Genomic DNA, 72,089 nt, shown 5'->3' with positions numbered 1-72,089 from the left:
CCTATCCCTTGTAGAATTCATGCCTTGATCTTTATCAAGGGGTAGGGTGATTATTGTGTTTTGTGTTATGTTGTATATTTTATTTGAAGCATCTTGATGCTCCTATCTTTTATTTGTGTGCGGATCAATCTGTGGGTTTGATGGTCTGAGCCACTCTATCCCAAGGCCACCAATGAGAGGTGCAACTAAGCACAAAAATTGAAGCAAAAAATGAAGAGGCACCGAAGTTGGTTATGCAAAAATGGGTGGCCCAAAATGAATTGGAAGCATTCATTTGTCAATTAGAGTTTATTAGATGGTCCATTTAAAGAGGTGCAACTTTAGCATTACAAGGCGGCTACTTGATCGAGAGGCTAAAAATAGTGTCCAAGAGGCTAAGTCTATAGAAAATGACACTAGGAATGTAGTTGTACCTTCAGATCTTGAATCTGAGTGGCTTGTTTGCCCCTTCGATTTTAACGAAGCCACTTGGCAACAGTGCGAATGCAAAGGGAGTGAACTAGATATTTGTTAATTAGTAATTAAGTAGGCTAAAAAGCTCAAATTCTCCATGATGGGGAGGCAGAGAGGAGGGGGGGAAGGGGAGGGTCACATTTTTTTCGAGACCCCTTCATTTCTTGGAAAAATGGAGATTTACAACTATCTAATTCATTAAGAGCACTTTTGGCAATGATTTGCTAAATTTATTCACCTCGAATCACTGCAGAAATCATGCAAAATGATAAACTGTATCAAAATATCAGTTTTTAGTCTTTCTCTCTAGCCTTAGTGGGTGTTCATATGAGCTAAGAGGGAGAGGAGAAAGGGATGCCAAAACGTGATATGATGCGAGAAGTAGAGAAAATGAGCGTGAAGATGGTTGTTAGTGCCTATGTGGAGCATTAACGAGCTACCTAGGTGATCTCAAAATAATAAAAAAGCAAACAATTTTATGGAATATTTTACTATAAGTCTTATTTTATTTGACAATGGCAAAAAATGAATTATGTATATGCATATAAAGCATCCTTGTTGAGAAAAAGTTTTAAAAAAATTCTAAATGCTTAATCAACGTACTTTTTGTAATAATAATTGGTTTTTAAAATGTGGTCATATGCATAAAATTGAGTAAAATTGTTAAAAATGGGATTTTGAGGAGAATTGAATGATTATATGGATCCCGATGTTGGGGAATAACAAATATATGTTTGTGCAATGTTTATATTGGTTCTATGGCATGGAGATTACTTCAGCCTGCTGGCTTCATCTTGTGTGTTAAGGTACATTCTTATGCAAATTTTCCCATTTCACTACATACCTAAGAATATGACAATGCTTGCAAAGTATATCAATTAGGGGCGGTGAGAAGGGGAAAATGAGAATTTTAAATGTGCTGATTTTTTAAATCATTCTCATATGCATATAGACTGGGGGGGTTTTGTGTAAGAAACATAGTAGCAAGGGTTTTCTTGGTGCTATCTCCAACATCACCACAGTACATACGGTGCAAATCATAAAAAGATATGATTGTGCATATGGAACACGATGCTATTTTCCCTTTTTTTTGGTGCACTTTAGAGCATTTCATCTTGCATGAAAAGAGCATAAAATCATGGTATTGAAATGATGGAGTGAAATAGGATCCCTAGCCATAGGTTAGCGCATTTATTCTTGGGAGAAAGATTATGTGAGGTTATGAAAAGTTTCATGGAATGAGAAATATTAACAGAGGAGTATGTTATGATGTTTTATATGTTTTAGTCAATGCATTTTGGGGCCGATCCCTAGGGTGTAGGAGAGCAGTAGGGGCTACAGCAATCGATTGGGGGGTACCCTTTATGTATGTGATTCAAGGTAAGATAGTCACCTACATGTGGGAAACTCCTTTTCCTGGAGTCGAGATGGGCAATTAATTGGACTATAATCCAAAACTGCATCTATAAACACAATGATTAGAAGAGCTATTTATAGTAACTAGATGCTCCTAATCGTGAGGCTATATGGGGTCATTCGGTATGTTCGGCTAGAGCCATGATAGCCAATGTCAGATCCATTTTAGATCCCCACAACCTTACTACTTCATCATCCTTTCCCTCAACATCAACAGCCTTGAGTGGTTGGGTTAGTTAGTTTGTTTTGTGATGTATTAGATTTAACTATCCCTTTTCATTCTCCCACAAGACACATTTACTTGAAAGGCCACAAACCATATCTATTCTCACCAAAAAAGAAAAAGTTTAATGTGGTTCTATCCACCTTTGTAGGACTTTGTAGGCCATTAGGAAATCAATATAAACACCCTTTGTTCAATGCCTTATCCTTTTTTTGGGGTGACTACTTGGACTTCCTTGGTAAGATAACCATCACCTATATAGTCTTGGTAGGCCACTAGGTCATGATCAGCACACACCCTTTGTTTGATGCCATGGTTACTTTGGGATCGGATGCCTTTGGGTAAACAAAATAGGCTTGATCTTTTTTTCTAGTCTCTTCTTGGTTCCATTTTTGGGCTTGAGATGGTGTGTTGAGATAAAAATTCATTACCCCCACTGATTAACTCTTTAAAGTAGCCCCAAAATAGTACATTACTAAAAGTTTCATTAAACAAGGAACAATTCTAGATAGTTTTTGTGTCTAGCTTTCAAAATCCTAACTTCGAAGGAATCTTCCATGTCTATAAATATACAGGTTTGCCCACCATGCAATCCCAATCCTTGTCTTGCAAGTTTCAACCATCAGCCCTCTTCCACTAGCTATCCAACCCCTAGCGATTGTTTCCACATGGTCTACATTTATTGCACAAGCTTCACTATTGTCCCAATGATTATTTTTCACCATTTATATTAGGTCATTTTTGTATTTTAAGCACTTTTTTCATCATCATATGCTTCGATTGGTGGTTACTACACTTGGGATTATGCATCTTGGTTGGATGATACACATCAAGACTATAAGATGCAGGCCTCATATCGACGTTCAAAGTGACAAAATTGTTCATCCAAAAAATTACCCTTGTCGTCGCTTCGGTATTAGCATCTCCATAAAATCATCACTATTTGCATTGGTATTTGCATTGCAATTTTTGTCGATTTTGCAATGCAAATAGCAATGGTTTGCGACGTGCATTGCGATGCTAATAGCAACGTGTACAGTAAATTTGCGATGCTAATAGTGATAGTTATAGAGAAAAAATTTTATGCCATGACAAGCATTATGTGATGTATTTATATTCTATAAATTGATTACATGTTAAGTGTGCAACAATCCTCAAGATGAGCGTAAAATGTACTTGAACCCACAAGATGGATACATAGAATAAGTACAAGATCGTTGATGAAAACTCATGGAATTGTGGCAATATACAAAGGATGATAACAATATAGTACATAGAAAATGCCAGCATAAATCACAATACCAAAAAAGAAGAGGATGTGCGCTCCACAAATCCAAGCGTGAGCTATAGATCCTCGTCATTTGAAAGCTCGTCTCGATGCAAAGGAGCATCGACTCTACAAAATGAAAAACTACACATTAGTCCACCATACATAATGCATTTTTTAAAACATAGTAACTACAGACAAGAAAGATGATTGACTTATTGGGCCGCCACGTACATACAGTGTATCGATCAATGTAGTGAGATCGTGTCTCTTTGCATATCAAGTCTCTAGGTCAGTGGGATCACAGTTTTTAATGGAGTGCTACAAAGAACACAGAATACAACTGTTAGAAACATGATTGTCGGTATAAGTGATATTGCAAATAAGAAAGTGAAAAGAAGAAAAGAAAAACTTACAAAGTCCTCCAGATAAGTCCCGTGGCCACCACTCCCAAGATAATGGACCACCCCTGCCTCTAGTCGTGCCTTGGTCTCCCAAGATGATGGACGACTTTGCATACACTAGAATATCAATAAACACATCGCCACAAAAGGATGAGTTCACCTCGTTCTCAAAGAATTATTGGCTTCCTATCTTTCTATCATCATTACCCAATTCTGCCTCCTCTACATGCTCCAAGCCATCTTCGACCTCCATCCCTTGCAATATCGACCCGCATTTTATTGATGCGCTTGATGCAAAAATGTCACCCGCCTGACCATGCCACACTGTATATTTTGTGCTATACATTGAAACTGTTAGATTAGTTGTCACATAATATAAAATCTAGATACGATAGCTTATAAAACATATGTTCACCTTTGGACTACATCCCCTCGAGAATTTTCACTCCTCTTAGTAGAAACCTCCACCCCTTTGAGAGAAGCTGCAATCAAAGCTCCATGTAACCATCGCATAAACATAAACCGCGGCATCTCCTCCATGGCCTCAAGATATCGAATTGGTTGATGGTGCATAGTGCGTCGAAATTTTGATTGCGCTTCTTTCCGATCTTTCCTGGCTTGCTCATACCTAGTGAGCATGTCTCCATGGATGCATGGTGCAACATACAAAAACAATCCACTTTCTCCTCCATTGTAGCATCCATCCTTTTTTCTACCACATTTCCAACCACCACATCTCTGATCATTCTATCATCATCTTTCAGTGACGACCATAGCATACTATTGTCTAAATCCACCATTGGTAGCCATTGTGAAATATGCACTAACACCTTTGACACTAGCCAACCTTCAACCATGCTACCTTTTGACCAAGCTCATTGTCGCACAAAGCCTTTCAAGGTTTTCATGAACTGCTCCAAGAATAACATCCATTGCGTATGGACGGTCCCACAATCTCCACTTCATCTACAAGATGCACCAAGAGGTGAGTTTGTATTGTGAGCATACTTGTGGGCAAGTACTTCTCAAAGAGACAAACCATCTCCACTACTGCCTACCTTGTGGATTCAATAGAGGATGTCTTGATCTCCTTCTGTGAGATCCATTGCACTAAATTCGACAATCTGTAAATCACCCCGCTTATTTCTAGAGTGAGGCATCCTATAGTATAAACTGCCACAAATGAAGAAGCATTACGAACACCGACTAGATACTAAATAGCAAAATATGCAGGCCACTTACAATCGAAATCAAAAGGTACTTGACATATCTTATGCCAATCATGGGATTTTGGCCTTGATAGTTGGTCATCTTTAGAAAAGAAAATCTGGGAGAATGCCTCATACCATCAAGGTGCAGATAGACCTGATAATTTTCTTCACAATGTGCTCTTATTTAGTGGACAAATCCTAAGGAGCATGAGGTAGTTGCAAGAGACCATCAACGCTCAATTGTGGTCAAAGCGCCTTCAAATTGAGAACTGTTGCATTCCATTTAGATGTGACTCTGTGTGGACCATTTTCAACCCATACTAGCTTTGGGCATTCATTCGTGCTGGAGGTCGTCTAGGAAAACCTTCCCTCAGCTCATGACCCTCCGGCAAGAGAGTGATGTATCCTTGATATACCATCTTCTTCATGGTTTTTGACCTTCAAGATTCTAACTATGGCCCACACAATGGACATGCATGATAACATGAGGTAACCAAACCTGTCCCAACACCCCTATTTAGATATCACCAATGAGAACAAAAGCCTACTTACCTGAGCACTCCCTGAATCTCGGAAAGTCATACATGGTCCACATGAGAATGACTCATATATTGGCAGACCGTCGACCATCATGCTTGCTCATATCTTTCACAGTGACCCTCTACTCCCACAAAATCTTAAGCTCATCAACTAATGGATGGAGATAGACATCCATATTCTTGACTTTGTAGCACCTAGGAACGAGCAAGCTAAAGATCAAGTGTCCTTTCTTCCTAGAAAGCCATGGCGAGATGTTGTAATTAACAAGGACTACATGCCACACACTGTAAGAGTTGAGCGGAGACCAAATGGGTTCACGCCATCCATAGCAAGACTGAGCCAAAGATTGCTTGGTTCTCATGCAAAGGCTAGAAAGGTAGAGGCAATGTGGCTCCATACACATGAATCCGCTAATATTCGTTGGACTCTATCTGTGGATCTATTCTACGCATGCCACATTGTCAAGCTTGCCATGCCCAACATACAAAACATGTGATGTATGCGCATGATAAGTGAAAAGTGTCTAAGAACTTTTTGAGGAATGGTTTGCCCTTGCAATCCTCTCGATATCTATGAGCACCACACATTGGACATGTCTCCATAGTCTCATACTCTCCTCAAAACACCATGTAATCGTTGAGACATGCATGGATACTGTTGTAGTCCATGTCAAGCTTTTGTAAAATATGTCGTGCATCATTCATGAGACTCATGCATGGTATTTCCAAGTGATAATATATAATATTTTAGCAACCTTTAAAAAAAATCATAAAACACCTTCAAAAAGCACAAGTGTCTTTTATAATGGTGCTGAGAAAAAATCAATGGAGCGTACACTTAATGTACCTGAACAACTTAGTCACACTCTCATTGCTCCACTTGTATTTTGCATGCACACTCGCATCGCTCCACTCGTATTTTGCATGTATACTTAGGAGTGCAAGCAACGTCTTCAGGCAAGATACTCGATACCCATCATATAATGGTATGGATGCTTCCTCTCTTAGTAGATCAAATACCTCGGCATCCATGGGCATCAACGCATTGATCATTGCCTCCATCTCAGGCTCTAAGATTGGAGGGAGGTTTGACAGGCTGCATGTCTCCTTTGGTATTGATGGTACTAAGTCATCGTACCTTCCAAGTGATGGATTGTCTCAGACACTCCATCCATAACACGCCCACGAACTCTTCTAACTGGCCACAATAGGTGCATTCCTCCTTAGGATGAGACATCACCTCCCTGTATAAATTTTACGGCCACACCTAATGTTTTTGTATATAATATTCAATTAGTTTTTGAATGTAAGGCATGATTGATATACACTTTTCTTATCGTTCGCTCAAAGTCTGAGATTGCCTGATCAATGATCTCCAATTAGCGTCATATAGGTTCTATAGACAAGCGACACTTTCGTCTAATTGCTAGCTTGCATTGAACAGGACACATTGATTAAGATATGCCTCACGATCTTGGACATCACGACCATCATCGTTTTCCATTTTGTCTACGTTACGACAAACAACTGGTTTTTGTTCTCATTCTCTTTTTCTTTTTTAATTTGTTTGAGAAGGGATTTCTTCTCTTGTAACTCAATAAAATTAACATCTACTGAAACATCTTGGTTTACAACACATAACAAACTAGTTTAATATACATTATTAAGATTCCATATAAACCTTCTTAAATTTTAACATAAAATTTTAGAAGCTATTGAGCTTGCGCAAGTAGAAGACAAGAGTCATCTTTTATTTAAGTTTTTCCAATAGCTAAGAGACGTTACATCATGATAAGAATCCTATTATAAAGATTTATCCATGGAAATTAGATACATTAATAGTATGGTTTAATGTTTGCATAACCAAAAAACAACATGATTTTCTTAAATTACAATAAGTAATAATATAGTGCTTTGGAATATGCACATCTTCTGACATGAATTCCATGGTAGGGGGACTTGTTACATAAAAAACACACAATATACAAGAGGAAGCTCATTCAAGAACACACAAGAAGACATATAGAGGCCAAATGTTTTCTTGCTTGTTTTTCTTCCTTCTTCCTCTCACAATACAATGTGCACAAAGTACATATAAGATATAATATAAAGGAAGGTGATCTGCTAAGTTAAACAGTGCATAATTGACTATAGTAATGGCATTATAACTATGGTAGTTATAAGTAGGTGTAACTAACCCTTCAAAATAAACATTTAACAACTTTTAGATTTTTCATCCACTATATCTACTTAAGGTTGGTTCTAATATAGGGAAGATGATCGGCATTGATAAAGCAATACATGACATTCCATATCCAACACCTTTCATGATGGAGATAGATCATATCTATCCCCTCGTGTTTTCTCACTCGTTCTCCTCCCTCCCTCCCTCCCTCCCTCCCTCCCTCCCTCTCTCTCTCTCTCTCTCTCTCTATTATATTTCATGTTTATTCTTTCTCTCTCTCATTCTCTCTTCCTTTTCCTTTCTTCTTCTCCCTCTCTCACTTCCTCTCTCTCTCCTTCAATGCACCTCATTCTCAAGCAAAATAAACAAAAGAAAAGAAGAAAAAACAAGAACAAACAAAGAGAAGGCAATGTACTTACCATAAAGGCCCGAGGATGGATTCTTCATCTCCTCTTCGTGATGGCCCCTCTTCCTCCTTCGTGCACTTCTCCCTCTTCTTTGTCTCGTGAACGGTGGTAGTGGCGGTGAGAAGCTCTCCTTCTCTCTCTTTCTCTCCCTCTCCCTCGCAAAGCCACAATCTCTTTCGCTCTCTCTCTCAAACTCTCTGTGGCAAAATGTCGTGCTCGGGTCTTCACCCGCTTTTTTTTTCTCAGAGTGGCATCACTATTTGTGTTACATTTATAGGGACACCGCTAATTTGCATCAGAAATGCCCTTCACTATATCCCCATTCCCTTGTAGTGAAACACCTCCCTCAATCAACTCCCATAAGTGCCATCGACTCTTGGAGAGCTCTGCCCTTGAGCATCTTGTACCTTCTTTCCTTCATTCACTTCACTTCAAAGCTCTCTCTCTCTCTCTCTCTCTCTCTCTCTCTCTCTCTCTCTCTCTAGTTTTTTGTGTCTAGATTTTGCATTTTGTGTTTAGGTTTAAGTTTTGCATGTCATTGTTTGAGTCTTTGTGTTTCAATCATGTGTGTACTTTTTATGTTTCCTCAATGCAAACCCCAACATATCTTCATAGGGACTTGCCTTGCATTCTTCTAGCTCATGAAACTAGTGCATACTGGGCATAGAAAGAAAATATATGATGCTAAGAAGTTAGATGCATGTGAGGTTAGAGTAGTGCCTTAAACATTTTGACGCCTTTATTTGAACCTCTGTGTGTCATGTATCATAAGGCTAAAAATATGCTAATATGGTTCTTTCCAAACCTTAATTATTGAATAACAGTTGTATTCACATCAAAGAATTTTAAGAAACAAGAATGTTCAATGTTGACAAAGAAAAAACCATTTTTCTATAAGAATTCACAAAAATTTTAGAATGCCTTTCCTAGATACATTAGAACTAATAAAGTTTTGGTTGATGGTGGCAATCCTTAAAAGGTGATCTAGAATCATAATAGCACAATGCTACATAATCAAAACCCAAAGAAGTAAAGTAATTATCTCACCTCCACTATGGTCTCATGGTTGTCCCAATGTCTTAGAGTCTCTAACCATCTATAGTGTATAGTTACCTATCCACTAGAAACTAAAAGTGATGCAGAAAGCCTTGATGGTCATCTGAAAGTGGAATTATTTTTAGGGATCAAGAAATTTGTATATCCTTGTTCTATTTTTGTAAAACATGCAAGGAAACTCTTCATTATGGACTATTTTCTTAGTTGGATATGTATATTTACTTAGTGAAACCCTTCATTAGTAGGGACCTTCCTAAGTTGCAAATGAAACCCTTCAAGAGAATATTTCCTAAATTGGACATGTATATTTACTAAACATATTTTTATCAACCCTTGATATATGTGCAATAATTTTTACAAATCATAAGGTGGTAATTTTTTCAAAGTAAAAGTTTTTGTGTATTTGAATTGTAGATAGTAACATGTAGTTTTTGAAAATGAAATAAAATGTATATATAAATATCAAAAGAATGTACATGCTCCTTTAGGAAAGTCATATGTCATAGGACCAAGACATCATATTATGCAACTTTTTAAAGCATCTCACTAGTAGAATTAAAAGTACAACCTTTGAGGCTTAGCATAATGGTCATAGCAGTCTGTACATATAATGATATCACTACCTTTGTAATAGGTAATATCCCACTAAGTCCAAAGGTGAGGGTAGGCTTTACAAGCATTCAAAGAAAAGGTCCCTTAGGAAATGGGGAATTAGTTGGATATCAGAGGTCAAGTTCTACTTCACAAGGGAAGTGTGGGAAGGTCACCCCTAAAAGTAGTCTAAAGCCCAACTAACAAGGGTTACTTTGCAACCAATCAAAGGTGAGAGATAGTGGAGCTATCTTTTAATTCAATGACCATTACAACCAGTACTCAATTGTCGTTGCGGACTCTGGTTCTCCTAAAATGGTACTAAATCGGCTCTATGCACCAAAACTGGGAGTCACAATTTAGTATATGTATCTAGGTTGCATTTTATGTTATTTGAAATTTGTTTTGCATATGAGGAATGGCTAAATTTCACACTGGGCCCAAAACAATGGCTATATTATTTAGTGACACATCACCTTTTGAGGAAATGATCAATTACTACTTATATTTTGATAAAAAAAGCTTCTCATTCAATATTTATTGCAAGCACTTGCATTTGAGCTTCTAGCTAAAACCAACAAGGAGTTGCACAATTCAAAAATGAAATTGGATTTTGTTATTTGTGTTTCTTAGATTTTTTAAATTAGTAAAATAGTTTATTTATCAATTGATTAAGCAATTTAGAGTTAGTTAGTTTATAACAATCACTTAAATTAGTAATAAATAATTAGATATTAAATTATTTAAAATTTAAATAATTTATTTAGATAATAATTAATTGATTGAATATTTAGGTTTTAAATTTTAAAAAAATAACTAATTAAATCATGAAGATAATTTTACTTTTAATATTTAAATAAATAATAATTTAATTTAAAGAATATACATATATATATAATTAAGTATTTATATATAAATATAAATATAAATTAAAAAATATGGAAAAAAATATTTATACAACCAAGATTTAGATTTAAAGAACTCTAGAATTTTTATTTTAAAAAATTTATTCATTACTTCAGCCATTATTTGTTGCAAAATCTCCAAATAACAAGGTAGAACACATAGAAGACCATTATACTTAGATGTCTATCTAGTGTTTAAGAAAGTTACTCAACTTATCTAGTCCACAAAACCAGACTCTTAATCATTAGGACTAAGGTCTCCCACTTTCCTTAATGGGTTCATTCTAGTTATTTAATTAAGCAAGGCATACTACCATCATACTTATTGGACATATAAAAGTAACTTTATTTCATTAATTAGTTGCACACAATTCATTGACAAAGTCTTTAAGCACATGAACAATTACTTTGGTAAATAATAATATAATTTAAATGGTTTACTCCCACAAGAGTGGTTAAAATTGTCTCACCTAGGACATGATCTTTCAACCCTGTAAGATTAAGCCATTTGTGTTCACACTCCTGATATTGTTGTAGGGGATTTATGATCTCAGATCCTTGCTAAGCTCCCCTATGCCTCAAGATCCATCCTACATCATGGGGCACTTACCACTTGGTCCTTTGCCCTATCAAGTATTGGACTAATCAAATAAGACAAAACATACATCATTTCCACAAGGGTGTGAGACACTCACTTCACAATGTGAGTTTTCCTAGTATCCTACAAGATGCTCAAGAGTCATTGTTGGTACAGAGATCCCAATGCTCTTTCTTAATATGTCTTATTTTATGTTTGGTTCTTCTTACAAGCAAAGATTCAAGATAAGATAACCTTACCATACACAAATAAAAAAATAGTCACACAAAAAAAAAAAACATTTAATTCATTCATTCAAAACTATATATTACATGACTCACCCTTGCTTTAATCTTGTTTTTCATCCCTAAAAAGTAAAGTGCTACCTAAAGTTGGTTAAAGGGTCTCTTAGGTTTTACTTAAGTTAACTCTTAGTTTATGCAATTTTCAAAAGTAAAATTCAAATTTTGACATGTTTTTATAACATTTGCAGTTTGCTTTTCCCAACCATTCAATGTCCAAACAACCACATATATGAATTTAAGAGAGAGATAATTGAGGATGTTAAAGGGGATTTTAATCAAACTAAGGTAAAATATGTATAAGGACCACTATTCGAAAAAAAATAATGCTTCATAGATGTCTATCTAGTGTTCAGGAAAATTACTTGATTTGTCTAGTCCATCAATCCATAGACCCTCGGTCATTAGGACTGTTTGATCTCCCACTTTACTTAATGGTTTTGTTTTATTTATCTATTTAAGCAAGGCATACTATGATCATACTTTGTGAATATATAAAAGTAACTTTCTTTTATTTGTTTATTGCACATGATTCATTAACAAAGCCTTAAGCACATGAACAAACACTTTGGCAGACACTAATATATTAAATTAAAAAGTGTATTACAAGCCCATCACTCCCACAAGAGTGGTCAAAATTTTCTCACCTAGGATGCAACCTTTTGACTGTGTAAAATCAAGCCATATGTGATCACACTCCTATAGTTGTAGGGGCTTCATGAGCTTAGAGACTTATTAAGCTCCCATGTGCCTCAAGAGCCATCCTACATCATGGGACACTTACTACTCGACCCTTTGCCCTATCATTTCAAGTACTTGACTAATCAAACAAAAAAAAACATCTATCATTCCCACAAGGGTGTAAGGCCCTCACTCCACAATGTGAGTTTTTCTAGGATCCTACAAGATGCTCAAGAGTCCTTAGGATGGAGATCCCGATTGTCTTTACTACTATGTCAATTTTAATGTTTGGTTGTTACAAGCATAGATTCAAGGTAAGATAATCTTAACATACACAAATAAAATACAGTCAAACAAAAAAAAGAAACATAATTCATACATTTAACGACTATATAGTGCATGAACCTATACTTGCTTTAATCTTGTTTTTCATCCCCAAAAAGTAAAGTGCTATCTAAAGTTGGTTTCATGGTCTTTCAGGTGTTCTACTTTAACTCTTAGCTTATGAAATTTTTAAAAGCAATATATTAATTTTAATGTGCTATTATAACACTTTGGAGTTCATTTTTCCTACCCATTTAATGTGCAAACGACCAACCTAGTTATCATCATTTGGCCAACCCTCATTACGTGCAATTATTGCAACCTTGGGTTGATTCATGACTACTCCTATTTTGGGTTATGGGGCTTCCGCATCTTTCTCAAGTTGTTTTTCATCCTTGGGTTGTATCTCATATTCAATGAAAGGTTTGTTTATAATGGGCTTGCATAGAGTCTCTTTACATTGCTTCTGGGCCATAAAAATCCCTAAAAACTAGTCTTTGGGATGCATTTTGCATGTACACAAGGAAACAACCTCCAAACACTAATCTATTGTTGCACACGGTAGAGAAGGGCTATAATAATGTGCTTGAAATATATCGCCACTTTCAATGCCATTTAGTCATCTTGATCACCTTTGGATGGTTTCTTGTAGAAATAGGATCTTGAGTAAGTGAGTTAGAGCTTGTCTAGACTTAAATGGGAGAGTAAAAGAAGATGATTATGAAGGAGGGAGAGTGATAAGAAAATACGTGCAATTTTTTGGGATGCTTGATGATGCTTCATCTAACCCGAATTGCATCACTTCAAATGGTGTGATACCAAGCGTGCACAGATGTACGATTTTACATAGAGAGAGGTGTCTAAACTTTCTTTTTTTTTTCAGGAGCGGGGGGAGGGGAGATCAACATACTTTTCCTCTCTTTTTTTTCTTTTTCCTCCCAAAAATGCAACTTTATTTTATGTTTAGCCTTGTGTGAGTCAAAAATCATATTAAGTTTCCACCCTTCTCTATTTTTGAAAAGAAAATTAGAATATTATTTTCCCACTCTGCCTTTTATTCCTTCCATTGCTTTATTGCATGAAGAGTGCATTCTCCCCTGTTCCTTATGGGTTTGCCCTAACACATTCTCGACATTGGATTAAGGTAACATAACATCATAAAAAGACTAATTTTGAGACAAACACATCCATGCAAACAATTTTTCTTGTATTTAAACTTAAATATGTCTCATTTTAAAAATTTTGAGTTTTTCTCTATTTTAATTGCACATGTTAATTTTGATTGGTTACATGTGCATTTAATCATGTGTAATTATATAAATATACTAATAATTTATATCTATTAAATAGAAACACATTGATATATTTTTTTAGAGAAGAGGATGACATCCTTTTTGTATTCTTTTTTTCCTAAAAAATGTAAGATTATTTTCATTTTAGCTTTGTGAGTTATGCACTCTCAATGTGACATTTGGAGCTCTAAAGAATCTAACAAATGATTGATATTAGTATTACCAAAGATAATATCATTGAGGTCATGTCCCATTAATAAGGCTGGTTGAGTGGTGCTTCTAAGCATCAAGAGTGTGTTTACGCATTGAGCTACTATTGGTTGCTATTCAAATCAGTGCTTTTAGCACTTGGAAGAAGCTGTTAAAGCAACACAAGAGGACATGCATTTGGTTCAAATGTATGGTCAACATCTAAACCTGTATCTCATCATTTCTTCTATACCATTGTAAAAGCTATGCAAAATTATAAGCATAGGGTAATCTAAAGCATCATCTTCTTATTGGTTATTCAAAAATGTAAACGTCTTTTCGGCCCTTTACCACATTCACTAAGTGCTTGACTAAAGAATTATCTTCCTTTTGTAAGGCTATGTGTGAGCTATAAACACATAGACCACTTCATCACTTTCAGCTTGTAATATCTGTTGGTTTAAACATCAATTTTCTTCAACTTCTATTGCCCACCTTTTAGGATTAGACATTGACATTGCCTTTTGCAATTGGCAAGACCTTCCTATCATGGCCTATATTGATATAAAACCTCAAATTCGCAAGTTTGATGAGAGAGAATTTGACCCATGGCAAGTATCAATGAAATGTAAATGATGTAGAGGGGTTACTGACCCTTCATCGGAGGGGCCAAGGTCATTGACCCATCCAACCTTATAGATGTAGAAGATGATGAAAGATCCCAAGCCATAATAATGTTACACTTGGATGAATCCTTAATCCACCACATTGATCAACTTATAATTGCAAAGGAGAAGTGGAATGAGCTTAAGAAATTGTATGATGTAAGAGGAAAGAACTCCGAAATCTTCCTCAAAATTAACTTCTTTAGCTTGAAATACAAGTAAGGAGAAGACTTGGTAAAGTTCATTTCCCACATGAAGGGACTGATGGCCCAGTCCAAGCTCCAATAGCCAAAGAAGATATTATTGCAATACTTTTAGAAGCTATAAGGAAAGTCTTCTCAACTCTTATAACTATTCTAACAAATGTACCCAATCCTACACTTGAAGGTGTCATTCGGTCATGTCTAGATGAGGAGAAAATGAGTAAAAAGGAAGGCAGCACTAGCTCAACATCTACCTTAACAAGCCATTATCAACTCTTAGTCCATAGTGTTTGTACTAAATGTTATGTTAACCCTTGGAAGACCAAGGTAGGAAATTTGGAAAATCAAAAGCACAAGATAGTCCAAAGGCAAGAAGAAGATGAAGGACAAGGGTGCACTAAGAAAAATTTGAAGATGTAAAGCGCATGAAAAAAATTCTAAATGTAAGAGGGAGGCGCATAAGAATAAGTGCACCTTAAGATTTTTGTAAAAGATCACTAGGCTCTCCCATACAAGTTGTGAAAAATATAAGGCATGGGTTAAAGCAATGCTAATAGAAAAGGAGAGAGAAAATGAGTGGAGGAAGATCAAACCAAAAAGAGGATGGTGGCCCAAGGAGGAGATAGGGCATGTATAAAGTCAAAAAGTGAATGAAAAAGCTCATTCTTGGTGTATAGACAAACTTTCTCTCTTCTTTTTTCTTGCTTCTTCCTTCATTCTTGTGTATGAGAGAGGGAGAAAGGGAGTGTGTGAGAGGGAGAGTGTGTATGTGAGAGAGTGAGGGATTATGGAGAAGCTATTCTTATCCTCTCTTCATCTTCTCCTTCTTCTCTTCTCTTTTCTCATGTGCGCGGCTATGGAGCTTGAAGCTTGGAGCTTGAAGGTGGAGTTTGCTTGAAGGTGTATCTTGGATCGTGGAGCTACTAGCAAATTCATGGGAGGAGGCAACTCAATTAGATTCAAAGTTAATCTCACTACACTTGGGTATGAGAGAGTGCGCACAACTATGTGAGAGGTAGCCATAGCTCTCGGCTTGAAACACTTGAAGCAATAAGCGATACATGGGTCTTGGCAGTGTGCTCTCGAGAACGTTGACATTTTGGTTCCATTGCTAGGACCAACAAATTCAAGCTTGAGTGCTTGTGCACTCCAAATCAAGCAATAGAGTAGGAGTTCATCTCTGAAATGGTGCTTGATTTAAGTAAGAAGTGAGGGAGTTGGAGGGTGTTCAATCTCCTTTTCTTGATAGTTTAGGTGTTGGAAGATTTAGCACCATTAGTTAGATCAGTGGTATGTGGTTTTATGTTAGTAGGATGCATTAAGGTTTGGGAAATAGGAGAAAAGAAGGAAAAGATAAGCCTCTATAACAACCAAGAAACAGGGGAACAAAGAAAGAAAGGAAAAAATATTTTGAATGCTTGGAAAGGAAAATAGATAGTAATGAAAGAAAGAGAAAAAAAAGTGAGAATGGGGGAAGAGAGAGCTCATTTGGACACTAAGAGATTGAGAGAGAGAGCTATTGAGAGAAGAGGGAGAGCCACAGGTCAAGAGGGCACCAGTAGTAGCAATCTGTGGTGTCATCACATTTATGTGTTTCAAGTATGCTTTGAGTATTTCCTGATGCTTATTGGATGAAGCTAGAACCTTGGGTGTAGCAATAAGTAGTGCCTTGAATTGCTTCACAATCAATTTTGTGTCATTCATCGTATTTTCTTCCGTCGCTCAAACAACGCCCCTAATACTCGAATGACCAAATCCTTCTCGATACTCGGATATCTAGGTAACTTTAGTCCCACACTCAGACTTGGACACTCAAGTTCACTTGGACTTAGACAGCTGAGTCACCATAGTCCCATTCGGACTTGGACACTTGAACAATCCCCACTTGGGCACTCAAGTGACCGAATTGTCCACTCGAACATATTTTTCTAGACTTGGACAAGCACCCCTTGTCTAACTTGTGCACAGATCGGATGTTGTATGCGTAGTAGCGAGCGCCGGAAAGTCCCCAAGAACAAAAGAACTTTACTTTTGCACAAAAAACAAGAGAGAAGACTTGCACAACATGAAGCAAAAGACCAATTGGGTACAATTTTCCCCCATGACTTGTGTGAGCGCTCCATAAATCATGCATTTGATATATTATTCATCTCCAAGCTCAAAAATTTGCCCAAATTACAATTAGGACGCTTTAGCTTTTGTGTTTGCTTTTGTCCAAGTAAAGAATAAAGCGGTTGGGCACCCAAAGAGTCGGGTTGTGCCCAAATACAATGTCCAATAACAAATATTTAAATCGTGCACCCATGCACAAACAAAATAATAAATAAATGTCAAGCGCGCCAAAATAAATATTGGCGCCATGCCTAAGATATGCACCCATCAAAATGATAATTTCTTCTAAATAACTTGAATACACGTTATCACCCAGTGCTTCCCAATGCCACCGCTGCCTGCTCTACACATCAATTGAAGCATTCACAACTGTTAGAAAAATAATAAAATTAAACCGACAAAAGTGAATACCTAACAATCTTCAGCTACAAAATAAATAAATTGGTTAGAACTCAATCCTAACCTTAATTTATTACTAGTGCACACTCTAAACTCATAAACGTCCATTAATTTAAATATGTATTTTGTGGAATCACCCACTTACACATTAAATTAATGAGACACCCGAAAAGGACAGGCATCCCCATCGACTTTTTGCACAAGGAATCCACCTTGTGTATGAGCCTCGAAAATAATATAATTTTACGAAATCCACTGCAAAACCTCATGGAATCCACCGTGGAATATGCCTCCTGGCATCATACCCCCGGGGTGGGATAGCAATTGTCCTAAATTGCTATTAGCTCAATGTGGAGCCAATAGTGAGGGGTAAGCACTTAGTTCTCGAGTGTGCATCCATTGGGCCTCTTCAACATGATGATTTTTAAACTTAACCAAATATCTAGAATATCTACGGCAAGTTCTAGTGGTCATAAAGTCAGTATCTAAAATAGTTTCAGGTTCAAGGATTTCAATTTCTTCTTCTAACAAAGGAGGGTTTTCATAGATAGGGTATACATATAATTTGCCTCTAAAAGGTCGTAAAAAACTAATATGAAAAGTGTTGTGGATTTTTCTGTGTTGTGGTAATTCTACTTTAAATGCATTGTCATTGATTTTGTGAATGATCTTGAAAGGTCCATAATATCTAGGAGCTAACTTTACAACAGGGTGTTTGTCAACACTTTGTAATCTTCTCTTTTCAAAGCGTAACCAAACATAATCATCAATTTTGAAACTCATAGCTTTTCTTTTCTTATTAGCTTGTTTTGTATATGATTTCTGGGCTTTCGCAATCATATCTTTTACTTTATCAAAAATAGTAGCATGCATGTTAGTAATATCATCAGCAACTTGAACTTTGTTTGACAATGATGTAACATGTGTAGGTAATCTATATCCATAAATAATTTCAAATGGTGCTTTGTGTGTAGATGTATGTGGTGTGTTATTGTATGCAAATTGAAGTAAATATAAATGTGTATCCCATGTTTTTTGAAATTGTGTATGCACGTAAAAGATCTAAAATTGTACTGTTTATAGCTTTTGTTTGGCCATTTGTTTCAAGATGAAATGCAAATGAAAATTTAAAATTTTTTCCTAAATTAGCAAAAAAACTAATCCAAAAATTATTGCAGAATCTAGAATCACAGTCAAGAATAATAACTTTTGGCAAACTATGATTAGTGAAAACAATTTTCAAAAACAATTGAGCAGCTTGAGATGCAGTTAACATTTTCTTGCATGGAATGAAATATGCTTGTTTGCTAAACCTATCTACAATAGTCCAAATCATATCATGATTAGCTTTAGTGTTAGGCAAACCAGTGATAAAATCCATTGAAATATGTTTCCATGGTCGTTCTGGAATTGGTAAAGGCATTAATAAACCATATTATTTACCATGGTGTCGTTTAAATCTTTGGCAAATCAAACATTCAGATACAAAGTTCGATACATCAGATTCCATGTGTGGCTAATAAAAATGTTCAATTAGGGTACGCAAAGTAGAAATAATTCCTCTATGGCCTTGATATGGGGGACAATGAATTTTATGCAAGACAAATAATCGAAATGGAACAGTTACACATAATCTTTTTTCATGGAACATAAATCCATCAACGTAAGGCAATGAATCAATTGGAATCCAGTTATTTGCAACTAATTTATTCCAATCAGCTTGAAAACTAAGGTCTTGGTCATAGGTATCTTTCATAGGGAGAAGAGAATCAAAATATATCACAGAGATATTATGGATAGTTGGTCTTCTACGTAAAGCATCGGCAACAACATTTTCTTTTCCGGGTTGATATTGGATAAGTGGATGAAAACTTTGAATAAAAGCAGCCCATTTAATGTGTTGATCAAATATTTGTGGTTGACTAAGGAGATGTTTAATACTTTTTTGGTTAATTTTGATCATGAATTTAGATCCCATTAAATAGTGTTTCCATTGACGTAAAGCTTGTACTACAGGTAGCAATTCCTTATCATGTTTTATTAGTAAAGAAGAAAAATAATACTTATCATATTTGCATTGATTATTGTGTCCTAAATAAAATTACAGTTAAGAATAGATATCCGATTCCTAGGGTAGATGATCCTATGGATAAACTACAAGGTTCTGCAATATTCAGTAAGATAGATCTTAAATCTGGTTATCATCAAGTGAGATTGGATAAATCTGATATATTAAAAACTGCATTTAGAACACAATTTGGACATTACGAATTTCTAGTGATGCCTTTTGGTTTAACTAATACACTTGCTACATTTAGTCGAATGATGAATCGCATATTTCTAAAGTATCAGCATTGTGTTATAGTATTCTTTGATTATATATTGGTATTCAGTAAAAATGAGAATGAACATTATGAACATCTGTCTTTAGTTTTCAAGTTGTTGAAAGATAATCAATTGTATGCTAATCCAGAAAAGAGTGAATTCTTTCAAACACAAATTGAATATCTAGGTCACATTGTTTCATCAGAAGGTATTAAGGTTGACCCTAAAAAGATAGAAGCAATTTTAAATTGGCCTATACCCAAAAATGTGCATGAGTTACATTCTTTTCTAGGTCTTGCTAGTTTTTACAGAAAGTTTGTGCGAAATTTTTCATTACTTGCTTTGCCTTTCACTAAACTTTTAAAGAAGGGTATTGTTTATAACTGGACTGATAATCAACAAAAATCTTTTGATTTATTGAAACGTGCATTAACCCATGCTCCTGTATTACAACTATCTGATTTCAATAGACCATTCTTTTTAGTAGTTAACTGATGCTAGCGGATCTAGAATAGGAGCTGTACTTATGCAAGATAATCATCCCATAGCCTATTCTAGTTGTAAACTAAAACCATCTGAACTTAAATATTCTACATATGATAAAGAATTGCTAGCTGTAGTACAAGCTTTACTTCAATGGAAACATTACTTAATGGGTTCTGAGTTTATGATTAAGACTGACCAACAAAGTATTAGACATCTCCTTAGTCAACCCCAAATATATGATCGACATATCAAATGGGCAGCTTTCATTCAGAGTTTTCATCCCCTTATACAATATCAACCAGGAAAAGAAAATGTAGTAGCCGACGCTTTGAGTAGAAGACCGACCATTCATAATATTTCTGTGATATCATTTGATTCCCTTATCCCTATGAAAGATACTTATCATCAGGATATTACTTTTCAATCTGATTGGAATAAATTAGTTGCAAATAACTGAATTTCTATTGATTCATTGTCTTACAATAATGGATTCATGTTTTATGAAAAGAGATTATGTGTTACAGTCCCATTTAGATCTTTTGTTTTGAATGGGATTCATTGTCCTCCATATCAAGGTCATAGAGGTATTATATCTACTTTGCATACATTGACTGAAGATTTTTATTGGCCACATATGGACACTGATGTATCTAGCTTTGTATTTGAATGTTTAGTTTGTCAAAGAGTTAAAAGATATCATGGTAAACAGTATGGTTTACTAATGCCTTTATCTATTCCATCACGACCATGGAAACAGATTTCTATGGATTTTATTACTGGTTTACCTAACACTAAAGCTAATCATGATATGATTTGGACTATTGTAGACATGTTTACTAAACAAGCATATTTCATTCCATGCAAGAAAACTTTAACTGCACCTCAAGCAGCTCAATTGTTTTTGAAAATTGTTTTCATTAATCATGGTTTACCAAAAGTTATTATTTCTGATCGTGATTCTAGATTTTGTAATAATTTTTGGATTACTTTATTTACTAACTTAGGAACAAAGATTGATTTTTCATCTGCATTTCATCCTGAAACAAATGGTCAAACAGAAGCTACTAACAGTACTATTTTAGATCTTTTCCATGCTTACACTATTTCTAAACCACACACATGGGATACATATCTACATTTACTTCAGTTTGCATATAACAATGCACCACACACAGCTATAAAGAAAGCACCATTTGAAGTGATTTATGGATATAGATTATCTACACCTGTTGCATCTTTATCAAATAAAATTCAGACTGCTGATGATATTGCTAACATGCACGCTACTATTTTTGATGAAGTTAAAGACATGATTGTCATAGCCCAGCAATCATATACAAAACAAGCAAATAAGAAAAGACAGGCCATGAATTTCAAAGTTGATGATTATGTTTAGTTAAGAATAGAAAAACATAGATTACAAAGTGTAGATAAATACCCAGTTGTGAAATTAGCACCTAGATTCTATGGACCATTCAAGATCATTCATAAAATCAATGACAATGCATTTAAACTAGAACTACCACCACATTGGAAAATTCACAACACCTTTTATATTAGTTTATTACGACCCTTTAGAAGCCAATTACCTATACACCCTGTCTATGAAAACCCACTTTTACTAAATGAAGAGACTGAAATCCTTGAGCTTGAAGCTATTATAGATACTGACTTTATGACTACTAGAACTGGTCATAGATATTCTAGATATTTGATCAAGTTTAAAAACCATCCTGTTGAAGAGGCCCAATGGATGCATGCTAGAGACTTAAATGCTTTCCCCACTCTGTTAGCTCCACATTGAGCTAATAGCAATTGGACAATTGCTATACCACCCCGAGGTTATGATGCCAGGAGGCCTATTTCACAGTGGATTCCATGAGGTTTTACGGTGGATTCCGTAAACTTTTATTACCAGGGCTCGTACACAAAGTGGATTCTTTGTGCGAGAAGTCGATAGGGACGCCTATCCTTTTCAGGTGTTTTGTTAATTTAGTGTGTACATGGGTGATTCCATAGCGGGTGATTCCACAAAATACATATTTAAATTAATAAACGTTTATGAGTTTAGAGTGCGCACTCGTGATAAATTAAGATTAGGATTGATTTCTAACCAATTGATTTATTTAAGCTGAAGACTGCTAGGTATTCACTTTTGTCGATTTAATTGTATTATTTTACTAACGATTGTGAATGCTTCAGTTGATGTGTAGAGATAGCAGCAATGGCGGTGGAAAGCATTGGAGGATAGCGTTTATTCGAGTTATCATCTATATATTGATGGGTGCTTACCTTAGGCATGGCGCTTATATTTTGTCACGCCTATTTATCAAGGCGTTGGATATTTATTTATTATTTTTGTATGCGCATGGGCGCACGATTTAGATCTTTGTATTTGGACATTGTATTGGGTATGCCTGACTTCTTGGGCGCCCGCTCATTAGCTTTATTTCTATTTGGCACTAAAGCAAACTCAAAAGCCAAAAGCATGCTATTTTGTAATTTGGGCTATTATTTGAGCTTGAAGATGATTAATACATAAAATACATGCTTTATGGTGCGCTCACACAAGGCATGGGGGGAGATTGCACCCAATTGGTCTCTTGTTCATGTGGTGCAAGCTTCTTACATGGATTTGTGTACAAAAAAGTAGAGTTCTTTTGTTCTTGGGGACCTTCTGACGCTCACTACGTGCGCTTACGGCATCCGATCTATGCACCATGGTCAAGTTATTAAAGGCTAAAATATTCATTAATCTTCAAGGTCCCAAAAGAGGCTAAAGATATCTTCATCTTACTATAATCTTTCTTATCCCAAGTCTGTAATCCTTCTAATACTATATTCTCAAGGCACCACTACTCCCAACACAACTTGGCTTCACCTGTGAAGTGTAAAGAATATATCATGGATTTATTCGCTTCACTAGGTCCAACAAGAAAGAAATAATAATCTATCATGGATTTATTTGCTTCACTAGTTCCAACAAGAAAGAAATAATAATCCATAGTACTATGAATCCAAACTTCAACATCCACATCAACTTGCATACCCTCACCATTAAAGTTTTTTTAAACAAGGAATTTCATCTCTTAGAGTTCAACTATGGTTATGTTTTGGCACTCCTAAGGTCACAAAATACTTTGTATTAAATTCATGAGAAAATACTCTATTGAGCTCAACAATTATTTTTTTTATCCACAAATACGTTCAATCTAAACCCTTGGATTCACTTTACTATCTCATTTCTAATTCGTCCATCTTTTTCTTCCCTTAGTCTGGGAATTCCCTTCCTCATATGAAGTCTACTTAGGTTCACTTCTGAATTCAAACCCACATGGAAATGACATGGACAATATTTTCCCTAAGTAATTTGAATGAACGTTCAACCATTTCAATAAGTTAATGATTCAAACCAAAATGAAATATGTACACTCTTGTGCTAGCAAACTATTATACTTTGATAACTTATGCTCTTAGAGCCTTACGTTCTAATAATGTTTTCTTTGATACCACTTGTGACATACCCCCCAGCTAGACTAGAAGAGGCAACATTTAGTAGTCATTCGAATAGTGCTCTTTGATAAGCAATACGTGTGAACCCAAATCAGATACACAAATTTAGCTAATCAAGTAGTCTACAAGTCTATCTTGCACCAATATGTCAAGGCCCCCACTTGAAAGGATTGACTTGAGGGCATCTTAACTTTTACGGTCCCTTAGATGGCCATGTAGCACCCACCTAAGAATGGCTACTTTGTAACCAATCAAAGCTAAGAATGGCTAATACTACACTCAGTCATTGTGAGTGGAGCTATCTCTGAAATTCCATGGCCATTAAGACCAATACTCAACCGCACTTCCTTCCCCTAAAATAGTGGTAAGTTCCTTCTATCCAATAAAAAAGGGAATTCATGTTCTAGTAGCTTTATCTAGTGTAGGAAAGCTACCTCACTTATTGGGTCCATCCAACAATTGAGGCTCAATCATCAGGACCAAGATCTCCTACTTTCTTGGACAGGTTTATTTTAGTTATCTAATTTGTAAAGCATGCTACCATTGTGAGGATATATAAACGTAGCTCTCTTTTATTAGTCTATTAGACAAGGTCCATAACATGTTCTTTAGGCACAACACATAAACAAATAAACATTGCAAAAGGGGTTCAATTCTCTTTTTATTATCTCCTCAAGGATCTTGACTTCTACAAAGTTGCGAGCAAAGCTGTCATAGTCCCTATCAAGACTCATAACCCCTCAAGGGAGTATTCCACCTCTTAACAAGGACATTGATCCCTATCCTAGGGAGTGTTCCACCTCTTGACAAGGTCATTGATCCCTATCCAAGAAATGGGAATCACAAAGTTTTGTATCCCTATCATAGGCTATTGAGAGATTTATTGGCCAAAAGGAGATTACATTAGCATTGGTTCACAAACAAGACCGCTTTATTTAGTGCTAGATAATTAAACCATTTGGAGGTCATTCTAGCACATGCAAGTCTCCTTTACATTGGCATTCTCAATAGCGATGCATATGCCAAATGGAATGAATAGGAAATAATGTAGGCTTTCTAGAAAAAATGAAGGAATCATTGGTCATGCCGTGCATCCAATAATAATGGTAAAATTTTCATTGCTTTTTAGGAGGCACATTTAGCTTGCCTCTTTTCTCACCCATGCAAACATCTTCTTGTCAAGTGTCTCTTCCTTGCATAGAAGACTAGCTTTGAGTATAGGTGTAGGAGATGATAAGTAGAAAAGGAGTGAAATAGGCAAATTAGTTATGACAAAGGCAAAGGACACTCTAGAGAGGGAAGCAAAATGATGAATCACATGGCAAGGAGGCTTGAATTGCTCCTCTAAAAGGAGCTCACCGGTTTCTTGGTATACCAAAGAACAACAAACCAGCCATCTTTCCAACTCTATCTTTACATTTATGTGCACTCACATCAGTTGGTCCACCAAATTAGTGGGTGGAAAATTGAACTCCGTGGCCTTAACCATTAAAATAGCTGGTGGGAAGCTGGACTATGTGGCCTTAGAGAGAGTTCCTCATGTGGGAGGGCTTTGAAACGTTATAGATGAAGGTCCGAGCACTAGTCGAAATCCCACTTGGAGGAGGAGGAGACAACCCGTGTGAAACCCCTTTTATTTGATTTTTCCTTCGGTTGTGCAGAGATCACATTTCTTGCTCTTCCCAGCGTTGTGAAAGGGTACCCTCAAACGGCCTTTTCGTCACCCTCTTCTTCTGAAGGGGAGGGTCAAGGCCTGAACAGGCAACAGCGCTTGCTGCTGCTGCCGCTCCTCCCCTTCCTCCTCCTCGGTTATGGCGGTCGTTCCCTCTCGCCCCCTTCTTCAACGAAATAACGGCCTGCCGCTTCCATCCTCGCTGGCAGCCGCATCAGACGACCGCAAGCCGCTCGTGTCTGCTTTTACCAACAAACGGACACCACCCCTGCGCATTACTCGTTCTCTCCCATTGGGCCTCTCTCCCCGCAATGCCAATGCCTCACAGGTATGCATCTTCCTGCAAGCTTGCATTCCCTTCGGATTGTGCGATTGCGCAATTCATCATTCGGATTGTGGAATTTATGATTCCCATTGTGCGCAATTCATACAATTTGTCTATTGAATTTGTCACTCGGATTGTGCAATTGGTCAATCCAGATGCGCACTATATGTCATGCGGATGATGCAATTTGTGTTCCCATTGCACAATTCATCATTCCAATTGCCCGATTCGTCATCTGGATTGCACAATTCATATTTATCATGTCTGTCCTGTCGTACTGTGAGTGAGGCTTTTCCTGCTCGAGCTTCTACCACCTGACGCTTGCTTTTCCCATTGCTGTAAGTGCTTGCCAGGAGGGCAAGAAATCGTCGGCCCGTGGCACACCTGCGGATCCCAAGGGGAAGGCTCAGGATGATGGTGCTGCAACCAAAAAGAAGAAGAAAAAGAAGTGGTCTGATGAAATTAGGGTGGACCTGTCTTGTTGCAAATATGAAATCCTGCGGATTGTGATCCAGAAACTGGGGTGGCAGGAGGCTGCCGATGAGAAGCTTTGGCACCTGCTTTGGACAGGTCCTTGCTTGCCTTTGCATCAAACACAGCATACATGATGTCAAAACACTCAACACTTATCCAGGTAGTGTGATCTCCATGTTATCAGATACATCCATAAATCCAGAAAGGCTCATGTCTATGAGGAGAGGCCAAAAGGTGAATCATTTTTTGGGTATGCTCCAAATATGCCGGAAGAAATCCCTTGCTCGGCACCTTGCAAATATGGGCAGGTCAACTTCATAGCCCTCAAGTACATATCAGAAAGTTTGCAGAATGTCCAACATATTTCTTAGAGCAGCAATGCGTGCTAAGAGGCTAATGTAACAATGCAAATGGTTGTGTCCAGGATGTTTCCAACAGAGTATAAGTTCTTCCCCCGAGCATTTACTCTTCCCAACCATATCCAAGACTTAATTATGCGTCTCAACTCTGACAGGATAAGGACCTATATTCTCAAACCAGATAATGGATGCCAGGTAAGCTGGTAGTTACTAGTATTTAGTTCCTTGAGTGCAGATATGTCCATTGAGAGTAGTGTTATTTTGATGCCATTGATATGGAATGAACTTGTGATTCAGTATGTTTAAGATATTCAAGAAAAATCTAGTGTAACATCAGAAGCATTGGCATGGAAGAGGATTTTGATCCAATGTGAATTGAGAAACAGTATCGACATTGAAAACCTGTAGAGGAGATGTTTGCTAGGATTGAAGTTTGGTTCATTTTTCCCAAAACGAAAATATGAAGATATGAAAATGTTTTCGCATTAAGAGTTGGAGAAGCTCCTAGAGGGTTCATTCGTGGATGTAGCCCCTAATGCCTGCAAATGGGGAAGGATTTCACCATGCAGGCATCGGAGTCAGGATTGCTTTGGGGCATTAAAGATTCCAAGAGTCCAGAAAGTTGACATGGCAATGGTACACTAGTACATGTTCTTTCGATGCCATTCAACGTCTCCTATTGCTGCTCCGCTAAACAAGGCCTGCAACAAACAAACGGTGAGTCGATGGGGGTAAAAGCCCATAGCTGAAATGATCATTCCAGATCGGAGCAGCAAAAGTAGCTTTGAGTGCATCAAGGTTGGAGGAGAAGGGGTACTCCCAGACAGTAGAGATGAAAAAAGCCTGTACTGCAGACACCTGATTTGCCAGAGAAGATGATTTGCAATAGATACCTTGTGATCCTTCAAAATTGCTGCATTGGGAAAACCTGCCAGAAAACATATTGCAGCAACAATCATCAAAGATCAGGAATGAAAGGATATGAGAAACACCGATCAGAAACCAAAGAGAAGTGTTTGATGCAGGTTGTTAAAATAGCATGCCAAGAATAATTACCCATATGCAGTGTAAATATCATTTTTGGGGATTTCAAGTGCAGAAGAAGCAGCACCCCTTGCTTGGACCTTTGGCAATGACCTTGGAACAATGCGTGAATAAATTGAAAACATTGACTCTGAAACAAAAAGAATAGCTTCAACAGCAATCCTTCAGGTCCAAAGTTGAATTGAAATAAATAAAATCTGCACTGAAGCTTTCAGAGGCTGCGTGCACCTACTATAGTTTTTGTGAGATCTCAATCAGTATAACCACAAAGCACAAAGCATTGTTGTAGAAACAACTATTAAAGGTAAGAACAAAGCATGAAGAAGCATGGAAGAGCAAGTAGAAGTGAATAAAGCAGGAGTGGGTTGCTTGAAGAACAAAAACAGAAAAAGGAGAGAGAAGTGGAAAGGATGATTCTACATTTTAATTCACCCACAAAACAAAGCTCTCCTAAATCCATCTGCGTTTGTGTGGGACTATCACTTGTGATAAAACACTAGATTCTGTGAGAAAATATAGAATCTATGGCAAACACATGACTAACAAATGAATTCAGAGAAAGAAGAAGAGATTGAATAAATGAAGATAGAAGTATGATACAATGGAGTGCTCAGGAAGTAAAGGTCATTCCAATAGCCACTATCCTTGGGAGTGGGCTGAGGGATGCTTAAGGAGAATGTCATCCTCTAGAACAGATCTCAAATGCATCAAGCAGGCCAAGCCTTCACTACAAGAACTGGCATCCCATACCACCAACCCACACCAATACAGATCTGTAAGGAACCTAGCCACTTAAACCCTAAGTGCCTTGAACAAATTGACCATATGCTTTAGTTGTCCTAATTTTTGGGACATGTTCACATTTAGTGACCCTTAGTGGCCAACATTGTGGGTGCCCATCCACACTGCCCAAGGATGTAAAGCTCCCCCCTTATGAATTATTGATTTCCACAAAGACTTTCTTAAGGACAACGTGAAGAAAGTGACTCTTAAACGAGCATACCAACTCCAAGTACCTCAGCTGCTATGCAGTTCTTCCACTTGACCAATGCGTTGGGAAAAAAAAAACTGAAAACATGATGGAGATCAAGCTATATGCAACATCAATAAACATGCTTGAGAAGTTTGACTACTTGGGATGTTCTTGTAATGACCAAGGGACCACCTCTCAAGATTATAGACAAAATTGTGATCTACACATGTATGATCTGCAACCTTAATTGTCTAGGTGGTAGTTTCGAATGAGAGTAGAACACGCCATGAAGTGAGCATTGGTTGCCATGGCTTGGATGTAGTGAGCTAAGCCACATTTAGTGGTCTGACTATGTGTTGACCAAAAAAAAGAACGTGAGGAAGTGCTCCAAATTATGTAGACTCTAAGATGTTCTGGAGCTTGCCAAAATTTATTGAGAATTTGTAGTAGCAAGGCTATATTAAGTTGGAAGTTGTATAAGGCTTGTAGAAGCGAATACTGGAGGAAAAAGGATTGGCAACCTGAAGGTGGAAGTGCAAATTAAGGCCCAAAATATGGTACAGTTGTGGGAGGAAGTCAATAGGATGCAGCAAGATAGTTATTAACTGCTCTTCTTCCATTGCAGCCTTTCTCTTGCCTTCTCTCTCTCCATGTCCTTGTTTCCTCTTCCATTGTGTGCACTCACAACAACAACTTTCAATCTATAGTAAATTAGTCACCACTTTCTTCCTAAAACATGGCAATGTATAAACTAATCAAAAACAACATGAACACACCTAGTAAAACCTCCAACCTTAGATACACTTATCTTGGTGTGAAAATTTGGAATGGTTTGTTTTATAAGGTAATTGTTAATGCACCTTTAAGATTCCTAGATTGTATAATATGTCCACCGTATCAAATAGCTAAGAGTTTTTTTGAGGCTCTGAAAACTCAAAATTTTAATTCATGGTTTTGCAGGGTAGAGGGGTTGTATTGGTGCAAAGTGTAGCAGATTTGAAACAGGCCATTGGTGGCATGGCTGGTTCAAATATGCTTGCACAAAAATATTTAACAAACCCAATGCTGTTGAATGGTTACAAGTTTGATCTACGAATTTATGCTTTAATATTGTCTTGCGACCCTTTAAGATTGTTCCTTTACAGGTAGACTCTCTCTCTCTCTCTCTCTCTCTCTCTCTCTCTCTCTCTCTCTCTCGTGCATGTGCATGTTTGATACTTGGAAGTCATATAACTCTTGTACATTTTGTGTGTGTGTGTGTGTGTTTTTTCATAAAGGTTGCTGAAATTAAAGAATACCATATGTACTAGAGGCTATCTGGCCAGCATGCGAAAGCCATAGTCACCATTGGGAAAAACAAAAGTACGACAGCAAGAAAGAGAATACTTTACAGCCCTTGAATAGTAAGAGTACCCTACACCATAATGCACAAGCAATGATCAAAGTCATGCAAATAACTTCTAGCCATGGAGTAGCCACATATGTGGATGACAACCCTTGCTGATATCATAGAAGCTACCTGCCACAATAATAAGCCTGTAATGTGACCGATATGACCATGAATTCCAGAGGCATAGGCAAACATAAAAGCATTTCTAGTGCACAGGATGTGCTGCAATCCAATCCAACGAAAGAATGAAACAAATTAGAATATCGAGGCTGTAATCTAGTAATCTAGGGGAATCTTCCCAAGACCCATGCCCATTTAGTAATTCTGTGGGATATCATTGAAGTTCAAGCTCTAGAAGTAAAATCCCAAATCTGTCTAGCAACTAGGCAGGAGATGAAAAGATGAGATGTGGTTTTCAAACATGTGGTGCAAAACACACAATGGTCACCATCAAACTTGCATCCTTGTACTAGATCACCAATAGGGAGGCCATCCAATAAGAACCCCCAAACAAAAACCTTGTGATGATATAGGATCTTTGACTTCGATAACTATACCAAGCTATGATGCCATCTTGTGCAGCCATCTCTACATGACTACACCCTATTAGCCTTTTTATCTTCTATCATCTTATGATACATTGCATTTGCTGAAAATTGAAGAAAATCATGAGGGTGGATGAAATTGCAATCTCACCAAGGATCAAAGTCCTCAAAATGAGGAAAATGAATATACTGCGCAATTCTCTCTCTCTCTCTCTCTCTCGCATGTGCACGTGCGCTCTGATTCAGCCCACCACCTTCTATTTCACACAAGCTAGCTAACATATATAGTCACCTTGTCTATAATGAGCTCACCTAGCTTGAGCACACTACTCCCCTAGGGATACTCACCTCCTAGCTTACCTCGATACTATACTCAACTACCCTCGAAAGCATCCCACACACATATTATCAGATGCATCCCCCAAAACCAATGGTACGATGATGAGTGCAAGAAGCTATAGAGACACCTATGGATCCAAAGAGGGCCAGGACATATTACAGAGAGAAAGGCCCACAAGTAGATGAGGACTCTTACTCATTGTAAAAGAGCATATGAGAAGGCACAGTACTAAGATCTATACCACCTATTCATGAACAAAGATGTGGCCATAGCATTGCATAGATTTCAGGACCGATACCACCCCACACCCATCAAAGTGTCAAAAGTGGTGCAGCAATGGAAGCATAGACAAGTGTTAAAATAAACTGTTGAACATAAGATAGAAGAAGAGAACTCAAATATATGCTCAGAAAATGAAATCCATATACCAAACACGAGACAATCACGTACAACAGTGAGTCACTAGCTGTGTGGGCATTGGCACTAGCTCCTCTCTCCAACAAGAAGACCACCTGAAGAATGATGATGACTGAATGGAAGGAGAAGGAGCCACAGAATAAATAGGCATAAAATAGACCTAAAATGGCAGCTGGTCAGTCAACATTTAATGCTAGCCAAGTGGCATAAAATGCCACACAAAATTACTAAAATAATGCCTAAATAAAAGGCAACATGCCCAACCCTAATAGGCATGTACAAACTCACAGAAGAGTTGACAAACTTGCTAACATCCTCTCTCAAATCATGGGGGATCTGATACAATACATGATACAATGATAAAGGCTAATCATAGTCCATACAATAAAGAACCACCAGAGTACAATCATGGATGCCCAAGCAATGAGTGATCAATCCATCACCAAGGTGCCTCAAAGAGAATCTAATATCGATGTCGATCGTACGAGCTCCTAAAAACAAAGAAGAGTCATAACAAACCATTGTGTCCATCAACAATGTCTCGCAGTAGCATACAAGACCATCCTATCAAAAATGCCTCTAAACATATGTGACCATAGATTCCTTGTCTTTGGCCAAGACTACCAAAGTGTCCCCTCATGTGAGCTCAGGACTAGAAGTCAAGCCCTCTCTCTCTCAAATAACAGCCTAGCATGAATCTAGATGTCAATCCGAGCTCGAGGATTTGAACCTGCTAGACTCCAGTCGATGCGTCAAGGACGTCTCTCTCTGGAACCTATGCACCTACATACCTGCATAGATGAGGCTCAACTGCCCCATCTCACCACCCTCTCTAGAAAGCAGAAGAGAAAAGGGCAATCAAGCCCTTTCCTCGGTCTGAGAAAGTGGACCCCTTCTGTGCCTTGGACTTTCCTTGGCAAGAGAATTCAAGTTGGAATCTGGGGAAGAGGATAACTCATCAGAGGAGTCCGCATCCACTTCTTCTTCTTCTCCTTCTTTTGTGAGGCTAACTCCTTGCAGTTCTTCCTTAAATGTCCCTTCTTACCATAGTTTTAACTCTAGGCCTTCGACTTCTTCTCCCTGTCATCTCTCTTTGAAGCTGTAAAGGCCTCACTGGAACCTCCATAATGAGAAGAAAGCCTCCCCTGTAAACACAAAGATATCTCATGCTCAAGCAACATTGAGGACATACGTGTGAAACTCACTAGTATAAATGATGTCTGCGCCCATAGAGCATTGGCCAATCCAAACTCTAGAGGAGCTTGTAGAGTATCATTCCAATGAGAGGTGCCTCTAAAAGGACAAACTATATGTGTCAAAGCTAGTCTTGTACCTATGTAACACGGAGTAAAAATGACTGAATGGTATACTTCAGCTCAAACTTCATCTACTGAAGCTAGCCATAAAGGGTCATTGCAAAAGCACGGGGGAAGGTGCCTTGTACAACATCTAAATCTTCAACCATATTTCTAGGGATGTCTTGCAAGAGAGAACCACCGGTAGGAGTCTTTAGAAATACACCGAAGCAATGCAGAATACGCATGTGCATCGTACAAATCCCATATAAGCACAGCTTCCTCATGGTTTTCCTCATCAAAATCCTCGGGAAGAGGAAAACAACGCTCAGGCCGAGGAATAGCTCCACACATGATGTACCAAATCCGCTTGTACACAAACCACGATTTCATCAAAGTACTCTGTGTAAGATAGTCAAGTCCATGTAACTTATCATCTATAGAAGTGCATAGAGGAGCCATCTAGAGAGGATAAGAAGAGAAGATAGAGAATAGAAGGTATATAGAGAGAGAATACAGCCAAACCAACAGCAAAGACATTGAAGGGGATGCAATGGCAGTGGAGAAGTTAGAGAGGAAGATGCGGGAGAGAAGAGCACACACAATGTAGGTGCTGTCAAGAGTGATTGACAGTCTTATTGCACTTTCATATTATATATGAATAAAGAATGGCCGGTCTATGTACATGGGTAGACCCAGTGGCCTTTTACCCCAACAACCTCCCACTAAAAGGCCAATGTGCCGGGGAGTGAAAAACAAAGGAAAAAGAAAAAAGAGAACAGGTGAGAGATCATGACATCTCACCCAATGCCCAATCAGAAAGTGAGCTGTGCAATAAGTGGGAACCTCTGTGAAAGAAAAATGAAGCATCCCCAAGTCCATGACATCCAAGAGACAAGCGATCCAACAGCTCCATACAGCGGAGCAATCCAATAATGCTTCTCATGAAGCAAGCACAACTCATGAGTACAAGGCTGTAATGCATGAGCATCAGAGTGGCACATAGCATCAGCGTGGTGCATAGAAGATAGCTGAGAGCACATAGACTCTCCAAAGTCAATCATAGAAGATGGGCCAATATCCTAGACACATGTCAGACGGGGTCTCAAGATAGTATGTGGCCTCAACGAAGCGGAAGACTGACATACAACTGGAACATCAACCATAAAGCGCACCGAACACGCATCAAGAGGCTTGAGAGATGGTTGCGTCTCATAAAAGACAGCATGACGGCTATGTATAACCTGTTGGACATCCAAATCCCATAACCTGTAAGCCTAAAAGTCACCATCTCCATAACCAAGGAGTATACATCTGCGTGACATAGGCTTATGTGGCATACTGACAGATGTGTAGCAACCAAAAAATCCTCAAGTAATCATAGGAGAGTCTCATGCCACTCCATGCCTCGTGTGGTGTAATACCATCCAAAGTCAGACACGGCATCCTATTAAGTAAGTAAACTACCGTCATAAGGGCCTCAGCCCAAAAACCATAAGACAACCCAGTTGTGGTAAGCATAGAAGCAACCTTTGCCTGTAGAGTCAGGCACATACCATGAGCAATCCCATAATACCGTGGGCATAGGAAATCAATATCGAACTGTTGACAATAGAACCAAAAGCTGGAAGAGATAGCATGACTCTCATAATCCATCTACAAGCACCTAGGCATGCAAGCAGCAGAATCCCTGTCAAGCATAACTGCGGCATCCTCAATCCGTACCAAGGGAAAAGCCCAAACACGGTGGGTAGCATGATCCACGAAGGCCATAAAGTACAACGATCCACCAAGTGATTGGGAAGGCATAGGTCCCATATATTGCACAATGGACAAGATCTAGAGGATCATGCCTCTCACAATCGCCATGAGTCAAAGGAGCTCTGCAAGGACCATAAGAACAATCAGGGCAGGCATCAAGATCTACATGTGACATAACAATGCATGTGGTATCCGAATAACTGCAACCATAGAATCTCCCATATAAGAGACATACACTAGGTAATGAGAACCAACTCTAGAACCTCTAGCCAAAACCAAGCAACCATGATAGATCTTCCATGACCTATCCTAAAGAGAAACTGAGTAACCTGTATCATGCAACTGACTAATAGAAATCAAGCTCTTACTGAGCATGGAAAAAACATCCCTGAGCATAAGAGAAGTCTCATTAAGCAAAGCTAGGTGTATGTCCCCTATACCAACAATAGCCTAAGACTGCTCAAGGCCCAAATCAATACATCCGTCAACCTCCCTGCAAGAAGAAAACCATGCTTTATAAGGGGTAACATGACAAGATGCCATAGAGTCCAAAAGCCAATCAAAGGCATAGACCTGATCACTGAGCAAGTAAGCTATAGGGAAACAAGATGACAAGAGTACATGCTCTACTGCATCATCATGGGTAACCACATGTACCTCACCACTAGTAAGATTGGTAACACCTTGTGCATCTGCTGTATCTCTGACTCTCTGCTCATGTCGAGTCCATCTCTATCTCTGTTGCTCTCTAACTCGTCTGAAACATTTTCTTTTAACATGCCCAAGCTTTCCACAATGGAAGCATACAACATCTATAACTGAAGAACCTATAGAAGACGACAAGAAATCCAAGTCATCATGAATAGGGCTATCCATAGCATCCACAGAGCTCAAGGAATCGAGGGCTGTACCAAAAAGGGAACCTGCTCATAAAGACAATCATCTAGAAGTACATCAGTGGTAGAAGCGTGCTGCAAAGGCTCATGAAACCTCAATGGACGAGAGGACATAAAGGCATCAACCAAGGATACAAAAGCTTCCACATGCAGAAAAGTCGTAGCCAACTGCATGACATAACCAACCACAGTACGGTAAAGCGTAAGACATTTGTCATAAGAGCATACAGTATTCAGCCATGAAATCAGCCCATAACCATAATGGCAAACATGACTCTACAGTACATCAGACCACATAGTAGCATCCAAGTCAATGCAAGACTAGTAAGTGACATAAGATCCTACAATGGTCAAGCTCCAAGAGAAGCCCAAATACCTATACAACATCATCCATACAAGTGGCTCTATAAGGTATACAACAGTAGACCATGTGCATAGATAGGTAAGAATACATAGCATCTGCTCTCTAACATGGATGGGCAACAATAGTCCAATTAGCATAGAACCTAGACAACAAAGGAGCAAGAAAGCCATAACTACAACCCAAGCACTAAAAAGTCCACTAATCAACTAGGTATCCTGCAACAAATCCAAACACCAACGAGCAATCAAAGCTCAATATCTAACTGCCAAAGAAGAATGGAGTAATCATTGCTCAACATGTATCTGCATCCGCATCCACCAAACATCCAAGATCCAAGAAAATCATCGAAGCATCAAAAGGCCAAATAGCATACAAGCTACATAAGGGATAAACCAACCAAATGTCAAACTGCTCAAAGGAATACTACAATGAAAGTCAAGACGAAGCCCAAACATCTGCCAACATGCAGCCGAGACCAAAAGCATCCACCTCAGACATCAATCCCAAAGAGGGTTGTACAAGGATCACCCAAGTAATATGTAACATGAACTGTCTCAAGTAGCATGCCAATTGCAAATAAAAAATGACAGTGAAAACATAAATTGAGCTCTAATCTTGGTTCAAAATGATTCCAGGAGCATAAACATCAATGTGGCATCATCCAAATACATCAAGAGGTCAAGCCAAGTAGCCGAGAGCACCCCATACGCAATATGCATAACCAAACTGGAAGCAAAATAGCTTAGCCCTGCTTATTCCAGCAGCAAATACCCTCTGTAAACTGAGCAAATAAGTGCTCAAACCAAGCTCAAATTGATAGGCAAACCATAGGCATACATTCCCTAACATACGGGCATCATCCGGGGCAAATTGGGCATCAAATGACCATCACATGTACCTGTAAAGATCAATGACAGAGTGCTGCCCTGTTTATGACAGTCCTGGGACTGTTCAAATAGTCCATGACTGAGCTAAATCAGCTCCAAGCTCAATGATAACCATAAATATCAGTGCCCAAACCCAAAGCCAAGTGTCGGGAGGCTTCAACAAGCCATAACCAAGTGCTAGATAAAGTAAATGAGCTGGGGGCTGCTGTAAATGTCTGGGACAGGCTGAAATCAGGCCTGCTGCTGTTTATACAGCCAAGAGGAGCTCAAGATCAAAGCCCCAAGTCATGTGCAAGCTTCAATAGGTGTCATAGATCATTGCCAAGTGGTCCAAGGTGCTCTAGACATCAAGCATGATGAGCATCTTGTGAAAGAGCTGCTGCCCATTCAAGCTGTGAACCTGGCGCAAATCACACTTCTGGTATAGCAGCACGTGGCTGAGCAAAACAGGGTGGGGAGGCCTTAAGCCAAGTTCCAATGATGGCATACACTAGCCCCAAACAAGCCTACAAAGGCTTAAGTCAAGGGAAAGTAGAAACAAGCTCCAACAAGTGAAGTTATGGCTACCTCTGACTAGCATAAAATGCCACAAAAAAATCACTAAAATAATGCTTAAATAAAAGGCAATGTGCCCAACCCTGATAGGCATGCATAGACTCATACATAAGCTAACAAATCTACTAACACGAAGACCCAAAGACATGGCACTTCTATATAGAGAGACTATATGAGGTACCATATCAGCCGTTGATTCCATACCCTTTAGAGCCTCACTCCACCACATCCACTTTATTCACACATGATATGTTGAGGAGAGCAACAAAGCACTTACAGCATAGATAATCAATGGATCATACAAGTATACAAGGTGAGCACTTCATTTATGCAATGGACGTGTTGGCTCCTCTCCTTGCTTTCATGTTTAACAAGGCATTGGTGGAAGGCTTCCGAAATGAGTGGACCATGCAGACCATTATGCATATCTACGTGTGCTAGAGGTTTGATGGGCATGGGGAGAAGATTTAGGAGGACTGCCTTGGGCCTTAGAATGACACTCCTCATCCATGTGATTGGGGTGCTAGGCAATATCTCTTTTTTTTTCTTCAAAGAAGAGAAATTTTTCTATTAATAAGACGTAGGAACAAATTATCCCAGCAAAATGCAAAGTACGAAGCAGCCCTATAAGAGACTTCCATATCAAAAAATATGTAACAAGGGGAAGTTTATTACAAAGCTTGAATGAATAGCTAGTTGGGAGGTCTATGATGCCAACCCATGTGGACAATCTCCACTCCTCAAACTCCCTCAACTATATCTCATCCCTTCATCATTCATTCATTTGGCAGTCATTCATTCTTCAATTTATTCTTCTTTTTATGCATTCTTCTCTAAGTTTCACTATGTTAGTCGTGTTTGTACACTTTTGCTATTTTCTCTATACACCCTAGCACATTTTCACATGACATCAAAGCCGGTGCTCTTCCAAAGAGTATCATGTATGGCCATCTAGAACACTTGTTTTACAACGAACATGCAACCAACTCATAATGTCTCAAACATCATCTTGGGAGACCATGGAGGCTTGTCCTACCTTAGAGGCCCTAAGGCAACATTATTCTTTTGATGTGCAAGACAATGCATCATCTCGTTCTTCCCCTCCAAGTAGACCAGATTTTTGGTGGATGACAGACAAGGAAAGGAGTATATTGAACTCTCATAAAGAAAGCATCCCAAGTTCTTCCCTCTACTTACTTGAAGGCACATTGTCAAAAGATGCGCATAAGTCAAGGCATTCCACTGGTAGGGATGGCTACCTCTTAGGTAGGGATGACAGATGAGAAGTATATTAAATTCTCATAAAGAAAGTATCCCAGGTTCTTCCCTCTACTTTCTTGAAGGCACATTATAGAAGGTGCACATCAGTTAGGGCATTCCACTGGTAGGGATGGCCACCTCTTAGGTAAGGGAGGGCAAACACTAGTGATCCGTCACCTTCATCACAACCAAGCCTAGTGGTAGGTTCGTATAACTCATTTGATTTGTTCAAGCCGAAACTCCTCTTTGTTGCTCCTCTTGTTGTGTAGGAACTGTCTGTGAGTTACCTAGGAGACCTAGATTCTTTGCTCCAATTACTAGCCTTTTATTAGTTCAAATGCTAGCTGTTGCATTACGCTTGGCTGCATGATTAGGTCCACAAGAAGACTGACTTCCTTATTGCTCTCCCCAAATGGGGTCTGGTTTTCACCTCCACGAAGGGGAAATCTGGAGGTCTCAAGATTCAAAACACTCCGTGGTTGATAATTATCTCATATGGGTCAAACTATGCATTACTAGGGTCCCAAAATAGCTCCGAGATGTCCCAAAAAACCCCACAATCGCATGTAATTGGGTGGAAACCCAAAATTGACCACACCAAGACTCAAATCAGAGTAATTTCATATAAAAAACTGAAATACGAATGCTTACAAAGCCTCTCAGTGAGTCCAAATGAAACTAGCCTTCCTTCTTGGAATGGATGGTGATAACCTGATTTAAGAGTTAATTACAGCAATAAATAAATGCACATAAAATGAAATACATGCTTTACCATAACATTCTTGGATAGTAGACACCCTGTTGGCCCCAAAATTGGCGCCCCTTGCGGTATTTCTTTAGCTTTCATTCAATTGGAAGAAGTACAACTTGAGATTCTTCAATCTCCTCTTGCTAACCAATTGCTCTTGCTATCATAAATGTCCAACAAGCCTTTTAGGTCATTTGCCCCTTGTTTCACCCAGGACTTCTTCTCCAATTTGACCCTTGGCTCAATTCGGGATGGGCTGGCTCCTGAAATCCATTGATAATCTTCAATTATCAGCTGCTGATTTCAATCCCTTAAGCCTTCAATCTTTGGCACGGATCCCAAGGTGGCTGCTAAACCCTAATTTCTGCTGTGAATTAGGGTTTACTGCAGAAATTACAGATCAGCCCACCAAAAATGGCTGAGAATTGCTGAGAATGGCTGAGCATAGGCTGAAGGAGATGAGAGAATGTTGTAGAGAGAGAAAATTTTGAGATTTGTTGCGAAGAATTGATCAAAATCAGCTGCTACCCTGCTGTACCAGCCCCAAACGGATGCATCAACAACAATAGGAGCATCAGAGACTGTGATCTTCGGGAGAAAGTACATCAACAGCAATTGTCAACTTCCCAAGGTCAAGAATATGCAATCTCCATTACTAAAATGGTCTCCAATGGCTGGGAATTGGCCCCAAAAGCTGGCAGCAAACGGTCCAACACCTCTTTCCAACAGCTCCAAAATGAAAAAACGAGATTTTCCTCTCCCTTCAGCCCTATTTAGCCTTTCCCCCGCTTGCATGGGAAAGTTTTGCCAAGTGGCAACTTTCTTAACCCATTTTCAGTAATTTCCAGCCATTTAATTAATTTTCAGAATTAATTCTAAAAATTAATTCAACACTCAATCCATGCCCAAAAAATTGACCTTGCCCATCCAAAAATTAATTAGCTAGGCCATTTGCAACCCAAAGTGGTCCCATGCATTAATTGACCCTTGGACAAGCATTAATCCATTAATATTAGCCTAGTCCCTAGTGTCACCACTAACACTTAATGGCCAATTAATGGTCCTAGGGGAAAATTGACACCAAATTTCACCTAGAATCTAACAAGTGTAACTTATTACAACTTTTGCCTTTGACACCCATCTTTTTCACAGGGTCCTTCGGCCTTCAACTGCTGTGAAAAAGTAGCTTGCACCTCACATATGCATCTTTTAATTGCACATTTGATTAATCCTTTAATCAAATGTCAATTAAACATAAGCAAAGCATCAAATTTTCATGTCCTTGTGACAGACCACCCCCTTGAAATCCTTGCAGTCATCCTCGATTGCACTGTAATGTGTCAAAGCAAACAATACTGCACTGGAATTTTCACAAGGCATCATAGTTAACACAACATTGGCCACTACTGACTAATTATCTCATATGCCCACCATTTGCTGAAAATTTCCAGCCAGCATAAGCATAGCATAAAGCTCAACAATAGTCCAGAACTGTTGCCAGAAACTCATCGGATGCATCCCAAACTCTTGTTTCTCAACAGTGCTGACTACACAACCATAGTAAAGCATAAACCGAGCCGAAACTATGGCTGAATTGTCAATGGCATTCGTTTACATGCGGCTGTCCATGGAATCGGCTGTAAACTATTAAAAACTGAGCATGACCTGATCATAAATCGATCATGGACTGATATGAGAACTGATCACAAATGGCTCCAAATGTGACTCCAAACTGATCACAAGCTGATGGTAAAAAAAAAACTGATCAGAAACTGATGCAAAAGCTGATGCAAAACTGATCCCAAAGTGATCATAAACGGTTCTCAAACTGATCAAAAACTGAGCTGACACTAATCAGAAATTGATCTCAAAACTGAGGCAAAAACTCGTGCCAAACTCGTCCAAAAACTCATGCCAAACTGGTCCAAAAACTCATGCATAAGTATAGTCTTAGAGCCGCGGTGACAACCATACTCATATACATGTATCTCACAGTGACTAGTACACCGAGTAGTGACCCCATGGCAGACATACTGTCAGCACAGTACCTTGGATGCATGCTGAATACATCCGAGATCCACTACATACGAGAGCTATCCAAAACCAGTGGAGTGGAAGTGCTACCTCCCCCTTGAGCATCAGGCAATGCTCCGAACGCCCGCTCTACTGAACCTAAGTAAGCCCGATCCAAAGTGGGCTCTAACTGAAAGGCATCGAGATAAAGTTGCAACAACTAAGGATGGTCTGCCAAGTCATCCTCTTCCATCCATTTTACATCCATTGGTGAATAATTTTGAAACTTCACCAAATATCTTCTGGAAACTTTACCTCTGACCTTTCTTTCCTTATGTGCCAAAATTTGCTCGGGTACCAAAATCTCATCTAGTTTCTCAACCTTTGGCTGAATTTCAGCAGATACATCTTCTGGCACATCACCACGAAAAGGTCTCAACAAACTGACATGAAAGGCATTGTGTATCCGCCAATGTGGAGGTAATTTCAGCCGATATGCAACATCGCTGACCTTTTCCAACACTTGAAAGGGCCCATAGTATCTCATGCTTAACTTCGGATACAACCTCTCTCTTCCCTTCATCTTTTTCAGCCTTGCCTTTTCAAAACACAGTAATACATAATCGCCCTCTACAAACTGCAAAGCACGTCTACGGCAATCAGTTGCCCGCTTTTGCTTGTCCTGTGATCTCTGAAGTGCATACTTTATCTTTGCATAGGTTGCATCCAAGCTTTCCACAAAGCGATTAGCCTCAAAGATCTTATTCTTAGTGTGCAAAATAGGTGGAATCTTCTTGCCACCCTCAACCACCTCAAATGGAGCCTTGCCAGTGGAACTATGCACCGTATTATTGTATGCAAACTCAACCAATGGCAAATACTGCTCCTACTGTGTCTTGTGGTCTGAAATATAGCACCTCAAAAGATCCAACACTGTGGAATTTGCTTCCTCAAACTGACCATCTGTCTGCGGATGGAAGGATGATGAGAATTTCAGCGTGGTACCCATATTCTCAAACAACCCCTTCCAGAATAGACTGGTCATCCGAGGGTCTCGATCACTAATGATCGACTCAGGCATACCATGATACTTGAAAATATGCTGCATAAATAATCGTGCCATATGATCAACCTTTATCTTCTTCCTCACCGGAATGAAATGGGCTTGTTTACTAAACCTGCAAATAATAGTCCATATCCCATCATTCCCTGTAGGTGTCCTAGGAAGCTCAAAGATAAGTCTATAGCAATGCTCTGCCAAGGCCTATTTGGAATAGATAAGGGCTGCAACAAGCCCGATATCTTTTGCCTATCATGCTTTACCTTTTGACATATGATGCATGCCCTAACATACTACTCTATATCATGCCTCAAAGTTGGCTAATAAAAGAAATGCTCCACTGCCTTGACTGTGGCATCAATACCTCTGTGTCCTATGTACAGAGGGGCATGACTTTCAATGATCACTCTAGGCCTCAACTGCTTTGTGACATGCAGTCGTCCATGCATCAACAAAAATCCATCTCTTAGCATAAAATGCTCATGCCTTTGGCCATTGCAAAGCTGATCATAAACATTAGCAAAGTTCGAATCAGCAGCATATTGCTCTTTCATGGCATCCAACTCAGTGTGATAAACCATAGTGACGGCTGAAATTTGTGGCTTACGTGATAGTGCATCAGCCACAACATTCTTTTTACCATCAATGTGTACAATCTAAAAATGAAACATAGAGAGAAAATTTGCCCATCTCATATGCTTCTTTGACAACTTTGTTTGTGTCAGAAAGTATCTCAAAGTTTGATGGTTTATCTGCACTGTAAAATCAGCCCCCAATAAATAATGTTTCCACGTAGACAGTGCATGAATGACAACCAAGAGCTCTTTCTCATAAACCTGTAAATTCCTCTCTGCATCGTGGAGAATTCGGCTCTCATTACCCACAACTCGGCCATCTTGCATAAGGGCAGTCCCAGTGCTGTTACCACATGCATCACACTGAACCACAAATGACTTCCTTAGATCAGGCAACACAAGCACAGGATCTAAAGTCATCTTTTCCTTCAACTTTTCAAATGTTGAAATTTCCATTGCTGCCCCATCTAAATGACACATCTTTCTTTTGCAAAGCATGCAATGGAGATGCAATTTCAGCAAAACTACGTACATACTTCCTATAGTAAGAACATAAACCCAAGAAGCTGTGGATCTCATGAACATTCTTCAAAGCTGGCCATGAACGTATTGCTTCAACCTTAGCAGGGTCCATACGAATACCATCAGCCGATACAATATGTCCCAAGAAGTGGATTTCATGTAAAAAGAATTCACTCTTCTTGTCATTGATAACCAGCCTATGCTTACGTAGCTCATTGAAAACAATGTCCAAGTGCTTTCTATGCTCCGTCTTATTCTTTGAATAGACAATCATGTCAACAAAGAAAGTATCCACAAATGCTCTATGTGGCCGAAAGATGCGATCCATCATTCGATTAAAAGTGGGAGGAGCATTTGTAAGTCCAAAAGGCATGACAAGAAATTCATATAACCCAAAAGATGTCCTAAAAGCTGTCTTAGGCACATCCTCCAGTCTAATACATATCTGATGATACCCACTTTTCAAATCTATACTGCTGAATATTGCTGCCCCCTGCAATCTATCCATAACATCATCGATCCGAGGGATCGGAAAGCGGTTCTTTATCGTGATCTTGTTCAGAGCATGATAGTCAATGCAATACATACGCCATGAACCATCCTTTTTCTGCACCAAAAGCACTGGAGAACAGAAAGGAGATGAGATGGGCTAAATCAGCTCTTTTTCTAATAGCTCATTTACTTGACTCATAATCTCCTCCTGTTGGGCTGCACTGACTCTATAGGGTGTCTTATTAGGAGGGCTACTTCTAGGGATAAGGTCTATACCATGATCTTCGGGTCTTTCAGGTGGTAGTTGCCCTGGAAGTGACTGAGAGAAGCAATCAGCATACATTTTCATAAATGACATGCGATCATTCTCTAATTTAGACATATTTCCAACATTCTCACTATCATCCTTATCCTTAGCAAAAACTAAATACGCCGAAAGATGATTGCTTCTGCAGATACAACAGGGAAAGATTCCCCTTTCAACTTTATATCAAGTATGAGTGTCTTTCCCTTATGTTGAATAGTAATCTCTTTTGCAATATGAATCAATCACTGCATGCATACGGTGGCACCATGGCATACCAAGCAACACATCACAACCCTCAAGTGGAGCAATGTAAAACTCTTTGTTGTCCACATATCCCTATATGTGCAACCGAAGCTTTCCAATGAGTGGTGTGACAGGTTCTGCATGACCCTTACATGCCATTCTAACTTCTCCTATGGCTCCCATCTCATCGTCTTTGATGCCTAGACGGGCTGCCATGTCAGTAGAGATGAAGTTGGCTCGTGCACCATTATCAAAGAAGATCAATGCATGTTGATCCCTAATTTTGCCCCATGCTCTGCACAACTCAGTAGCATCATCATTGGGCTGATCACTAACAATATCGGGCATCAATCCCATTGATGTTTTGGGCCTTTTACCCTTAGGATCTCCCTGATTTTTTTATTTTGCAGCTTGCTGCCTATTGGGACAATTCTTTGCAATATGACCCTCCTGTTCACAAATAAAGCATTTATTTGCAGCCATCAATTCCCTACGTTGTTCCAATGTTTTCGAGCCCTTTCTTTGCTGTTTTGGCCTCTTTTTAGGCTGGATTTCAGATATGCCCAACTTTTTATTCGGCTTCTCTCCGCTCTCTTGGAAGCCCGAATCCTTTCCACGCAGCAAAGCATCGGCTGTAGCAGCAGTCTCTATGAGCTGAGACATGCTAGACACGGTGGATTTTATGTAAAAATCCCTGATTCCTTTGGGTAGCCCATATACATAGTTTTCCACTTGCTCATGAAGGGGTATGGCACAATAAGAGATGACGGGCAGCAATGCATCCCAAAACTTCTTATTGTATTGCTCTAAATTATTGCATTCCTTTGCATCAAGCTTGTTCCAAGCTGTCATGATGTCCACCTCAAAGGTACTAGTCAACCAATTCGATGCAAACATTTTCTTGAATTGTACCCATGTTGACAGTGCTCTACCTTGCATCAAGAGCGTGGACCACCACTGCAATGCATTCCCCTTCAAGAAAGTGGCTGCCTTTCGAATCTTAGAGGATTCGGTGAAGTTTCCCCCTGAATAGGCTATATCAAACTGCTGAATGAGGGTCAAAGCTTTCAGCCTATCTTGTGCACCACTGAAGGACTCAAACTTCATTGCTTTTCCACCCTCATCATAGTCTTTTGCTTCCCCTTTAGGAGTCAAGTTGTCATACACTAGTTGCTGCAAAAAGGGTGCATTTGCTGTATTTACATCATGACCAAGCCCAAATGAAGCATTTGGATGACCAGCAGTCATTCCTTGAGGCCCATAAGCATTCGGGGATGCAGATGCATTGCCAAACATTCCACTTTGTGCCCCAAGCATCAAGCCAATGCTACCATACATAGGGTTTTGCACATTTCCAGCCATACCCGAATACAATGGGCCTTGCACACTATGCATTGGCTGTTGCATACCATAGGGATTTGTGCCATGCATTCCCGTATGCGGCCCTTGGCCAACCATTGCATGAAAAATTGTACTACCACCAAAGTATCATGGCTACCCCATCATAGCATGCATGCCCGGCTGTCCAAAATCCATTGGATTGGCACTTCCATAATGGCCTTGCATTTGCATTCCTTGCCCCATAGGTATCAACTGTTTAGCTTCATTGGCCTCTTTAGGAGCTTCAAGTAAAGGATTTGGCACTACCTTCGGTGCACCTTGCTGTCCCGAAGATGTAGAAGTTTACTTCTTCTTCTTGCCCCTGTTGTCCTTCTTCGGAGCATTCAAAAATCAAGTGAACTGAGGATCCTTTGCCAATTCAGCAAAGAGATTTACTGCTGTCCTCATCCGATTCCTGAACTGGTCATCAGATTTCTCTTCACTTTGCTGGTCATCTACCTCATGACGGCTTGAAGGCCCTACATCTTGCCCAACAGCAACATTTTCAGCTTGTTGTCCATCATGAGAGCCTTGTCCAAGATTAGGCATTGCATTTCCTTCATTCCCATGAGAATGTGCATACTGAGAGGCATCATCATTGCTTGATTCCATCTCACTGTATGAAGACATGTTGCTGTAATTTCTCAGCTGAGCACAAAAATTAGCATTAGCACAAAGCTTTGGCTTGCAATCAGGTGCCTCGGGCCCACCAAATCAAGAGATTTGATATATCTCGGCAATGGAACCATTAAACCAACCTTCCTTCTTGGAATGGGTGGTGATAACCTAAGTTAAGAGTTAATTACAGCAATAAATAAATGCACATAAAATGAAATACACACTTTACCATAACATTCTTGGACAATAGACACCCTGTTGGCTCCAAAATTGGCACCCCTTGCGGTATTTCTTTAGCTTTCATTCAATTGGAAGGAGTACAACTTGAGATTCTTCAATCTCCTCCTGCTAACCAATTGCTCTTGCTGCCATAAATGTCCAGCAAGCCTTTTAGGTCATTTGCCCCTTGTTTCACCCAGGACTTCTTCTCCAATTTGACCCTTGGATAGCCAAATGCTGCCCCAAATCAATTCGGGATGGGCTGGCTCCTGAAATCCCTTGATAATCTTCAATTATCAGCTGTCTGCTGATTTCAATCCCTTGAGCCTTCAATCTCTGGCACGGATCCCAAGGTGGCTGCTAAACTCTAATTTCTGCTGTAAATTAGGATTTACTGCAGAAATTACAGATCAACCCACCAAAAATGGCTGAGAATTGCTAAGAATGGCTGAGCATAGGCTGAAGGAGATGAGAGAATGTTGTAGAGAGAGATTTTTGAGATTTGTCGCGAAGAACTGATCAAAATCAGCTGCTGCCCTGTTGTACCAGCCCCAAACGGATGCACCAACAACAATAGGAGCATCAGAGACTGTGATCTTCAGTAGAAAGTGCATCAGCAACAATTGTCAGCTTCCCAAGGTTAAGAATATGCAATCTCCATCACTAAAATGGTCTCCAATGGCTGGGAATTAGCCCCAAAAGCTGGCAGCAACAGTCCAACACCTCTTTCCAACAGCTCTCTTCCCTACTGACTTTTGAGCCTATTGCGAAAGCTAGCCTTGCATCTTTTGTGGTTGCTTCACTCCCTCTGATTCCAGGCGATCCAGCCCTTTGTGATGAGTTTCTTGCGTCCTACAATAAGAAATCGGGATTGGTTTGTGGTACTTCTATAGTCTTGACACCTAAAGGGTTAGGAAAGACTTTGTCTCTCCCTACAAAGGAGAACCCTTTGTCACATCCAGACAGTTATTCTCAAATGAAGAGATCCTCAAATAGTTACAAAAGCATATAAAGAGGTCCTTGATGTCAAGAAGGTGATTAACACTTTAGGAGTGTCTTTCTCAATGATCATTGATCCTCTCTGGAAGCTAGTCTACCAATTTCTCCAAGACAGGTTCATGCCTGCCAAAACACAATCTCACTATTTCCCTCTCCCTTCAGCCCTATTTAGCCTTTTCCCCAATTGCATAGGAAAGTTTTGCCAAGTGGCAGCTTTCTTAATCCATTTTCAGTAATTTCCAGCCATTTAATTAATTTTCAGAATTAATTCAGCCCTTAATCCATGCCTAGAAAATTGACCTTGCCCATCCAAAAATTAATTGGCTAGGCCATCTGCAACCCGAAGTGGTCCCATGCATTAATTGACCCTTGGACAAGCATTAATCCATTAATTAATGCCTAGTCCCTAGTGTCACCACTGACACTTAATGGCCTAATAATGGTCCTAGGGGCAAATTGACACCAAAATTCACCTAGAATCTAACAAGTGTAACTTGTTACAACTTTTGCCTTTGACACCCACCTTTTTCATAGGGTCCTTCGGTCTTCAACTGTGAGAAAGTAGCTTGCACCTCACATGTGCATCTTTTAATTGCACATTTGATTAATCCTTTAATCAAATGTCAATTAAACATAAGCAAAGCATCAAATTTTCACGTCCTCGTGACACCAAATCAAACAGCCCAAAACTTTGTCCATTCATGGTTTTGGTGGGACTAGTTATGCACTACCACAGTACCACTTGTACTGGCCAAATCCGTCATGAACCTATGATAAAACCATGATCACATTACTGCATGCATCAGGTTTCAGGTCTGTTTTGGCTGCAAAACCAATTGAGGAGTAAAATCTCACACAATCAAATGCTTGACAATCCCTATTCACTAGCTAGTCATACCTCCTACTAGCTAGTTTGGTACAAATCTTGCCCATCACTCATGCTTATGTTATGGAACCAAAATTTCAGTAAATTTCAGAGAATTTTTAGCAAAAACTCAGACAATTAGAGCAATCAATCACTTCAAATTCATGCGCAGTAAGTCTCTCAATATGCTGCCCATTAGTACCACCAATGACTAGCTAGTCACAATTGCACCTATCCCGATGAATTGTTCACTTCAAGATATCATAATTTCAGAATTTTGTGAACATAACTGTCAAGAATCACCGACTCTTGTGGTCATGGGCTGAGGGAGAGTGTCGTTCTCCAAGAATGGGCCCTGAATACAAGAAATCACCAATCTCAGAGAAGAAATTTGATGGTAAGTTGGATGTCAAAATACAAAGTCTTTATAGCTGGAACGATGAAAACACAGCAGTGTATCGTGTGAATCTCTGATGGAGGGCAGCTTGCTGAAAAAGCCAGACTCGAGATGTGTCCTATAGTAGTCGACGGCAGAACCAACAGTGAAAAATGCAGCTGTAGGGGTGCCACCTGGCAGGCTAGACACAAGCAACAACAGGCTGGGATGAAACACAGGTGTTCGGGAAATGGCAGTAGCTGGGTTTTACCACTAGAGGGTTGGCAATAACTGGCACAGCAAGGGGGCAGCTTTCACCTCAGTGCGGAGGCTCCAAATAGCTGGGCAGGAGCAGGCTGAGTGGACAACAGCAATTGATGATACAGAATGATGAAGATGAAGGTGATAGAGAGCTGTTACTGGATGTGAGAATGAGATGTAGTAGGAGCTGGATACACACGTGTCCATTATAGGAGAGTTTTGGGCGTTTGTCCTACTGTCACAAATAAAATGCCTTTCCATCAATAATCCTTCTTGGGGCTGTTTTTGTGGAGTTAGGTTAGGCCAAAATGCATGATAGTTTCCTCTTAATTTAGGCCTTTAATTTTGCTTGCTCAACAAATCACTTCAACGTGTTAGGTTGCGTCGAAGCAAAACAATGATTACAAACTTGCAGAGCACATGGCTTTTCAAAGAACAATTTGCTAGTGGACTCTCTCTCAATTATTTCATAATTCATCGTGACTCATCCTTCATAGTTGAAGCTTCACATTTGTAGGATGTGCGATTGAGCCATAGCACCATACTCATAATGAAACCTTTGTTTTTGCATTGTAATTTTAATCTATGCATTTGTAACAACAATATAGATCCTTTGCAGGGAAGGAATTGCAAGATTTTGCACAGAGAAGTACATGAAACCTGACAAAGGCAACTTGAAACAAAGTTGCATGCATTTGACAAACTATGCAGTCAATAAAAATAATACGAACTTTGAGTTCAACTCCAGCCTAGCAGAAACAGACAAGGGAAGCAAATGGACCTTGACTTCGTTGTTCAAAGCATTGGCAGCAAAGGGTTATGATATAGGACGGCTTAAAAGGCAAATACGAAAAATGGTTGTCTTGACTATCATATCTATTGTCCCTCTTCTTGTTCACAACTACAGAAATTGTGTTAACGAGGACGACAATGGAAGGTCATGCTTTGAGTTACTTGGGATAGATATTCTGCTTGATGATAAATGCAGGCCGTGGCTTCTGGAGGTTTGTTCTATCACGTGCTTGTTACCTCTTGTGAGGGTGTCATTTTACCACAAATTGAGAAAAGATCTAGCAGTGCTCAAAGCAGATCACGTTAAACAATGTTTCTATTACCAAATAGCAAATTTCTGGAAATGCTCAATTCACTCCATGTTCAATTTTTGCAGTAACCATAGAAAACTGTACCTCAGAAAATCAGCACAATTTCTGAATCTTATGAAAAGGCAATATCATTTGAAAGACACACATGCCTTTAAACATGCAGGTCAATCATTCTCCTTCGTTTGCTATTGACACTCCATTGGACTTTAAAGTAAAGGAGTCCTTGCTCAATGATACACTCAGGTTGCTCAATATTGATCCTTTAGGAATTTCACGGTACAAGTTACAAGACAAGAAGGGTTCTAAAATGCGTTTATATGGTCGGCATCAAAATAGTAAAGATGAGGCAGAGAATCTGTCGCCAAAGCTAAACAGCTATCCAGAAGGACACAACCGGACACTCGAGTATGATGAATTTGAATGCAGGAACCTTGGAAATTTTGACCGCATATACCCACCAGATGATATTAACTTGCAGTCTCTCTACAACATTCTTTTGGCTGGATCAGAGGAACTCTTCAAACAATCCTTTGACATGAAAGTGAAAAGTGCAATTCTAAAAGCTCAAGAGGCTAGAAAGAGGGAAGAACTGGAGAAAGAAGCAGCAGAGAGAAAAAGACTGAGGAAGCTTCGAGAAGTGAGGAAGAAAGCTCAGGAATCTGCAAAGTTGGCCGCCTCAACCCAGCAAACAAATGCAGCTATTGTTAACCAGTCTGAGTGTCCTGAAGATACATTGAGTGACATAGGCAAGAGGATCATTCTTGACATGGCGAGTCCACATTCTAGTGTAGAGACTCCAACTGGCTGGGAGAGAGCTCGTAGCATGCTAGAAAGAGTTTCTGAAAGAGGAAGGCTTGGACTACAGGGAGAAGAGAAAATGGGAGATCCATTAAGCATGCTTGCTGGATTGAAAAGCCATGTGCAGCACAGCTCGCCTGTGGATTCAAAAGTGGTAGATCCACTGAGCATGTTGGTAGGATTGAAAAACAATGCGCAGGTGAGCTCTCCTGTGGATTTCAAAAGGAGGTGCATGGACAACTGCACCACGTCCAGCCCGAAGCCATCAATAATGCAGCCACTGAACACTGCACCTCAACCTTACAATTCTAACATTGCTATTCCCAGGCTATCTTCTTTACCTTGCATCACACCACAGTCCTTCTATAGGCATCACCTCAGAAAGCTATGTTACTCCAGGGCCCCCCCACATCACCAGACACCTGAGCTGGATGCTGAGAATCTTCTTGTTAGAAGACATTACATGACAAGGTCTTCTTTAGAGTTGAAGAAGGAGAACCTGTTACCTGAGAGAGGAAGTAGCTCTTTCTTCTCCACTAGGCCTTACCAGGGCAGGCTGCCAGAACTGCGGGGATCGATTTTCCCTCATCATAGTATGGATTTGGGTTCCTTTTTAGGAGAGCCTAGACACATCATGGATGTTGGGGCTTCCTTCAGGTCTCCAACTGTGACTGCTACTGGGACCAATCCAATCACCAAAGGGCTGAAAACCAAATATTTGTATAATGGCAGAGCAGGAAGAACCTAAAGGCTGAATTTAGGCAGGGTGTTCACACTTGGTTGGTGTGACGTGTTCCATGTCTCCTGATTAATTCTGCAGCTCCATGATGGATCTCGATACAGGTGCTCATGACATAACATATTATGGTAGCAGTGTGGGCAGACTCCAAACTTTGTTATGCATGGAACTCTGGCATCTAGCGTGTTGCCACCTCAGGAATTTTGGTCAGAGGAGTGACTGATGCCATGCTGAGGGGATAAGTGATGAATTAGAACTTTAAGGGGCCAGAAGCACATGCTGGACAATGGAGAGCTGAAGCATGCCATCTACAAGATCTAACCGTCATGTACAATAGGGCTGCTACTGTGCAGCTTGGCATGTGCTGAAAAGTTTGCCTCATTGGTAACTTCTGTCATGCAAAAGAAAATATTTGTACAATCTCTACAAAAACAACTTTGTCAAATAGAGAGTTCCTTTCTGGGGTTCAAAAATAGAGAGTTCCTTTCTGGGGTTCAAATTTTCCTCCCAGACATAAGGATTCTGTCTATTGTAGTCCCATTTGTCATATTAGGATATTGGTTTCTATAGGGGCTGGGAATCCATATTGATTTGGTTGTCAATGGATGATCTACATGTCTCTTCCCAATGAGATATAGAAGAGAACTCCGCAATTCTTTCTTACTGAAGATTGAATACATAATGCATAACAAGGACCTCCGTATATATTTCCAGCAAAATCACAAGGATAATATTCTCCTCCAACCATGAGGGATGCAAATTCTGGGTGTTATAGCAAAAGTTTTTTGTTTAGTGCAGTTTATTTTTGAGCTGATACTCCTGATAGTGATTTCTCCATAAGAGTTTTTCTGAATGCTTACAACATTCTTCATATGCAAGGGAGTTTACTTGTATAAGCCATAGATTGGTAATTTACATTACAGATCAATAATCATAAAGATGCTGGCAGCATATACCACACTTTCGATTCTCTCTGATTGCTTTCATCTGTATAGTAACATCATCTATTGTTAGAGTTTCTTGAATTTGGTATTTCTTGTCGAATAAAAACAAATAGTCCCAAGTTTTGTTTGTAAACAACCAACACAGTGCTTTTAAACGCTTGTCTAATTACGTGTTTCATATGTTTACTTGCTTAGCCCAACATTGTATTATTTAAAGCCAAAACCATAAAACCTACATGAAAAGGCTAAGATATCATCAAAGTGTGCCCTTGGGGTAGCATGTTCTTGTAGTATCATGGGCAATGCATAGTACGTGGCAGTATAATGTTTAGCATATGGACTGGTTATAGTGAAGAGGTTTATCTGGCAAGCTGACTTGGCAACCATATTTGGATGGCAAGCATGGCAGGGAAATGATGATTGTTCATTTGGCATTTCTATGGGTTCTCATTTCATCATGGTGCTTCTGGTGGGCAAATAAGCAAAATGCTATTTGCAGCACATATTGTCTTGGTTAAAGAATGTGGTTAACTAGCAAATGTGTTTATTTGATGATGTGATCCTCAAATTTGTTTGGCTGGTGCCAAAGCTAGGTGGTACAATTTTTCCACTATAAAATGCAGTGGTTACATGTGAAACCTGTGGTACTTTGAAGGGTGGGAAAGACCAGAATTAGGGAAAGGAAAAAAAAGGAAATTATTCAAAATTGCATATCAGAGTAATGATGATCGCCCTACTGTGAGTTGTGTAGACCATGCAAGGAAGACAAATATACGTAGCTCTCTTGTTCAAAAACATGGACCAAGAGGACAAATGATAAGTATGTACATATGATTGCTACTAACTACCAATGAAGTACATGAGGTCAAACTATGAAAAGTTCAGGCATAAAGAAGTTTAATAAATACCACTTCATTGTATTGAACTCAAGCCAAGCACAACAATATATAGCTTTTTGAGTTGCAATTCTTCCTTACTTCAATTTTACTTACATATACATATATATAAGATGTGGTAGAGTTATATTACTCAAAAGAAAAAAAGTAGAAAAAGTACAACATCATATGATACAGCGTATTGAAGCCACAGACATATTGAAGTCATCTCTTAAGTTTGCATCCTTAAGCCAGATTTTGAGTTTCCTCCAAAGAAAAGCCAGGCATATTGAAGTCATCTCTTAAGTTTGCATCCTTAAGCCAGATTTCGAGTTTCCTCCACACAGGAGAGGTGTGCAGGCAGTCCCAAAATATGTTTTTCTGTCTCTTCTGCTCTCGTACAGAAAGGGGAAAGTGGCATGATGGGCACCTGATTGGCCAGGGAACTTTGCCGGGGTAACCTCTTGAGGGGTAAGTCTCCACATAAAGGCATTCAGTCTGAATGATCGTGTTGGCCTCCAGATCTGCTTAAGGCCTCTTTTCACATGGCAACCTTGGCCAAGGGAAACTCCATTCTCCATTTTATTCAGGTTTGCATGGGGATTATAGGCGAGGGGCCCTTAAAAGTCTCTTCTTCTCTTACCTCACCACAAGGTCTTACCATCCAGGGCTTCCAAATATTTGAGTAACAATGTCTGTTGAGAAAAAATAGAGGTGGGCCAATCCAGCCTAAGCTGAAGTAGCACTCCTTCAAGCTGATCCTTCTCCTTGGCTGTGAGATTAAAATTAGTCTCCATCCACTTGATATCATGAAAGCAATTCCTGCTAGAATCCCATATATCTTGCCATGATCTCATCCCCTGCAGGTGCAACGCCAGAGCCAGCTTATTGTCCTTGTCCAGAGGTGCAACAGGGGGCAGACGCATGCAGGTTAAGCCAAAGACTCCAGCTCAGTGAAATGTCTCCCATCCTGTTCTCACTGGCTACCCACGATGAGTCTGCCGCTAGAGAGCGCCAAGCTTTGGCTAATGCTTGAGCAGCCTCTGATTGGGGAATTCTGACAGGTAGTAGAGAGCAGCGTATGACATCTTGCCAATCCACTCTAGAACAAGGGTGACCCTTAATAGTGGCAGCTGCAATAAAAAGCTTGATTAGGATGGCCCAGAGCTAATGCTCATGAGCCATCTTTGTAAGCTCAGAGCAAAGCCGATTAGATTTTTCATGCAGTGTTTCCAGGCCTGCTCCATCCTATTTGTCTGAGGTGATTACCTCCCAGGCTCCAGCCAATTTGTGGTTGCGCTTTCCAGACCTTGAAGGACCATAGGAATTGTCTGAGAAGTTTCTCAACCTTGGCCCTCGTGGACATGCTGAAGCTGAGAAGGGTCCCTGCATACACAGTAGCAGCAGTCAGTATATTCTTAATTACCATTAATCTGCATGGAAAGGACAGGGGCACTTGCATTCACTTGCCAATCTTCCCTTCTAATTTGATGTATAGCCATTGGAATTGCTGCTCAAGCCTAAAGCCATAGTCAAGAATCAAGGTCTCTGGGTCAACCCAAAACAAGAGAACAAGCTCTGTCTTGCTCTGATTATCTTCAAGGCTGATACTTCTGCAAAATCAGAATACACTTCCAAGAGTGCATCAATAGAGGACTTCTCTGCCACCACTATATTGCCAATCATAACCAAAATAGAGCAGCTCGGATTTGCAGCAATTGATAACTGAGCCAAAGAGATCAAAAAACAGCTGATATGTTTCCATTAATTAATCTAAATGATCTTGTCTGGCATGAACAACATTAGAGTTGTCGTTTGCATTTGCAAAACATTGAGCAGTGAAGTATTGGCCATTGGGAAGGTGCAAACTTCTTAGTGAACCTCTCTGCATGAGATAATCAAGCCTTTTGAGCAGAGGATCAGTCACCACTGCAAACAAGAGAGCGGCTATAGGGCAACCTTGACGAACTTATCTCATCAAAGCAAATGGCTTAGACAACTTACTATTGATACACACTTGAGCTTCTGCATTAGCAAAGAGGGTATGAATCATAGAGATGAACTTCACTCCAAAACCCAGCTTGGAAAGGGTCAAGGTTATGAACTCGCATGACACCCAGTCATAAGCCTTCTCAAAATCCATATTCACCACAATGGATTTTTGCCCACTCACTAGTACCCAATCAATTGCAGTAGCCAGGTTAAGAAAAGCGTCCTAGTTTCTTCTTTAAAAGATAAAACCAAATTGGCAAGGGTGGATTATGCAAACAAAATAGAGCTTTCATCCAAAATGCTAATGCCTTTGCAGCTAACTTATAAGATATATTGAGCATTGCTAGCGGTCTCCAGTGTGTTACCTGGAATCTTGCTGCTACATTAGGAATGACCTTGATCATCTTTGTGCTTACATACCTAGGAAACCCACCCTTGCTGAAGCAGTGGTTAGTGAAGGCTGTGAAGTCATGCCCACAATTCTCCCACAGGCATTTAAAGAGTTCTGCTGGCATACCATCAATACTTGGGGACTTCCCATTTCTCATCTTCATGAGAACAAAATGGAGTTCATCTTTAGTAAAAGGTCTACTGATACTAACAGCCTCCTCCTTAATAACCATGGGGCCATAACCTTCAAAGAATTCAACCACTTTCTGTTCATAGTTGTAGACTTTACTGTAGTCCTGCCCTACAATAGCAACCATATTGTAGAAATTACACAACACAATGGACAAAACTTGAGCAAGGAGTAGAGAACACACGGCAAATATGAGAAGAATATAAGACTGCTTTAATTTCAAACGAACCGATACAAAGATGGCTCTATCCACCCGTGTGCTTCTATTGTGAAGCTTAGATGGCAATCCAAACAAATGATAGGCGAAGAGCTTAAGGGTAACTAGAAGAACTCTAACTGGGTGAAAGATACATTAACAATGGCTTTAGAGGCGTATTCCTTTTATAGCCTAGGAAGGTAGTTTTGTCAACATGTCCAACCATAATATAAACCTTCCCTAGTCAGCCAAAAAATATTCCCTTTACCATCAAGCAGGGGCGTTGCCCCCAAACCCCCGTCAAGGGGGAGAGAACCCTAGCCAAGAGCCGCTTCCGCATCCCCAAAATAGGGACCCCAAATCACCATGTGTATGGACTTGGCCATCCTCTATGCAATTGATCATCCCTCTCCATCTCTTTTCTTTCAAGGTGTTGAAATAGAATGCGGATGGGGCATCGCCTTCCACTTCCCAATAAGCCTTGATTTGTACCTTTGCAGCTTGTACTTGATTTTTCTCCTACTTTGCTAAGAAGCTTTCACAGTCCTACAAAAGTGTAACAAGCGCAGTATCACCACTAGTGCCACAAATAGCAGATAACACATCTGATCTAATCGTGGCAGCATAAGTCACATCTCTTCTTCTTGTCCTAGCAAGTGTTCTACCATGTTTTACTGTCCCACCTTGTCATCGCGTCTTCCTATTCATCCTTGGCAACATCCCACACACTACGTAGCCTCTTACAAAGTGAGGATTATCAAGAAAGTATTAAGGCAAAAAAAAGACGGCCCATCAGTAGAACATTCAGATGTGGGAATACAAAAGACAATTTGTAAAGAGCAATGATCTGAAGCTGCAACACCAGCAATCTAGCGAACTGTGCTGTCAGGAGTACACCACCAACTGCCTTGATTGGTGTATACTCTATGTAACCTTGTGACTCTCCAACGCCCCCCTAATTGATGATTATGCCAAGTGTATAGTGGGGGATTATCTTCTGTACAAATAAAAGCCATTTCCTGAAGATGATGAGAAGTTTGCAGTAACTTCCAAGCATCCTTCTCTGCTCCTATAGATGTATAACCACCCTGTGACCTATCATAAACCTCTTCATCATATTCCAGTCACCTAGCATCATGGTGGGTTCTGTGTTTAACATGTCCTGAAGAAATAGCCATTGATTCGCCTTGCTCGCCGAATTGTTATCAGCATAAACAAAAGCAATGATCGAGTTGCTGCCTACTAATTTAGCAGCACAGCTATTATTGATCCATCATCTCTCACCCAAGCAAACCGGGGCTCAAGGTCTCTATGCACAATCAGCATAGTACCACCCCTTCCTCTGTGACAGCAGACTTTAGCAAAGGTAGAATAGCCTGGGACTGGAAAGGCAAGAGCTTCCTCCTCTCCAACTTTAATTTCTTATAAAGCAAGAATTTGTGGCATCCTCTTCTTGATAACTGAGTATAGAACTTCCTCCCTCCTGTTAGAGCATCCTCTTAACATTCCAAGTAATTGAATTAATTTTCTTGGATCTGTTATTCGTTTCAGAAGTAGCATTCATCATACATCTCCTCCTGGCCCTCAATCACTGCATAGTAATTCCTGTCAACCAACAGCGAGCAGGCCACATCCTTAATTGAAGGCTTCCTCCTACCCTTCTTATCTTTCTGTATACCCGTCTTGGAGTTAAGCTTCTCCTTATTTGGGCTTGTGAGCTGCATAGCATCCTTGGAAAAATGCTTTTGACCTCCTTTGTTTGGCATACCTGCCTCCTGATCCTCTCTTTTGCCTGATCATCAGGCTTCTTACCCCTTTCTCTTTTTTGTGTCTGCTCTTTGGACAAATTAGCAGGCACTTGAGCTTATTTACTAGGAGGAGCAGTTTCTTTTCCTTCAATCTCAAATCACTTAGGGCAATCCCTCATGTAATGGTCTTGTTGCCTACAGGTGACAGGAAAAGAGCCAAAATGAACTGGTACAACCATCTAAAGTCCATTTGGATCAGTAAGCTCCAGCATGTCTAGGGGTTGTGACCTCCTATCCCACAAAATACAAGCTTTCCTGTCAGGCTTGAGGGCTCTGTAGGATGTTGCCACAGCTGGAAAGTAAAGCACCTTACCCAGGGCACTTGCCAGGGCTGCCACTTCATCATCAAGCCATACTGGGAGGCTGGGGAAGGTGACTCAGACAGGGCACTGGAACTGAAGTACTGATTCTGGTGAGAAGGAAGGAGACCATGGCATAATGAGTACAAGATTGCCCCTGGACCCAACAGTGCAGCCGAAAATCCAATCCCACTCATTAGAAGAGCTAAGCAGACCCATGAAAAAGCCTTTGCCAACGATGAACTTACACTCAACCAGCATAGCCCTGCCCTGATAAGTTGCACAGAACCAGCGTTCAAACTCTTCCTCAAAAAGAGGAACACTCATGAAATAAAAGAAAACCCCAGCTGTGGCAAAGTCAGCATATCTTCTTTTACCCTCTCAAATGAGATGTTAAGTGTAGCTTTGAGTGATCATTTTCCTTCTGCAGCTGCTTCAGCACATCTTTGCTTGTTCATGGCGTCTTGCTCCTTCTTGATGAACTTTTCAACCTCTGCCAGGTCAGGGCCAGTGCCCTTTGCAACAGTGGCATAATCGAGCTCCATTCCAGCAGCATTTCCTTGTTCTAGTCCCTTACCTTGAGTTCCTTCAATGCCATTGAGAGCTTTAGGCAGGCGCTTACCCTAGAGTTGTTTTGCATTCGTGCAGGCTTGACGGACCCTGGCATCGCAGCGTTCATCCGTCAGACGCAGACAGCAACTGCTTGGACTAACATAAACACCAATTTGTCAGTTTATGAGACAAGAGCTACAACTGTACACAATCTTTTCAAGCCGCCAACACCTTGGCTTTCAAAGTTGACGTGCCGTCGAGTTTGAAATTTTCCGTTACCTAATCACGTCAAATTTGAATCTGCTCCGTCGGTCGGCTGCCGCTGTCGCACTCCATGGGTCTCTTCTTACTTCCTGACGGCCCTCCATGGGTCCTTTCTTTATATTCTGCTCCTCGCTCACCTCCTTGTTCACCTCTCATTATTGACTTGCCATCTCCTTGTCGTGCGTCCACCAAAAATGAGATTATGTGGAGTAAAATGGTACGCTCATCTCCATGTATACCGATTCTGCTCTAAATAGGGAAGGGCTAGAGATATACAGAACATGAGCACGGCATTGATTGAGCTGGGGCTGGGAGGGGCTCTCAACATCTCCACAACTCTCAGTCAATCCATGGTGCACATGCCAGCGGCCAACATGACAGGAAGCTTCACAAGCGTAGTGCCTTCGGTGGACAGGGTTTTCGCATGGTGCTGTCAGGGCATTGCTCAGGTTGTCCGATGCCTGTGAAACCTGCCTCGTGTTCCATGCGGTTGCCCGAAGGTCCGCTTCGGACTTGTGCCAACGAGCTTTTAATCCAAGTGGCGAAAGCTCGAGGAGGCACGGAAATCCGAGAAATCTTTTGACGTGGCATCCCACGAATGGCTGAGACTTCCCTCCTCTTTGCGCTGGACCCACTCTTTTTCTACCGACCCCTCCCCCTCGGAAGAGCCTTGGCAGTTGGCACTAAGAAAAACCTCTTTATCTTCTTAAAGAGTTGCCTCTACAGATATGGAATATCTGGCGAGAACAATTTGCTTTGCTTGATGCTAGTAATGACAGGCCTGCTATCCCAGGGAGAGAGCTAGAGCAACTTCTCCTCCCGGCTCTCCTTTCCTTAATTGCCCCCTTGCTCCCCCTAATGCAGACTCGTCTACCTTGATATTTTTGTCTCCCTCTTATTTAGGCTGGTCACACACAGGTCCAGGATGGCCAATTTGGCATGCAAAAGGAAGGGGTGTTTGGTTAACGTGTAGATTGGAGATTGGGCCCGAATTTTTCGCACGACGGGCAATTTTGGACTTGGGATATTCCCCACCCAAGGATAAAGTACACGCCCAATTCGCTAGACAAAAACCACCTACATTTAAAAAAGTAAACAACACAGCTGACAAGAATTGAAGCCCTTACCAATGGGCCAACCACAATTTGATGTCTTGTTTGGCTACGCCTAGTGTGCAAGCAAAACACTGGATTGTATTCAGGGCGAACAACGCTTTTGGCCTGGTGTGTAATCGGCCTTAGATCATCTCATATATCCTTGCTACCCGCTATCTCACAGCTTTGCATTGCTTGTTGAAACGGAGGGGAATACTTGCTTTTTCTTTGATGAGGCTTGAGGTATTTAAGGCATAAGGAGGGGTGCAGATTTTGGTCTTTGAAACATTGAACAGTCAACACAACAATAGGTTATGATGTGCAATATATCTAGCATTAAGGCAAGCAACATTAACAAAGGCTACTATACCTACTACAACATCTAGAAATAAGGCATGCAACGTAGACAAAGTCTTCATTTGGCTGCACAAAGTTCCATGCATGTAATAGCTTGAGGCTTACATGAGGCTTGAGGCTTCATCCCTCTTCATGCAACTCTATTTGTTCTCATATAGAGAACACTTTACATGAGGCTCAATCTTAACTTGAGATTGAGCCTCATCCATCTTCATGCAACTCTATCCACTTTGATATAGAGAACACTTTACAAGAGGCTCAATCTTAAAAATATCTTAAAATTGAGCCTCTTGTAACTCCATGTATCTACGTTAACTTGTTTTCTTGTCAAAGATGTCAAGAGATCAAGATCAAATACCAATAATGATACTCAACAAGCTCATATAGGGACCACCTTATATGAGGTTAAATCGTAAGATTGAGCTTGATGTAGCCTTACACAACTCTATTATCTTATGTGATTATCAAATGCTATCAAAATTCAAGATCATGTACCAAAATGAGGCCCGAAAGTCAATTATAGAAACCACCTTACATGAGGCACCATATTAATACAACACTATTTCATTGTACTTTCTTTAGCAAATGAGTAAAGTATTAAGATTCAACACCAAGAATGGAGCCCAAATATAATAGACCAATCACCTACATATATAAATGTCAATCTTAAAATTGAGCCTCTAACCGCAACTTCTACAATACTATTGGCTTATTTTTAGAGTCGACATGAGTATTAAAATGCCATTTTACATTATCCATGCTTGTGCTTCATAAGGATTAAGCTAATATGAGAGCCACAATTTCAAGGAATTATGAATATTATAAAGCATAATCACAAGAGCTTGAATCAACTATATTTTTACTAAAAAATACAACAAGAATATGCAAGTATCAACTAAACTATGAGTACAATTTCATAAGTCTATTTAAAAATGGCACTTGAATAAGTGCCAAATTTCCTACATGTATATTCTGTCCAATGTCCAAGATTAAGTGGCACCATTTACATTTTCAATTTATATGAATTTTATGCTTGTTATAATTGTTGGTTAATCATATCATTACCACCCTTTTCAAGGAGGAAGGCCGGTTTCATGGTCCCATTGATAGGATGCCATCAAATCCTTTGAATTGGTGGGCCTATGGGACTGGATTGGAAGATTAAAGTTTTGCTTTAGTGCTAAAATTATATTCAATTGAGAATTTACAGCAAGTATGTCCTCTTACAATGAGATGGGATCAAGCAATGATGATGTATCTCATTCTAAAAATGCACATAATGAAGAGGAAAATGTAATGCCTAATCTTGAAATAGGCTTATAGCATGGATAGCAAGGAGAAAATGTGGTTGTTGACCAAGAAGTAGATCCTTCAAGACCACAAGATGTTAACGACCAGCAAGGAGATGAAGAATATGATGACTAGTCCAAGGCTTGGTTGAAGGTAGTAGCCTCTCTCTCTCTCTCTCTCTCTCTCTCTCTCTCTCTCTCTCTCTCTCTCTCTCTCTCTCTCTCTCTCTCTCTCTCTCTCTCTCTCTCTCTCTCTCTCTCTCTCTCTCTCTCTCTAAAAAAACCATGATAATAAAAAATAAACTTTAGAAAAACCAACTAAAATAGTAGCCTAACCACTACATTGAGTTGAAATGTAATAACTATACATGAAGGGCTTAAGAAATTGAAAGAAATAATATAAAAATGTAACATCGAGCACTTATCTCCAAGGAGAGCATCAAAAACAAGAGAGATGCGATAGATGGATCCATGTTAAGAAAGTAGAATAGATATTTCAAAGAATAGATACAAATTGAGGACAGCCAAATCATGGAAAATGCAAATTGAAAAGGGATAAAGTCATCTTGCTTGGACATAAAGTAAGTCAAAATGGTATTTTTCTTGTCTTGGTTAAGAATAAAGAATTACTAATGGTGGAAAGACCTCAAAATACTATGAAGTTGGTGGAAATCCTCTACAAATCATTTGAATGTCACCTCCATATTGCGCTTGAGTGAATGCCTAATGAGTTGAAGCTTCTTCTGGAGATTGTCCATCGTGTCATCCTCACATGGCTTTCATATCTTAAGCAATGTGTTAATGAAGCTTTGCTACTACACTTGTATCACTGTCGCTATTGCTTTAGCTCTTTCTATTGCCATGCTTCTATCACATTCCACTTGCGCTAAATAGGTGGTCATGTTTTGCAATGCATTCACATTCTTTTCTTCCCACTGACTCACCTTTTCCTTTGCCATATTTAGCCCCTATTTCTACCATTTAGCAAGGTTTGATATTCTTGTTGGGTTTGGGCAAGGATGTTCCTTTGTTGCACTTCATAGTCTAGCTACTTTTGAAGTTGGACATAGTTATGTGTGGATTTTTCCATCTCATTTTCCAACTTCACTAGTTGTTTGGTCTTTTACTCTGCCTTCTCTTTGGCTTACTTTGCTTCCTCCATCTCCCTTATTCATTATCCTTGGATCAACTTCACCTCCTCCAACTCCCCTTTTAACTTGGTTTTATATTTCATAGCTTGGACACACTAGTCCTCAAATTGTACATGATTTTCTCTTTCTACTTCACACTACTCCTATAACTCTTTATATCCTTTTTCCTTTTTGTTACTTTTCCTCATTACAGCTAGTTCTCTCTTTAGACTAAAAATATATCTCATTTTTAATTGTTGGTATGCGACATGGGCTCTCTTTACCTTCTCTAAAGCTACTAATGAAGGGAGAAGCCCAAGTGAAAGCACAAGAAAGCGGAAGTAAGATAGGTGTGAGCTATGGTGGACGGAGAGAGAGAGAGAGAGAGAGAGAGAGAGAGAGAGAGAGAGAGAGAGAGAGAGAGAGAGAGAGTCAAGATGTGGGAACTACAACGGTCACAATGTGTGACCAACCTTCCTTTTATTCAAATATCAATGAAGGAATAAAGAATAAAGTGACAGTGATGGGTGCTCGTTGCTTGCAATGTGTAGGTGCGGGTACTGTCAATGTAGTAATACATGGGTAGCCAGGCACAGGTATCTTTATCCCCAACAACCTCCCACTTAAAGGCGAATGTGTCTCGAGTGAAGAGGGAACAATTTTTAAAAATGACAAAGTACAATGTACACATAGAGTACAGCAAGATGAGGAATAGAGGTCATTTCATCCGATGCCCATTAGCTTCCTAAGGAAGGAAAAATTGTCTACTGAGAAACTTTTCCTGAATAGATCTGTAGGATTTTGGTCATTTGAGATCTTGACAAGGTCAATAGACTTGTCCTCAACAACCTCTTTGATAAAGTGATACCGCACCTCAATGTGCTTCATCTTTGCATGAAAGACTAGATTCTTGGCTAACTGGATAGCACTCATTAATTCCAAATGCAGTGTAGGGACCACGTCATACCAAGGTTTGCCACCAAACGGCCCAACCAGAGAGCCTCGTTGCAAGCCTTAGTGGGGTTGTGTAGTATAGATGGCTATGCATTTCTACACCCTAGACATCTAAGAAACAATACCCCCAGTAAAGGTAAACAAATAGCTAGAGGTGGATTTTTTACTATCTGCATGTCCTGCATGATCAGAGTCAATGTACCCCACAACTCTTGTATCCTAGCCACCATAACATATGCACATATCTATTGTCCTTCACGTACCTCATGATACCCTTGACAGCATTCCAATACCGTCATCTACTACTAAGTGTAGATATATAGCATGCCACAACTTCCACTGCAAAAGCTATGTCAAGATGACTGGCTATCATGGCATACATTAAGCTGCCCACTACGTATGCATAAGGGATATTGGCCATCTCGACTTCTACTCATCAAAAATCAGCCTGGCTCACCTTCATATGAGAAGGCAAAGGATAGCCAATAGGATTAACATCCTGCATATGAAACCACTCAAGGACCCTTATCAAACAATCTAGCCTTATAGGCAGTCTTGAGGTGTCTAGGGGCGCTCTTTAACTTGTACACGTACTTGCATGGCAATGCACGCTTTCCACCAAGTGAAGGAACCAACTCCCACGTATGATTTTTTTTGTAAAGAGTCAAACTCTAACTGCATGGCCCTCTCCCAAGAGTGACTATCACCACGACACATGGCCTCATCATAAGTGAGAGGCTCACTTGCATCTGTCACCATCACATAATAAACAAAGGGCTCAAGAGGACATCTAGCTCTAGCAGAGCGTCTCAAGGTAGGCTGAGGAGCCTGCACATTCTATCTAGCATCATGGTCATGGGCCACTAGAGCATTAATTGCTACTTCTTGCAGGCTATCTAGTTAGCTGTATGAGAGCAAGAGGCTCCTTCTGAAATATAACTCTATGTATCTTGACTATCCCCTCAGGCTGCTTACGCATCTTTTCCTCATGAAAAACTACATCATGGCTATGGATGGCTTTCCGAGCCTATGGATTCCATAGGCGATAGCCCATCTCACTTGCATCCCCATAACCAAGAAAGATGGATTTCACCACGGACTTAGTATCCACCTTTGTGTGCTTGTCCTTAGGTACATGGTAGAAAGCCTCACAACCAAAGATACACAAATGAGCATACGAGGGAGATTTTCCAAACCATACCTCCTTTACAACCTAAAAGTTAATAGTACTACAAGGAGATTGATTGATCAAGTGTATGGTAGTAGAGCCACTTCATCAGCCCAAAACTACTATGGTAAGCATATCTGGCTAAGTATACTATAGACCTCTTTCTTGTATTGCCATGTTTATGCACTTAGCCATACCATTCTAGGGTGGGGTATACGCAGCAATCAACTAATGCTTAATGCCCCTCTCATTACAAAAGTTCTTAAAGACTTTAGAGACATACTCATACCCATTATCTAACCATAGGCATTTCAACCTATACCTAGACTAGTTCTCAACCAATGCAAGCCAATGCTTAAAAGTAGCCAAAACATCAAATTTCAGCTTTATGGGACATGCTCAGACCTTATGTGAGTAATTATCAATGAATGTGACAAAGTACTTCGCACCTCTAATGATTGACAAGGCATAGGTCCACAGGCATCAGAATGAACAAGAGTCAAAGGCTCACCCATGTGCAAAGTGGTAGACTACTTATGCATACTACATGTCTTCTTGTCTTACAAACAATGATCATATGACTCAAAACACTTATAGTCAAGGGGGGGAAGATACTGCAAATGAGTAAGCATTTTCATTCCTTTTAAGGACATGTGCCCAAGGCAACAATGCCAAAGAGATACACATGGAACTGTAGCCACAGACAAAACATGATTTATTGATCTAGATACAACCAAGGGATATAAAGTACTAGACTTGGCACCACATGCTAGAACAAGGTTTCCACGGGTGATCTTCCAAGAAGAATCCCCAAAGGAAACAAAGTAACTAACCCTCATTATCCAATGTGCCAGTAGAGATAAGACTCTTTGTGAGAGATGGTACATGTCGAACATTATACAAAGTAAAAATACAGCCTAAACCAAATTGTAGTCGGATATCACCAATCCCAACTATCTACAATGCCAAATCATTCCCCAAATGGATAGATCTAGTCATACTGCGATAGGAGTGGAACCACTCTCTATGAGGGGTCACATGAAAGGAAGCCCTTGAATCCATCAACAACACCGAGTAAAACTAGGTGAGGCATCAGTCAGTTTGTGACTCATCGAAAGAAGAAGTTGCAAGTATGTAATCATCATCAAAGTCAAGTTGCTACACTACATTAATCTCTTTAATCTTAACACTGGACTTAGCAAAGACAATGTTGTGATCATCAGACTTGTTCTGTGCTTTTCCTTTGCCCTTTTGCTTGTGCTTGTCAACACACATTTTATGACATTGCGGCCTAATATGTCCTACTTTCCCACAATAATGGCATGTAAAATTGAACTTACATCCATGGGACTTATTGCAAGACTGTCCAAGAGACTTAGAATGAGACTTCTACGAGTCTCTACCATTGCAGTCATTCCTACTATTGCCATCATGGTGACCTTGAACAATCAAAGCATGAGAAGTATGAGAAGCATCCACATTCTTGCTACTTCACACATAGCAATACAGAATGTGTCCCAAGACTCAGATAGCGTGACCAACAAGAATAAAGGTGGAAGATTGTCCTTAAAGTCAATACCCTATGATGATAGCTGGCTAATGATAGCATGAAATTCACTCAAATGTTGAGAAAAACTGGTACCTTCCTTCATACGAAGGTCCATAAGGTGGTGGTAGTGGTGATGGTGGTGGTGGTGGAGATGGTGGTGGCAATAGGGGGCGGTAGTGATGCTTGATATGTGCACAAGAGAAGAGGAGGAATAAGTGGAATACATGGAATAAGAAATGGAGGTTGCCTAGAAAAGCTCACTCAAAAAGCTTGCTTCTCACACGCACTCAGAAAACAAGAGCAAGAAGGCATAGCCCTAGTGATTAGAAGATCAATAGAGCAACCCTCAAGAGTAGAAGAGGTGCTTTGATGGGCCTTAACTTGGGAGGTTCTTCAAAAGTAGATAGTAGTGCAACATGATCTACAAATAGGCCATTAATCATAATGGGCAAAGGTAAGGCTCTACTAGAAATGCCTCCCCATTCACTTGTAACCACCACATTGCCCATCATAGCCCCCGCTATAGAAGACTTCGTTAGAAGCAAGTTGGAAAGTATGCTTTATTAGCTTGCTACACAAGTCATCATGATCTCATAAGTGAGAACAAAAGAAACCACTACCATTGATACTAAACGGTTGATAATTGCAAATGTGGAGTCTGGTTAGAATGCACCTAAAACACCAAGGGTGAAAAGGTCATCGACTTTTTTTACCTATGACCACCCTAACCCTGACATAAGGTTTTTAAAAGCTATTAAAAGATTTGGAAGAGCAAAAGGACTAGCTAGATGAGGGGATAAAGTTAGTCTTCGTTGTTGGGAGTAAAGGCTCATGTGCCTAATTGCCCGTGTATTACTACACTTACAGTACTTGCACCTACACACTATAGGTGGCGAGTGCCCATCATTGTCACTTCATTCTTTATTATTTCAATGACATTTGAATAAAAGGAAGACCGAGCGTGCATTATGATTGTTGGAGTTTCCACCTCTCTCTCTCTCTCTCTCTCTCTCTCTCTCTCTCTCTCTCTCTCTCTCTCTCTCTCTCTCTCTCTCTCTCTCTCTCTCTCTCTCTCTCTCTCTCGCTCCATCCACCATAGCTCACACATCTCTTGCTTTCGCTTGCTTGTGCTTCCACTTGGGATTCTCCCTTCAACTAGTATCGAATCTTTCTTTCGTGAGCTTGAGCTTAATCCGGCATTGCTTCAACTCTCATTCAAGTTACCTACAATAGGGTTTCACCATTGGCAACCATAGCTCCACCGCTTCAGGTTCATATTAAGCTCTCATTGCTCTAGGACTTCTTAGGACCTATTGGGGCTATCTTAGGGCATTCTTAAGCCTACATTGAGCTTATTTTAGGGAGTATTTAGCTTAGTACACTCAGGCTAGAAATACAAACATGTTTTTTTTAGCAGTGGCCATTTTCAAGCACTTGTGCTTGCTCAACCACTCCTAGGCATTGGACAAAGGCTTTGGCATTGTTTACCACTCCTCCCAGCATTGACCATTAACATTGAGAATTGGTTTTGAGTCATTGAGCTTTAGCTATTAATTGTGCAAATAGGGTAGCATGCTGTCACAAAATAGGAAAGCCATATCTTCAATGTTTGGAGCTCGTATATGCTTCCCAGGACACGCATACACCTATATTTTATTGCCGGATACTTGGGGGATCATATGTCGTTGGTTTAAGATGCTATTGGATTGATTTGAGCACTCTTTTAGGTAAGTTTTCTCATGGATATCATTGCTATGATAATAAGGTTGAATGCTATTTGTTTGGGAAATGTCATGCTCTTGGCTTATGTGATGGTCCTAGGATGCTCATTTGATGTTGGACACTTGGGAAATGTATTGGAATGATATTGGACTGATTTGAGCCCATGTTTGGCTCAATTTTATTGTCATTTTTACTACTGTAATAAGTAGGGCTGAAGGTTATTTTATCAGTAAAAGCATATTCCTATGCTTGTTGATGCTTCCTAACTACTTGAGATGATACATTGATGTCTATGGTTGATGCCACATGCTTGGCCATGCTCTCAGAATACTTTTGGGCTTCGATTGAGCTCACTTTTGCTCAATCTTGATTGTCATCTTACTGTTGTACATATAGCGGACAACAAGCTTTTAGCAAGGACAATCTGTACCTAATGCTCTTTCTTACTATTCAATCATTCTATCGAACGTATTGGTGCATGACATTGAAGCTCTATGCTTGGCTATGCCTAATGCTCTTTCTTACTATTTGAGCATTCTATCGAAAGTATTAGTGCATGACATTGAAGCTCTATGCTTGGTTTTGCTATTGCAAAAATTTTGAGCTTTGATTTGAGCTTAGGACATTTGACATTGGTTGCCAGTTACTTCAGTGGATGCTTCAGAGGTCTATGACCTTATGGGCTTGAAGCTTTTATTTGGTCTTATACTCCCGGCTATGTATTTGATGTATCTTAGATGCTTGGATGCCACTCACATGAGGATTTTAGCTTTGTTTGCTCCACTTACTTAACACTTGGATGTTACATTGAGATTTGGATTTTATTTGTAGTTGAGCTTGAGCTACTTCAACTTCTACTCACATGCTGCAGGTCATTTTGTATTAGTGATTGCCCCTACTTGGCATTGATTTCTTACTGATGTACCTCATTTTCAGCATGTTGTAATTGCAAACTATTGTATTATTTATGAGAGTAGTCCCCTCCATTTGATGCTATTTTGGTCATAGTTTGTGGATAGCTCATTATTTGGTTCGTACCTCTTGTTTTCCGCTTGTTCTGGCAGTGGTTTTGGGGTTGTTTGTTGCAAGTATTATAACAGCTTGTTTGGTCTGTATTATGCCTCTTTTTCCTATAGTATTGCTGGTCCTTCAAATGATAGTGCTATCTTCAACATTGAAAAGTTAGATAGCAACAATTAGGGGTATTGGAAGACCCAAATTTGGAAGTTTTGGTGCATAAGTCTCAAATTAGGCTGATCAAATGCAAGAGCATTAAGCTTGAAGGTAAAGATCGGGATGTTATGGGATGACTTAGATGAGCTTTGCAGGTCCACGATTATCATGTCCCTCAACAAGAAGGTTTATTATAATGTTGTCATGGATGGGCAGTCTGCATGGGATCTTTGGGAGAAAATCTGTAATCTCTATGATAAGCAAAGCCTTGCTTCTATCCACAAATGATCTGGCTTCAAATACACATCATGGGAAGCATAAATGATCTCCAAACAATGAGGTAAGTGTTGTCCTGAACTGTATTACAACAAAGTGTCACAAATTGTGGCCCAATGGTTGATCTCAAGAGCTTCAAATGATGCCTAGAATCACAAGACGAATATTAGTGAAGATTCCACAAGGTTGCCAAGTGTCGAGAGCAATGTCTCAAACTGGAAAGAGATGGGATGAAGTAGAAGAAAGAGCAAGATAGCTAGGTGCAAATCACGTTGGTTGTCCTTGTTGATGGGGCTACTATTGTTAGTGATAATAGATCTCTGAAAGCACTCTAAGGTGCTCTATTAGACCAAGTGATGTCCTAGAACAAGCCTCAAAGGGGGAGAAGAATCCGGGTAAAAGATAAAGCTCAAGGCATACGTCGGGGTGAAGAATCCATGGCTGCCCTAAATGAAAAGCTGAAGCTTTTCAAATCTGGGCTAAAGTCAACTAAAGAGGAAGAGCTCCTCAATGCCGATGCAATGGCTTTGATACCAATTGCAGAGAGTAAGCCCTGAAGTGGAAGCATGGAGCATAATAATAACTATGGTGAAAGGAGCAAGAGCAAGAGAGAGAGAGAGAGACACAAGATGTGGGAACTCTAATAGTCACAAAGTGTGACTAGCCTTCCCTTTATTCAAATGTCAGTGAAGGAATAAATAATGAAGTGAGAGTGATGGGCGTCCGCTACCTGCAGTGTACAAGTGTGCAGATAACTAATACACAGTGCAGGTACTGTCATTATAACTAATACACGGGTGGCTAGGCACAGGCACCTTTACTGCCAACACATTTGAAGGAGGTCATTTATGTTCCTTTCAAGGCCAACTCTTATGAAATTTAAGTTGGAATGAACTCTTTGGTGATTGAGGCAACCTTAGTGAAGATGAATTCATATTTCTGTCATGAGCATGGTAGAGACTTCACATCAATTGCGATATTGGAAACTAGTTTCAAGAGAGACTACTCCTCATAAAAAGGTCTGAGGTAAAGAGGGAAATTTATCTTTGATGGTGGCTGATTTGACCAAGCTATGTGATTGCTTGACCTTGGCTTATTCTAGTTATTGAATTGAGGGTAATCTTAGGTTTAGGTGGGGGTCTTCCATCTTGGACAAAATGGCAGGTTCGTCGTGTATCCATAACGCACCATTTTAGAGGTAAAATGGTTAAAGACTAGGAGAATAGAGTTAGTTTTGGTTAAAAGTCTAGTTACTTTTTAGGAGAGGCTTTCTTTTCCTCTCTCTTCGAAGTTGGAGTTTAGCAAGAAATCCTTCTTCATGACTAGTGTGGGCCTGATCTTCCTCTATGATTAAGGGGAAAATGATCTATGCATTGTGCTTAGTTTGTATAGCAAGCTTGTCAAGGGTTTTGATCAAACCTACGAAGCACATTTTTTGGTGCATTTTGCACGAATCACAACATGCATTTTCTTCATCTCTAGTAGGTCCTGCTCCACTACTTGCTCCCAAAATGAATGCAAGTGGGAGCGTGAAAGTAGGGAATTTCCCAGATCCCAAGAGGAAATTGGATGATATTGATAAAGTGAGAAGCTAGGTAACAAAGGCTCAAGTGCATCTCCAAGACACTGAGCCCATCATGGACAAAGGTTTGCACAACTTTTCGACAATGCATCCACCCACTTCTTCTACCTACATAGAAGGAGAGGAAAATCATAGCCCTGATGTGGCTCCTCTCCATTAAAGCAGGCAACCTCAACACAAAATGACCACCAGAAGCAAGACATCAATGAATATACATAGGCCAAACTGAATGCTAGCTTGCTAGCTACTCTGACCTCAATGCCCACTTAAAAGATAATGATCATATTACTCTCGAATCAAGACTTCACTAGATTCAAGAACATCATTACCTTGATACGTAGACATACGAATTGCACCTGTGTAGATATCTATATTTTTCAATCAGCATTCTTCATATTACAGATCTATGTTCTCTTCTCTCTCTCTCTTCTCTCTATGTTCACTCTATCTCTTGTTGGGGGTAAAGATGCCTCTGCTTTTAGCAACCCATGTATTACTACACTGATAGTACCCACCACTGCATACTGCAGGTGGCAAGCGCCTGTCACTGTCTATTCTTTATTTTTTTTTAGTGACAATTTAAATAAAGGATGGCCCGATCATACATTGTGACTGTTGGAGTTCCCATTTTGTGTCTCTCTCTTTCTCTTGCTCTTGCTGTCCCACCATAGCTCTTCAAAGCAAA

At 39.8% G+C, this 72,089-nt stretch overlaps 2 protein-coding genes and 1 long non-coding RNA gene across 9 annotated transcripts; 1 reads left to right on the top strand and 2 right to left on the bottom strand.

Annotated features, from left to right (window-relative positions):
* The first annotated feature begins 25,372 nt into the window (after nucleotides 1-25,372).
* LOC148027820 (uncharacterized) lies at nucleotides 25,373-52,551 on the top strand. 3 transcript variants are annotated; one of them, XM_087689526.1, is made up of 7 exons: nucleotides 25,373-25,725; nucleotides 26,076-26,292; nucleotides 26,381-26,504; nucleotides 26,621-26,750; nucleotides 29,533-29,717; nucleotides 49,580-49,964; nucleotides 50,227-52,551. In XM_087689526.1, exons 1-7 carry the CDS (start codon nucleotides 25,537-25,539, stop codon nucleotides 51,607-51,609), a joined length of 2,613 nt encoding a protein of 870 aa, XP_087545652.1. In that variant the 5' UTR covers nucleotides 25,373-25,536; the 3' UTR covers nucleotides 51,610-52,551. The 3 variants fall into 3 exon arrangements, with proteins under 3 accessions (XP_087545652.1, XP_087545654.1, XP_087545653.1); XM_087689527.1 differs by having other exon boundaries at nucleotides 25,564-25,725; nucleotides 26,066-26,292; XM_087689528.1 differs by lacking the exons at nucleotides 26,076-26,292; nucleotides 26,381-26,504; nucleotides 26,621-26,750.
* On the bottom strand, nucleotides 27,058-27,991 carry LOC148027821 (uncharacterized). The gene is made up of 3 exons (XR_015692554.1): nucleotides 27,612-27,991; nucleotides 27,373-27,483; nucleotides 27,058-27,256 (listed from the first exon to the last, which is right to left on the bottom strand). It is a non-coding gene; the product is annotated as an uncharacterized LOC148027821 (long non-coding RNA).
* A 952-nt stretch (nucleotides 52,552-53,503) lies between the features above and the next one.
* On the bottom strand, nucleotides 53,504-59,653 carry LOC148027819 (uncharacterized). 5 transcript variants are annotated; one of them, XM_087689525.1, is made up of 4 exons: nucleotides 59,126-59,635; nucleotides 54,890-55,032; nucleotides 54,689-54,805; nucleotides 53,504-54,552 (listed from the first exon to the last, which is right to left on the bottom strand). In XM_087689525.1, exons 1-4 carry the CDS (start codon nucleotides 59,212-59,214, stop codon nucleotides 54,305-54,307), a joined length of 597 nt encoding a protein of 198 aa, XP_087545651.1. In that variant the 5' UTR covers nucleotides 59,215-59,635; the 3' UTR covers nucleotides 53,504-54,304. The 5 variants fall into 5 exon arrangements, 1 of the variants encoding a protein (XP_087545651.1); XR_015692658.1 differs by lacking the exon at nucleotides 54,890-55,032 and adding an exon at nucleotides 58,672-59,002 and having other exon boundaries at nucleotides 54,420-54,805; nucleotides 59,126-59,640; XR_015692656.1 differs by having other exon boundaries at nucleotides 54,420-58,993; nucleotides 59,126-59,653.
* Nucleotides 59,654-72,089: the final 12,436 nt, after the last annotated feature.

The sequence above is a fragment of the Lygodium microphyllum genome, chromosome 12, assembly GCF_053477565.2.
Source record: "Lygodium microphyllum isolate KBCC chromosome 12, Lygodium_microphyllum_v1.1.10, whole genome shotgun sequence".
In the NCBI taxonomy this organism is placed as follows: Eukaryota; Viridiplantae; Streptophyta; class Polypodiopsida; order Schizaeales; family Lygodiaceae; genus Lygodium; species Lygodium microphyllum.
This window is presented reverse-complemented; position numbering and strand designations above follow the sequence as displayed.

Coding starts and splice junctions, on each gene's coding strand:
- LOC148027819 (XM_087689525.1), bottom strand. CDS start 59,214: ATGGAGGGCCGTCAGGAAGTAAGAAGAGACCCATGGAGTGCGACAGCG. Junction 55,033..59,125: donor TTCAAATTTGACGTGATTAG/GTAACGGAAAAT, acceptor CTGATTTTGCAG/AAGTATCAGCCTTGAAGATA. Junction 54,806..54,889: donor CAAATTAGAAGGGAAGATTG/GCAAGTGAATGC, acceptor CTGTGTATGCAG/GGACCCTTCTCAGCTTCAGC.
- LOC148027820 (XM_087689526.1), top strand. CDS start 25,537: ATGGCGGTCGTTCCCTCTCGCCCCCTTCTTCAACGAAATAACGGCCTG. Junction 26,505..26,620: donor CACCTTGCAAATATGGGCAG/GTCAACTTCATA, acceptor GGTTGTGTCCAG/GATGTTTCCAACAGAGTATA. Junction 29,718..49,579: donor TTAAGATTGTTCCTTTACAG/GTAGACTCTCTC, acceptor GATCCTTTGCAG/GGAAGGAATTGCAAGATTTT.